Source organism: Rhamphochromis longiceps, linkage group LG1 (genome assembly GCF_057381845.1).
Source record: "Rhamphochromis longiceps isolate RC_006_pf linkage group LG1, R_longiceps_female_GT1.1, whole genome shotgun sequence".
Lineage (NCBI taxonomy): Eukaryota > Metazoa > Chordata > Actinopteri > Cichliformes > Cichlidae > Rhamphochromis > Rhamphochromis longiceps.
In genome coordinates, this window is record NC_140557.1 from 10534561 (window position 1) to 10606649 (window position 72089).

At 40.6% G+C, this 72089-nt stretch overlaps 1 protein-coding gene and 1 long non-coding RNA gene across 6 annotated transcripts; one reads left to right on the forward strand and one right to left on the reverse strand.

Moving 5' to 3' along the window:
- Positions 1-16887: 16887 nt before the first annotated feature.
- On the reverse strand, positions 16888-28055 carry LOC146678283 (uncharacterized). Of its 5 annotated transcripts, none has more exons than XR_014914346.1 (4): positions 26304-28055; positions 22903-25360; positions 20211-22238; positions 16888-17315 (listed from the first exon to the last, which is right to left on the reverse strand). It is a non-coding gene; the product is annotated as an uncharacterized LOC146678283 (long non-coding RNA). The 5 variants fall into 5 exon arrangements; XR_014914342.1 differs by having other exon boundaries at positions 22903-23033; positions 23132-28055; XR_014914338.1 differs by having other exon boundaries at positions 20211-21582; positions 22114-22238; positions 22903-28055.
- A 174-nt stretch (positions 28056-28229) lies between these two features.
- Positions 28230-31845, forward strand: irx5a (iroquois homeobox 5a). The gene is made up of 3 exons (XM_085428011.1): positions 28230-28873; positions 29782-30187; positions 30835-31845. The coding sequence occupies exons 1-3, from the start codon at positions 28631-28633 to the stop codon at positions 31539-31541; spliced, it is 1356 nt and encodes a 451-aa protein (XP_085284137.1). The 5' UTR covers positions 28230-28630; the 3' UTR covers positions 31542-31845.
- The last annotated feature ends 40244 nt before the right edge of the window (positions 31846-72089 follow it).

Consider the following 72089-nt stretch of genomic DNA (forward strand, 5'->3'; position numbering starts at 1 on the left):
TTATACGTAACACACTCCATCATTAAATGGCATTTTTCAAAATGTGTTATCAAAAAAAGCAATGAAACTCTCTGAGATGACCTGGATTCTCCATGACAAAGGATCACTGGTGCAGCATGCACACAGACACATAAAAAAGGGACAAAGACCCGATTGCCTATTTTCACCGTCCTTGAAATTAGTAACAGCATCTCAAGAGACCCAGGCATAACCTCAAAATCCTGTTCAGCCAAATTAACATTATGACTCTCTTCACAATACAGCAAATCCATTATGATGTAATATATGACATGGACTGATGTGGGAAAAATAACAGACGTACAGCCTATGTAATACTCCTTTTTCTCCCCGGGTGCAAAAGAATGCCGCTCATATTAACAGAAGAGCTATTGTGGTCCACTTGTTCCTCAAAAGTATGGTGTGTATATCATGTGATGAGGTGTGTGTGTGTGTGTGTGTGTGTGTGTGTGTGTGTGTGTGTGTGTGTGTGTGTGTGTGTGTGTGTGTGTGTGTGTGTGTGTGTGTGTGTGTGTGTGCGTGCGAGCTTATGTAATGCGGAGACATAAAACGTATCGTTATTCTGTTTGAGTGTGTTTATGTGCATGTCAGAGATTGTCAAACTTTTTCCTGACCCTCAATTGCCACAAAAACAGGCATATACACACCTTACACAAGAATTTCCCACCAGTGTAAACAATGTTGTGTTGTTGACGTGTGAGACTGACTGAGAGGGAAACAAAGCTGTCTCAAATCCCATTTGGGCTGAGAGGCGGCCCATATGGAAAGTTACCAAATAGTGCTAATACTGCTAATAGGATGTTCCACTCTAAATAGGAGCTCATGTTAATACCCAGATTTTCATTCATGCTGGAAATTGTAGTTTTAAATTACAGTTTAATGCTTCAGATTTTTAATAAAAAAAAGCCCCTCAAAAAACCTTCACAGCAACACAAAAATTACCACAGCCTCTGAACAGAGCCTCAGCCTCCCATTGTCAGCCAATTACTATGCAATCTCTTTCTTATGACTGAATAGCTCACTGTTAGCAAATAATGAAAAGGCAATTATGGCAAAGCTGTGTTCATATTACCCTCTTCATTTTATGCAGGCTGTAATTATTGTCAATCCTAGAGGCTTACTCTACCATGTAAGAGGCAGCAGGGAAGAAAATGGAGTGGGCTGGTGCATGGCAAATTGGAAATGTCACAGCTACCTTTTTATCAGCACCACTAGACCCCTTTGTGCACGTGTGAATTCACGTACACGTACATGTGCGCATATACACACGCACTGCAAACATACATGATTATACCTCGGTGTCCATTAGCGCACGCACGCACATCCAGGGATACATTTATTTACACATTAACACTCAGATACTTACTTTTATCATTGCCAATCATAAATTCAATGGCGGGAGAAAAAAAAATGCACACGCAGCACACGCAAAACGATGTGTGTTTTGCCGACTCCTCGCCTCAAGCTGTTACTGTAGCTTAAGTACAATGCTAGTGGGTAAAGAAATAAATAAATAAACTGATGGATAAAGTGGGTCTGAGAAAAACACATACACACACACACACACACACACACACACACACACACACACACACACACACACACACACACACATTCCTTTTGTTCTTTCCTTTTTTTTCCTGAAAACAATGATTCCCCGAAGACTCTTGGTTTTCTTTCCCTGCCAGTGTCTGTCTAACAGCAAAGTGGTGGATATATTCCTTTTGCCTTGGCCCTCATTAGCTGTCTCCATGCTGTTCAGTAATAGGGAGTGGCACATAAATGATTCCCTTTATAGAGTTTGATGTGCCACACTGAGAGTACCACAGCCCCCGTATGGACAGCACCCCCCATCAACCCCTTCACCACCACTGCCAACCCCCCAGATGGAGTGCACATGGGGGGAGGCAAGGCTTGAAGAGAAAGCACTGTGTGACACGCATGACAAACGCTTCAGCCTGTGTCGGTGCTAATTCTAATGGGTGTTGCTGACCCTTTAAAAAAAGCACATCAGTGTTATCCTAACTGCCACTAGCAGAGGTACATAATTAGGGTGGGACATCTATAAAAGCCTAGGCGCGGGCACAACTGTGGCACACATGGCACCAGGCACACTTATGGTGAGATGGAACTATAGAAGGTACATACAGGCAGGAGGTGCAGTTAGGAGAGATCTTTTGTCAATACTCTTGCATGCATCTCTGACAAATCAAAGTGAATAAACAATGTTGTGATTCTACCGTACCTTGACAGGCGAGAAGCAGGTCTACTAACACGATTCTGACGGCAGACTTTTCAAGGTCAGCCTTTAAGCTCTTTAACTGCACTCTTTCAGGCTTTGCACCAAATTCAAGTCGACATTCATATACCTGGCAAGCACATTTATAATATTTTTTTGAAAGTTATTTTCTCCTTTCCCTTTTTTCCCCCCACTTCGTCCCACAGAAGCAGGTGCTGCTCCTTTTGTGTTTAACAAGATTCTTGAAAGTGTGCATGAGGGAAAAGTGCATTTCTTAAAGGAAGGAGTTGCACTACACGAGGCTGTCTACCAAACACGCTTTTCAAATGGATACTGAAGCCTGTCACAGTCATATTACTTTACCTCTAACATAATAGCATCGTCTAGTGCACTCCAACACAAAAGACAGGCAAGGAAACATCACAACAGGATCAGGGAGAAGAAAAGCCCTCTTTTAACTTTCAAAACTCCTTAAGTTCTCAGAGCACACAGACTTCAGTGTGCCGCTAGCTTACGATGGTGTGTTTGCCTGCTGCTTAGAAGAAGGGTGGAGAGAGGCAGTAAAAACAATGTAGTCATTACAGCTCACTTGAGTGTCATTTTGGCAGGCAGTGTTATATCGCTGCTTGACTTCAGATACGTAACTGAAATCACTCCTCTGTTGTCTTGTGGCCTAGTGGCTGTTAGGCAGAGTTACAAGGCACACAAACAAACCAAAAGGATGCCAATTTACTTCCGTACACTGTTCTCCATTTTTGAGAATTTTGAAAGCAAAGTGTTTTGATTTTTGCCAAGCACACAAGGTGACAGATTATGATGGCAGAATACAGTGATCAATCATAAACAGATCGCAGAGGTTGCTCTGTTCTCTACAGATACAGATCTCACCAAAAACAAGAGCACAACCAGCAACAGCTGCAGCAGCAGCTGGATCTACAACAGCACTAAAATGATTCCTGAGTACAGGATATTGAGCTTGTGTGACAGACTTTCTCTGTGTGTGTGTGTGTGTGTGTGTGTGTGTGTGTGTGTGTGTGTGTGTGTGTGTGTGTGTGTGTGTGTGTGTGTGTGTGTGTGTGTGTGTGTGTCATAGGATTCTCAGATCTGATATCATGATTGTCATACACCCTTAAAGTGAGTGGCCTGTGTGTTTGTCAATTCAGTTTGATGTGTCTCTCTTATACAGACGCATACACTTTTATACACACCTTGTAAACACTGGAGTTCACTCATCCTCTATATTCATCCAGGAAAAGCTGTAAATACAGCGAAGTAAAGAGTAAAAAATAATGAGAAGACACAATCAAACCCTTAATCCCAAGTTGTTTGGCTCGAACAAATTATTTGTCTGCAATAACAGGTAATGCTAATCTGCAGAGGCCTGATGATATGTGAATAACACAAAATGACCAATTACACTAAACATGCCAGCTTTAATTTCCTGCCTCTGAGGATAGTAAATAAACATGGCATCTATGAAGGCGCAACTGGAAAGTGCTCTGCTATCCCAGCCATCCCTGAGTTATTTTCTTTGATTAGCTGCCAAGGCCCAGATACCCCTCCTGTTTCAAGTCATTTGAGGCGTTCAAAATGAAATTATAGAGCATCACTTCGAGATATTAGTGTTAAAGAGCAAGTAGCCCATGGCTACAGTAATCCCCTGTTAATCCTGACCTAATGAGACCAAGCATAAGAGAAGGGGAAACACAGGGTTAAACGGCATTAGTGGGACTTACTGGTGTGGCATAAGCTTTCTTCAACCGTGAATTACCCAACAACACTATGCTAAGAATATACTAAATTGGTAAACATGACATAGTCTTGTAACATGAAAAAAAGAAAAGCAAAAAACACATCATCAGAAGATGAAAATATCAAGCGCTGTTATGTGTTTGATCTTAATAACATTCATAATTTAATTATTCTTTAATTTGTATCATCCTAGTTGTATTGATATGGACATATGGAGTATAAGTAAGAAACTAATAAACACAAACATAATTAAAATAGCATATTAAAGTATAAGTATTGTATTTTTGTTAGCCAGCCATGCTGAAAATTATGTTATAGTCTGCCAGAAAACAAGATCTATTACGCTATTACAACAGCATCAAAATAAGATGGTGACAAGCTCATGTCATCAGTTCAAATTTCCGTGTAACCGTCTAAAACAGTTATGGACACTTTGGAATTGCCAAACAACGTAGAGCTGCAAGTTAGTGTGGAAACTCCCGGTTCAGTTTCATTTATCATTGAGCACAGACCAAAATGCCTCTGGATGCAACAGGATAGAACTACACTCAATCAGAGCAATGAAACATGGGCAGCTTGGTTGCTTCTAATATGGTAAAGATAATGAAAGTGACTATATTAAATACAATCATGAGCTTTGCTTAAAGCTAACCAATTCATTTTACCCAAATAACAAAAAACACCAAACAAATTGGAAATTCTACAGTCTCATAGTATTTCATATCTGAAAATCACTGGAGGAAATTAAATGCTACTACATTTCTTCTTTCCAGGACAAAATATGTTTCCCATGAAATGTAACTGAAAATGCAGGTTCTTTGCACCGGAATGTAATATGTCAGACAGTATTGCCATGTGATGTAGCACTGAACTTATTTAAAACAAGACTTGATGGTCAAAAAGTTGCAAAACCACAATAGGTAGCCAACATTATATGAAATTAAGAGAAAAATAAGCAAAATTCTTTCACAGAACTTCTTGAAATTTAATATTTATAACTGTAAACACTGTTCGAAAAAGTCTTATTGCAATTTGTTTTTCAATTAAGAGCGGTTTATACAGCACAAGGCATTTCTACTTTATACTTAAGAAAAAATCAATAAATGTACTTCGTAAACCAGAGTAAGAAAAAAAAGCATCTGATTAAATTAGAGATTATTTTCCTAGTCAATTATAGAATGCTTTCTCCTTTTAGAATAGATTTTTGCTTTAGTTTAAAGCCAAACTGTGGGTGCTGTAATAACACAGGAACGAGACACACCAGCTGTGTGGCCTGCCTCATCCAAAGGTAACACAGCTCTGACTATCAAGATCAGCAGGTCACTTCCTCCTCATCCCTCTGATCTTTAATAGACACTAATCAGATGTGGGACTTGAGAATAAGCGAGTGCTTCTATATAACAAAGAGACAGAGGGAGAGATTTTAAACAACAAAAATACCCCCCCCCCCCCAAAAAAAAAAAAAAAAATAATAATAACACCTTGACTTTTGACCTTGTCTATTACTGGATATATTGTGTGTTAACAATAGATTTCAAGTAGATTTTTTTTTCAGTCATATTTTTCCGTATGTTTTAAGCTGACAAAAAACAGACAAACATAAAGAGAGGGCTGAGTGCGAGACAGTGAGCAAAACATGAAGCTTTAAAACCTGAGATTGAGCACAGCCTCCGTCTTTCAAGAATTCATAAATTAATCAAAAGGCAGTGAATATGTCCAAACAAACACATGAAAGTTAGATGATGTTCTGTGTGTGTGTGTGTGTGTGTGTGTGTGTGTGTGTGTGTGTGTGTGTGTGTGTGTGTGTGTGTGTGTGTGTGTGTGTGTGTGTGTGTGTGTGTGTGCGAGCAGGAAAGTTGTACATATAGAACATGTCTGATCCCTGACATGTAATTAAGTTTATAGTGTTACACAGTTGCATGCCCATACTCTTGCACATAGATACAGTTAGTCAGCCACATGCACATGCACAGGCACACACACACACACATTTGGAAGTAGGTCATACATAAACTCACACTAAAATAAAAGACCACACTCTTTGTCTCTTTTACATTTTCCCATACACACACAGAGGGCATGGGCTCACATCTGGGACTGTCAGATTAGAGAAGGTCCTTAATTTGTGTGACTCAGTGGAGTTTCGCTGGCTAATGAGATTGGGCTAATTGGTATCGTTACTGTAATCTCCTGAGGCACAGGACAACACGTTTAAACATATACCCACTGATCACACTTAAAACCTGCCAGTGATGCTAAAGGTCATTAGCGGCTGTGTTAATTTCCAAAGCTATGCTATGTAATGGGGAGAAGAGTGCATAAAACACTGTAGAAGTTCACCAGGGTTAAAACATTCATTTGCTAATTCCAGGATGCATGTTGCCAAAAGAAAACATGCTGTAATTACACAGGGAAAAAAAGAGAACAAGCTACAGTAACACTCTTAGACATAACCATGGATCTCACTATGCAAACCATTTTCTCGGCAAATTAAAGCATATGTTGGTGCACCGAACACTAAATGTATCAAATTTGCCTATAAACTGATGAGACCTTAGGTTTTTAACCCCCGGCTATGTTGAGCTTACATTCAAAGATATGTTTTTGCATTGTTTTTTTAATTATTAATTTAATTTTTTATCATTCCAATTAAAAGATCTACTTTTAAAATACTAGGCTGACAGTGTAGCTGCACTGTTAATTACATTTCAGCAGATTTTCCTCATATAATTCAATTGTAACCAAAGATCTTTTTTGTTGTTGTTGTTATTATTTTATACTGTAGGCCCAGGAGAATTTTACTTTTGATATAAAAATAGGCCAGTTTGCTAAAAATTACACTTAAGACCATTATAACAATTACAATATTCTTATCTACAGTAAACCCATGTTACTTCTGCTGTGATAATCAAGCCAACTCTGGCATCGCTAAAAAGATTGATTTAACCATGTCTCACGAAAAAAAAAAGCAAAATTCCTGAAATACAATAACTATTACCTCAGGCTGGAGCAAGTTACAACTGTCATTTCCAATACATAATTTAACAAATAAGCAAATACATAAATAATTCCCATGACCAAATATAATGAATTTGTAGCAAAGCCATCAGCATAAGTAGGCTATCAGTCTCACTTTTGGCTCAAGCCAAGGGAATGGCATGGGGCTGACAGAGTGAAACAAGAACAGTAGCTAATGTTAGCACTAATGTTAGCATTAGCATTAGCATTAGCAATAGAGATAAATGGACCTCGTGGCAGCCAGGACTCATCTGTCCACAACTAGAGACAGGTGGGCCCTTAAGCCTGGCTTCAGGTTACTGAACCAAGCCACAATGTGCGTCACGTTCTCACAAACACACACGTTAATACTACACGCTGCAGATTTGTGAACTGCAGAAATCTTGATTCATTTACTCTGGACATATTCTGCAAATAGGTTATTTTAAAACAAGAAGTTATAATGTCCTTTTTTCACATTACTTTCAATTTTAACCAGAAAAAAGGTTTATTTTCACTATACAGTACAAAGAAGAGAAGCAATAATGTGCATGTGTTACAGAGCTTTTGTGATGCAAATATATGTTGGGGAAGTTTGCTTTAGCACTGTGTGGAGAAACTAAGCTCTGCCACCTGTTCGCCAGATCCAGCGGCTCTATTGAATATTCTTATAAAATCAAAAAAAGGAGGAAGACAAAATCAAAGCATTTCCTGGCTGCCTGGCACAGCTTCTGAGGACTGTCCTATTTTAAGGCTCTGACCTAAAGCAGCAACCCTCTCTTTTAACCTCAAGATGTTGCCAATACAATAAAAGCATAAATCCATCTACCAAAGTGGCCATTTAATGATATGGTCTCTGACTCATTTGGAGAGATGACAGTGACAAGGCCTTACATTTATGGGACAGATACGTTACTCTGTCATCTAAATACACAGACCTAAGAAAACTTATTTTTATTTTATATTAATAGATGAAAAGCATTGTAACAATATGATTAACTTACTTGCACTCTGATCAACAAACTGTTTCCAATATTGTCATAATTAAATCATTAGCCTTTCACAGTCTTCCCATTTCCCCTGCTTCAGGAAATGTTTACCAAGGGATCTGGGGAGAGATGCCATGTTTGCCTTGCAATCAGATCTGAGCTAGAATGTGGGTTGGAGGAAGGCCCCTCTTCCTGCCTTGCTGGCTGGTGTTGGATGGATACTCTGGGTGTAAGGACCTAGCTTGGAGTTCTATTTCTAGCCCTGCCAACACCCAGGAACACCCTTCTACCACAACGATCCAACTGTTTCCCTGACTTCAAATCAGATGAGCGCTAAACTCTTCACGACACAACTCATTTAATTACTTCATTAGACAAAGTCTGCAGTCAAGCCAAGTTATTTTTACTGGATGTTTGTCCTCTGCATACAAAAATAGTTGCATAGTTATACAAAGTTCACAGTCTGATCTTACCCACATACTAGCTGGCCATTTCCTCTTAAACTACGCTGCTCTTAATGCACAACCTAGTCCTGTGATTTATACATTTTTAAATACTAACGCTCCAATTTGTAAAGCAAATCCAGGATAATGATAATAAAACAAATAATAATAATTATTAACATTTTTATGGATAATAATAATGATAATAGCACATTTAAAACAGACATAAGATTAAGGCAATTTCTTAACTTAAAAAAATTAAAGGGTGCAAATTTCTTACTACAATATGTACAGTTTGTAAACAGGCAGTCCCCTGTTTTATGCACTGATTTTGATCATTTCTGTTCATTTTTTTCCTTGGACTCTCTTAAGAGGTCTTAAAACAATCATTTTAAAACAAGATCATGACAAAACTTAAAGAGAGATATAGAAAAAAATTGAGATAGACAGAGAAAATTGAGAACAAGGTAAAGAAACAAGAGTATGAGAGAGAAAGGAAGGGGGAAATGAGAAAGGTAAAAATGACTCTTATTGTAAATGCCTGTGCTTGTTAGCACTGTGTCACATGAACATCCATATATCATCCCTGTCTGTCACTTGACCCTGATGTGTCACAGACCCTAGACTGTCCCCTCAAACACAAGCCCTTCTCTGGTAACCCCTGGGCCTTCTGTGGACCAGTTTCCCCTGACTGCCAGTGAGTGTTAGGCAGTACTTTACAGCCTCTGAAAAAGAGCTAAAGACCACTGGGGATTGAGATGAATTACAGCCAGGGGAGCTCCTTTAACGAAGGGCGTCCAAATTTACAGCTTTGCCAGCTTTCTTAACTTCATGGATGGAGACAAAGCAGGTCTTGGTTTTGACAGAGCCTCAGCAAGTACACAGGGAGGGGGAGTAGAGAGAACGAACACAATACAGAAAGAAAGGAAGACGAGGCTTAGCTTCTAAAAGAGAATCTAATGAATTAAAATATATGAAGCAGAATGCCTCTTGTTATTCTCTCCCCCGACAAGAAAAACGGCAGCTAAACGTCAAGTAATATTTATTGCGACCAACAGCCATTGAGAGGTTATGGACACAGAGGCCCCGACTGCACTCACTAAGTATTTTGTTAGTGAGTGCCGCAGCCAGCCGCAGCATGAAACACATTTTTCTTTTTTTCTTTTTTTTTGACATCAGTCGGTTTAAACACTTGTTAAATCAGCCAAGTTTTAAAAAAAGCTTTCGACTGCTGTCTAAACCTGAATGAAAAGCCCTTTGTAGTTCACTCTGTTGGGTTTGTAAAAACAAATGCACACTACATCAAGCCAATCATTTATCCCCCAGACAAAGATCAAACTAATATTGACTGAAAAACACCTGAGGGATGAGACAGTGAATGCTAATGAGAAGGGCCTTCCTAGCTGTTAATCATAGAGAGACTATTTTCAGGGGGGCGGGCGGGGGGGGACCAGGGACAAGAAAGCCATCTTCATAAACATATCCTCATTTTACAGTATGGTGTACAGGGTCTGGCCTCAGCCAGACTCCTATAAGAACTGTGAATTGTATATTAGCCTCTAAAGCTGGCACTTTAATCCTATTTGCATTCATATGACTATTGCTGGATCCTGGGAGCCTTTATCCCTAGATTTGCCCATTTGTATGCCCCTGTGAGTGCAGGAACTCTATGCACAATACCAGTATCAGGATGTATCTCACATCTTTCACCCTATTTCACTCATGCAGCCACTGCCATTCACTGGTTGAAGGGGGACCAGGAGAACATATTGGAGAATGGTAAAAATAACATGGAAACTTTTGGTTGGGTAATGGACTCTCATGAACACAAATGCACACACACACACACACGCCTCTCATGCACGCATACAGAATGAGAAAAAAATGGTAAGAGAGAGAATTAAATACTCCTAGTGACTCCCTAGTGGAGAGAGCCACAGGCTTAGCTCCACGGCGGCTGGTTTGTGAATCTCTTCTCCTTAAACTGCTCTGTGCCTCTGTGCACACGTTGTGCTGGTGTGGGGGGTGGGAGGCACTTTCACCCATTTGCACATTAATAAACCTCCAGGAAAAAAATATTAAAAGCTGGGAGAATAGACAGTATTTACATGTGAAACTCCCGAGGACATCAGCGAGTTTGGCAAAGGCCACACCATGGGCCTCTGTGGTCCTGCAAATCCTTGGCTGCACACGGGGGCATGATAATGACATCCTGTGTCCAATTACTCCTGCTGCCAATAGTACTGGTCATGATGGAGAGGAACACACTATTAACCCTGTTAGCATTATCGACACAAACAGCATACCTCAAATCAGGACTCTATTAAGGTGATGGCAAAGGTGATAAAGGGGAAATCAAAGGATATAATAATAATAATAATAATAATAATAATAATAATAATAATAATAATTTTGGTCACATTTTACATTATAGTGCTGATATTTAGTCTCTCATGTGAGAAACAGTATTTGCATTTATCAATATTAATGGAAGGCTAAAAGGGCTGCAACGGTGCACAATCTGCAAATATAATGTCCCACCTTATCAATTCATAACACAGACCAGCTAAACTGTCAGAAAAATCTGAAGTCACACATAACCGAGCCCAATACCTACTATTAAGATGGCTCAACATAACAGGACGGCTGCCAATAATTGTACATAAAGATATGGGAAAGCCACAGTCCAGCTATGAATATTTCATGAATTCCAACACAAAGAGCATGCTAAAAGGATCAAAGAGAAAAACGGGAGAAGAGTCAACGTGAACATCCAAACAATATGCAAGAATCCCGACAGTATAGGTCACATGCAAAAAGACTGGGGTCACACTGAAATTGTCCATCAGTCAGACAAGCAGAACTGATTTGGATGCTAAATAATGGTTTAGATATTCAAAAATTCCATATATATGCGAAAGGCTTCAGTGCACCCTGGATCTGGCCTATCAGAGGAGTGCTCTGCCACCACACTCCCTCATGCAGACCCATGCTATGCCTCTGAGCCTATGACTAACACACACACACACTTGCAGATATGCAGACATCCAGATACATAGTTCATGTATATACACAACACACATGCACTTAGTCTCATACCTTGAGAATGACATAAAAACTGACATAAATTATACACACCATTTATGTTTCCCCCATAAAAATAAAATCAATGTATAAAACTGAAACAGGTTTTTTGATAACATCAAACAAATTACTGAAAGTTTTGTGTCAATTCTCAGATGGAAAAAAACAAACAAATATCAACTTTAAGCTAACACCCTGCAATGAGTTTATAAATGCTGAGCAATAAAACAGAGACATGCTTTGTTTTCCCGATTCATCAAAGTCTTGTTTCCATAGGGCTGCATGATGCTTATATCCTTTTAAGATTAATATAATTCTGTCTGAAACTAAGAAAAAGCAGCAATTTTCACCACGAAATGTCCCTGTCCTTTGCATCCTATACATTTCAAAACCACATAATCAATGCAAAATTTATACAAGGCAGTGTCTTAAAATCACAACATGGTGCCACAATTATATTGTGATCTTCTGCTTATTCAAAGGGCCATCTTGTTGTGATTGTCATCTGCCACTTGCCATTGAAATGTGTTTTTCATGTTTCTCATCTCATTGAATGTCAAACATCTCTTATTGAGGGAGCCAAATCCATCTGATGATTTTTCCACCCCACTCAAATGGAAATGGTGCATGTGACAAAACAGTTATATTAACATAATAAAGGAATTCGCCTTACAAAAACCTCAACATCTGCCGGGTTGGAGAGAGTAATGGATAACATTTCTTTGAATCCAATTGATGGATCTGATGGCGCTTAGACAGTCATTCACATCATGATGTCTCAGGAGAGGCCAATAATAGGAACAACATGGGATTAATCTCAACACTCTTGACTCAGACGAGACAAAATATGCATGGGCCCGCAGATCTAAAAAGATGCTGTTATAAACAAATTTGTTTGAGAGTTTTCTCTTTTTTCTTTCTTTTTACACAGAGGCTTGGAGTGCATGATGCTTTGCAAAGGTATCAATAAGGCCCAAAGAAACAAATGATATAATGGGACAAAGTACCTGTGTTATGGAAATGAATTATATTTTTAAGATGAGGACACACCGTGACCCTGATGAGCAAAAGCTTTGTTCATTTTAAACTCAAATGTTCCTAAGGAAATAATCCGATACCACCCCTCACACTGCTCCTGCAACTAGCATCAACTAAGATTATAAAACTCAGTAATTTAACTTTCAAAGAAGTTCTGAATTTCTTTATACACTGTGTGTTCCTGTTAATGTGTCTATGATCAGTGCTTGCTGACTGCATGCCAGTTGTCAGGTGATTTATTTGAGTTTTTGGCAAGTAAAAGAATATATGAGTTGTATTTAAACTGGAATTAATTTCCCAAAATGCGATTTATATAATAATATAAAAGGTCCCTCGTGTTAGTTTTATATCCAAATTTAATGCAAAATTCCAAAAAGTTTGATAACAAAATAATACAAAAGCGCTCTGAAAGCACAGAGACCATCCTACTCAGTATACTTCACATTTTAAAGAAAAGGATTAGGGCGTTTGGACAAACACAGTATGTAATATGTTCTTCCTTTGATCTTGCTTTATCTCTGCACTAATTCCCATTCAAGTTTCATGAGAATAAAAAAAATACATTCTTGAGATATGCAACGTTATTGCAGGTTTTAAATGAACTCTGCCCGCATCTAATGAATTCAGCGCCAGGCGGTGGAGTTGTGGTTACAGCGCAGCCAAAGAGGACCAAATCACAGGACTGTAGGGAGTGAGAGCCAAAGTTCTCTACTTACTGCCAACTAAGATCATATTAATTATCACCAGCTGAATTTTTAATGGACTGCAGCTTTTGACCACTGTCACTTGTCTCTTTAAAACATAGATTTCTGCCATTTATCTTATTCATGTTTAAATCTGGTGACATTTCGCCTTGATGCTGTGTATTCAGAACGCCCTGACGACTTATGACAGACGGAGGAAATCAAAGTGAATAAAAGACATATTTGAAACCTGGGGATGATCTGGCCATCCGGAATGCTTACAATGACCTGAATCTGATGGACAGATAATTTCTTGTGAGCTGACCTCCAAGACAATGGTTTAATAATAAATACACTGTGTCTGAATTAAAAAGACACTGTTCTACATTTTTAATGCAAATGTATTTCTGCATGCAATTAAAAATGAATGATCACAGAGCTCATGTCTGTGGACCTGGGGCTCTTGCTCAGCTGTTTGACCATGGGGACAAGAGGGTGAGATTTCAGTAAGGACAAACTTGAAAGAAGAGAAGCCAAGAAGAGGGGAGCTTCAGGGAGAGATGGGATGCATGAGTACTGTCTAGAAAGGTTGGTATCTCTACTTTAAAGACTATCTAACCTGTACAAGTAACCATGGGAGTTTCTGGCTGGTGATTAACATGTTGGCTGGAGGTTTAAATCACTCCAGGACATAGATGGCCCACTGTTTGACTGTGTGATATACTACTTAGTGGAGCTTCTCTGATGGGAAGAACATTACTGATGAGAACTGAAAATGAGATTGCAGAGAGCAGGGGCAGGAATTAGGTCTGACCTGAATGGGTCTGGGGGTAACATGGAGGCTATCACATTAACCTGACGGGGGCTCCTTTAATAGGGTCCAGGGCTTAAACTGATATATCAATTTCCTTCCATGTGGACGACTTCAAAGGCCAGAGCTCATTCTCGCCACTTGTGCTGGCCCCCATCAATCTCTGGCTGCTGTGGGCATCATCACCTCCAAGCCTGAGACAGGCTAGGATAAAGATCAGCAGGCACCAGTCAATCTGCAGCTTTGTCCTGACTATCCAGTTGTGGTCAGAGAGAAGATAGCACCGTCAGAGTTCCAGTTATCTCATTTTTTCAGTGACTGTACACTAGCTGGTACTATTTATCAAAGTGGCAAAATCCGAAGCAACACAGTAAATTGGTTTCAACATGCAGGTCAATCAAACGCAGCACTATTCAGCTTCAGTATCACAAAATGATTGTAATTATAATCACAGCTGACAAACATTTCTCCATCTGTGTGTGCTAACGTCATAATAATTACCCTTGTCATGCTAAATGTGTAATTTGGCAACACAAATCACGGCTTTTACCTCTGCTGACAGCTAAAATGATAAAGATTCAGTAAAAGCATGGCAGAGCACCTTCCAGTTCACTTCCACTATTTGTATAGAAAGACTCCCCCATCCGACAACAGAGACACAAGAAACTCCTTTCTTTTCACTAAACTCTCTGTTCTCAGAAATCATATCAAAAAGCTTCTCTCGCAGTGCAGGCCCTCCAGGGTTCTGATGTCACTTCCACTGTAACACTCCGCTGATGACTGACATATGCTTCACATGAGTGTGAAGAGAAAAAAAAAAGGAAAACAAAAAAATCCTACACGTTACACACACACCCTTTTTGTTTTAGACGACATTTCCGACTTTACGCTAACTTGTTTTGTCAAAACAATTCCCGAAGAAATTAAACGACACATTACTCAAGTCAAACCTGAAACCTAGATCTGCCACAACAAACCTAATCCACTTTGAGCAGCCTCTGTGTTGTGGTGTCCTCGGAGTGTGTGTGTTTCTCTTGAAACATGACTTAGGTTTCAGGAAGTTTTAGGCCTGGAGTCAGTCATCAAAGTTTTGCGGTGGTGGTGGTGGTTGGGGGGGGGCACAAAAACATGGCCTCTGACGGCACTGATAATGATCATGAGCAAGTCCCTTTGAAGAACTTTCACTGAGTGTGAACGAGATGTAAAATTTGTGAATGAATTACCAAAAACAGGGGGCATGTGAGTGGAAGGAGCAAAATATACATTAAATGTTTTCTTTTATACTCAAAATTAAAATAATACACCCCCACCTGCCCCAAAAATAATACTAATAATCTCACACATATAAAATATTTTCAAGTGTAAAAACACACTCTAAAGGAGAGTCCTACAGAATTCGATGGATTGAAAGAGCTGGAAAAATTCCATATTTGTTATAGAGTTCCTTTGAGCTTTCACCTTGTGATCAGAGCATCATTTAAACAAAGAACAAAAGATGGCAAATATTTGGGGAAGGAAAGAAAAAGTGGTCTGTTGCAACAGTGAAACTGAGCGGGGCGGTGCGCGGAAAGGGCCCGCTGGTGTGGGCTACAGTTTGCAGTGCATAGCAGCCGAGATCTATGAATACAGATCAGGGGAGATGTGAGGGAATTTTACAGCAGGTATTGTCTGTCACTCACCCCGTCTGTCTATGTGATCACTGCCTCCTCGGCGGCTGTTTCATCTTCAGCTCTCTCACACTCACTCATTCTCACACACACACACACACACACACTCCTCCCAGTGCTACCAATAGAAGACCTGGTGCTGTGGTGTGCCCTTGCCAAAAAGTGACAGGTGTTCCAATAGGAAAACCAAAAATCAAAGGCCCATGATTCCTATTATACGTTGTGATACCCTGCTTATGTCTGGGTTTGTATAAGTTACTGACATCTGGATTTGACTGAGAATATATAACCTACACGAGGCAGAGCCTGAAAAGAAAAATTAGCCGTGACGTGAAATTTCAGATATGTCACAAATCTAAATGTGATCTGTTTTTTGCATGCATAACATATTAAAGTGTTATTTATCCAAACTCTTTTTCATTCTTTTTTTTCTGTTTTCTTACAATGGGGAGAAAAAGCTGCCAGTCGCGTGCCTCCATGGCCCGGAGCCCTTTAACACACACTGTGAATTATGCCTGCAGTGAACATAAACACAGATTTTACAGCAAAACAGTGTTGTATATACACACACAGACTTGAAACACCCGCTCCTTCTCTCATTTAACAGCATTACTGCTGAGATGAACCTTGCTCTATCTCGCCAACACATCATTTGCTGCCTCCCTGAAAACAAACATGTTGATAAGACGGATGAACAACGTTAAAAGTGAAACACTGAACAACAAAAAAGGCAGATTTCTCACAAGCGGTGCCACAACACACAGTCAGCTTGAACAAGTGTTTGTTTTTGCATGGGAGCGTCAGTGTTGATTTCAAGCCCGAGGAGAGCAAAAACACACATAAAGCTGCCCAACTGTTCAATCACGGTGCTCTGCAAATGGGAATGGGCCTGCAGTCTCAATTAGCTAAGTGTAGCAGGCAGCTGTTGTGTGGCCGATGGAGTGCATCGTTAATTCTGTAAATATACCTTCCCTCATCTGTCTGAGAATCACCCACTCAGGCCACATTTAGGCCAGATGAGCAACAGCTTCGCCAGTGTCTGGTAAAGTTGGCAAAAAAATGCGAATGACTCAACAGAGCATGGAGAAAATTTCAATGTTTCTTTTGAGGGATCTCATTTTTCTTTTGAATAGACACAGTACAAAGTTGCCAACTTCACTACAAGGTTTCAAATGTAAAGGAAAATGAAGCAGCATTTAAAAAATAGAAGTAATTGTTGTCTGTTCATGTTCCAGTTGTAGCACCTTTTATTCAAACTGAACAACAATGTGAAAAATAAATGCTGTGCTCTTTCAGGAGCAGTGCACCATTGAAACTGATGGTTTAGCACTTGTATTGTTCCTTAAAGTTGGAGCAGAGTGGCAACAACATTCTGCCTCTTCTTTTATGGGCTATCAATAATCTTTTTCTGACACATTATTTGCTGGGTTGGAAGAAAATAGGGAGCAGCACGGTCAGTGGTTCACCACAAAGACTTCTGGGATCTGGCAAGAGCAGCGTGCGTGGGCGATGCATCCACCCTGGGACCCTGCCAGGATGTCTTTTTGACCAGGCTGCTGGAGCACTAAGGACCAGTGACAGAACTGGACGCAGCCTTTGGGGAAAACAGACAGAAGCAATTAGATGACATGACAGTTATGAAGATGATTCTTTGGCAGGTTAAGCTCAGTTTAGAGTTATTCAAAACTGTATTTTCTGGCAGAAAACTAGTGATTTAGCAGCTTGCTTTTACATTAACATCTAAGAAATTTTTGCATGATCTCATGATTCATTTTATTATGTATATGTGTGTATATATACACCTCATGACCTAACAGTTGTTCAACCTCCACCAGTATGCTCTTTTCCATTTCTTCTCATTGCTGCTATTTTTCCCTTGATGACAATATTGCTGGTGTAAAGAATTTTACACCCCCCACCAACCCCAGCACCGCTAAGGCTTTTGGGGAAATTAAATAACCTGAGGATTGAGCTACTTTAGGAAGCTCAATTAACATATTTGCCTCTAGAGGAAAATATTGCCTCAAGTTGAATGGACGGTAATTTTACGCATGGATTTTTCCATCTTAATTCTCACAGCTTTGAATAATCCGGAGAATTTGTTTTACAGAACAAGGGGTTTTAACGTTCTGCACTGAAGATGGGGTGGGTACGTTTTTTGAGAGCTGTGTGTCAAAACAAATAACACTGCATCTCAAAGGGTCATACATTCAGTTGTGTTAATTGAACATGATTCAGTGATTCAACCCAGCATTAGTACATTATAGTAAAGATGCAGCTTCCCCAGAGCGAGATGCAATTTCTCAAAAATACAGCTTGTGCTGCCCGATTGTTGTATACTGGCAGAAACCATTGTTGGCCACTATGATTTTAGACAATCTTCAAGCCTGGTTGTAATCCTGTAATCCTGCATCCCTGCACAAAAAATAATAATCCACAATATCTATATCAGTTAAGCGCACAATATGTTACATTCCAAAACTATTCATCCAAGTTTCAGAGCTTGAGCTTTTAATTATTTGTGTCTATTTCTAAATCCTCATTCACACATAACATAAGGGTCAAATTCCAATTCCAATCTTGGTTCACCTTCCACGCGTTATGTTTAAATCCCACTGTGCACAAAGATCAAACACTTAAAAAGTTGGGATAACCTTTATTACTTCTCATTAGTGGGTAACCTGATGCACGCTGACAAGTTTAACAGTTGCTGCGGTCAGCTGCTGATGCCTCCAAATGGCCTGGCCCTTTGAGAAATTGGCTGACCAGACAGTGAAGTAGTCCCTAAGTCTAGCCTAGTGTGGCTTAGCATGAACTCCATTTGCGCTGTCGCCTCTAGGCCCAAACAAAAAGGGAGTTTTAAAAATGGGCTTTAAGTCTCCAATGGCTCGGCTGACATCCACTACTACAGATCATTAAGGCTCCACAGCTTCTCCCTCTCCAGCCTCAAACACACCAGTGGAGTCATTAAATGCAATGTGTAATTAAAGTTGGAATAAACAAAGGCTTTTCTGCAGGTCTTTTATTTCTCCTTCAACCATGTGTACATCTCTCTCATTTTCACACATGCGTCCTGATTATCTCCTTCTTTTCATTCCCGTTTTTTCCCCTCTTTCTGTGTCTCAGAGTTGACATATAAGAGAGGAAATTCTCATTGGCTCCCATGGTGGTGGTAGGCATGGACGAAGGCCCTCAGCCTAATTAGAAAACTAAATACTCTGAGTAATGCCTAACCCCTGGGAATACAACTGCCATATCTCTTACACATGTGATGTGGAAGGACCCGAAATGCCACTGGGGTGTCTCGCTGAAATATCCTGTGCTGTTCCCCTTTGCACAGCTGTCCACACAGACTCATGCTCTTAAGACAGGCTTGCTTTCATAGTTAAAATAGAAATTTGTGTCCTAAGTGCCGCAACACAGCTAATGTTAAATATTTAATTCCCGCGGGTGCTAATTATGGTTGAGTACTGGCAACATGGATTCCCTTTTTTCACTCCACATAACAACTGTAAAAGCAATTTAAGCATTTTTCAATTAATTAAACACATAGTCTTCCAGTAACCTCTTGTCATTTTGCCCTCCAGGACCATAGCTAATTTGTGTAGAATAGAAACTGGAAAGGGGAACGAGTGGGGGTGGGAGGAATTTTCATCTTTGCAAAATGCTCCTACAAAGGAATTAAAAGGGAAAACACACAATTTTCATGAGAGTTTAAGAAGATCACACTCTATTCTTCTCTTTCAAAAAGCCCGTAGTATTGTAAGTGTAGTTTCGAATGTTATGAACCTATATCAGATGATTGTAACCACAAGCACTAGCCCCCATTATGTTATCAAAGCAGTGGAAGATAGTCTGGCCATGAAGCTAATCCCTGATGTATTTTTAGTCACAACTGACTGATGAAGTGAAATTACTACATCAGTGATAAAACGGGACTCTCTCAAAAGCTTATACAAGCAGCAACTGAGAGAGCTCTTTAAGCTTCTGCGAATCTAAATGAGCCTTTACAGCAGTGGTGAAGAATATGACAATATGGTAAAGATGACTAGTGGTGAAATTAAGATAACAATACATTATGTATCGATAATATGCTGAAAGGATCATTTCTACTATGAAGTTCAGTTTCATTGTGCCAGTGGGCCAGCTTAGAATATATAGCAATCTGATTTCATTTATTCATAAAACCTAAAAATAAATAAATAAATAAAAAAGGAGAAAATCTATCAGCATTTTTGTGATACAAAAAGTGTCTTTTTTTAAGTTCACAATGATGCCAAATAGAATTACACTTATTGTACAAAGTATGATATTCCTCTTTGTGTATATGCCATTTCGGTGCATATGCACATGTATATGAGAGCCATTAGGAGGGGCAGTGACACACCCAGCCTCTTATAAAGGCCCCTGTCACTGAAAGAGATCAGAAGCAGGCTGTGAAATCCAGCTAATAGTCATTATGGGATGCTGGTCCCTGCACACTCTGTACCTGCTTGCCAAGGCGGCTCCATCACACTTCATATTTGCATTGTGTCATCTTATCAGCATTCACCCAGACACAGGACAGATCTCATTGCAGAATGACAGCTGCATTACTAATATCAATAAATAAGACTGTGGGGAAAAAGTAGAATTAGATGTCTGTCACTCCAAACAATAAAATAAAAAATAACTAAAATAAACCACACACACACACAAATCCTACAACAGCACAAAAATTGAGATACAACCATGCAACACTAAAAATAGCTGTAAAAATAATATTTTCCCCTGATGTAAAATTTATGTCCAAAATCTTTGTAGAGGACCTCAGCATGTGGTGCCCACCCCCCTGTTCCAAGCAGCGAGGAAGAGTGAACTCTTAAGAACCCTGTGTGCTCAGTCACTTCTGGGCCCATGCAGTCAATAAGGCTATTTCTGATCTCCGGATGGCTAGGGTTTCAAAGCCTGTTTAAATGGGCTCCCACAAAGCCGGAAGCACCAACCTCAGTCTTCTCCCTTCCTGTCTTTCTCCCTCTCTTTTTCCCCCTCTCTCCCCCCCCCCTCTTTTTCTAAATACTGAGAGGGAGCTCAGCTTGCCTTTCCCCTTGCTAAAGAGAAAGGGGAAAGAGGAGCAGGCGGGGGGTGGTGGGGGTCCTCCCCTTCCACATGCACGGTGGTGAGGAAAGACAGGGAAGCGCAGGGTCAGGGCTCCTAGTGCTAAGCTGTGAAAGGCAAACGTTTGGCAGAGTAATTACACGCCGCACTGCTCTGGGAGTGATTAGTGATAGTTGTCTGTTCAAAGTGTTTGGAGCTCACAGCCTTTATGGGCTACGCTTGCCTTCCCTTTGCTTAATGTTTAGATTGCATTTGCATCAGGAAGAGAGTTGCATGTGTCAACATAAACAGTGTGCCTATGAAGCTCACCAAGTGTGCACTTGCTTATCTTGCTTATTATATTATTATCCAGGAAAGACTGTTACATTATTGTGGCGTACAGCTCACAGTTTATCTGTGTTGCCTGAGTTATCCAGGACTGAATTATAATTTGCCATTCATAGGCCAAAAGGCTTGTGTTTTGAGCTTTTATTTATTCATTTATTTTTATTTTTTTAAACAAATAAACAAAAAATTCTGGTTGGAACCTTCTGTTAAATGTCTCAACTTGGTGCAACAAAATCCTCTGTTTTCACCAGTCAGATGATACTGAACTGCACTGCAATCAGCATGCTCAGGTGGTATAGCCCAACCTGCCGGCCTTTGATGTCCTTGCTGTGTTTATGTTCGCTAGCCATTCTGCTCCAGCACAGTCTGCAGATGTGACTGCAAGCGGTAAGGTGAGCTGCAACACTCCAGAGTAGCGTCCACTTGTAAAGCATACCCTGACAGAGGGTGTGGCAAGAGAAGAACAAATAACAGGATCAGAAGTGGAATTAGCAGTTTAATAATATTAACATCAGACATGTTTCAGTAATCATTCCAGAAAACTGAACTCATTTTTTGTCAAATGAAAGAACTGTCAGATTTAACTTATCAGTGACAGCATTGCACCCTTTCTTCAATTGCTATCATTTACTTTATTTTTAAAGTAGAAAAAAAAAGCTCTGGCTCCTGGACAGGAAATCTTTCTTTCATTTTATCCCACTGAAAATGTAACGTATACTTAGAAAGGTTTTTAATCCTACTTATATTTTTTGAGGCCTTAAAAATACCTGAACAAATCAGAATCATATTTATCAAAGGGATGATAGGTATCCTTTTTCAACACCTTCTGAACTTAATCCCAACACAGGGGCCAGCTAACAGAGGCTTGATACCTGGGTGGCAAAGAAGAGTAGAAACAAACACAGCCGTGGAAAGAAAAGGAAATACCTAAGGGACTTTCTGGGATTGGTGAAGAGGTAAGACAGTACCTGTAGTGCAATCCCTTCCAAATCTGCACCAGGTGTCAGGCATTAAGGAGAGCATCTCCGCTTTGGATTTCCACGTCTGGCTCAATAACCCAGGGCAGTGTGTCAGATGTCGGACAAAATGGTTACTTTCCAAGAAGAAGAAGAGGTAGAAGAAAAGAGAGAACTGAGGCACAGTGTGTTACAGAGGACGATTCTGCTGACAAATATAGATTTGCATCTTATCTAACTTTTTTTCTTAAGTATATTATATACCTATATGTGGCAGTAATTTCAGGACTTTGCAATGATTCTCGTCAGTGTCTGACATTTAAATATTCAATTACGCATGAAATTTCTCTCATATCACTAAAAATGCAACGAGACAATAAAATTTGGCCAGCAGAACTGAACACTGCATTTTAATGAGTTAAGATAGATTAAGGATTATAATACACTGTTATCCCACTGAGACTTTCGGTTAACTACAAAGACAACCATGCACTGCCTATTCCCTTTGTGAAAATACAAAGAAAGATAGCTTGACATTAATATTACATTCTTAATAATGAAGACAAGTTCTAAATTGAATACCTAGCAACTTCTCAATTTAAAGCAAGTAAGCATTTTGCAAGTGCAATTGTCCTGAAACAAAACAGTGACAGCAGACTTCTTAAGTACCAAGAGAGCGAGAACAACATAGAGCCATGTTGGCATTGTTGTTTCCGCAGATTATACATGACACACCGAATAAAAGGGACTGATTGTAAGATGTTTAAATGTATCAGAGGCATGGGAGAGGAAACTTAATACCTCAGCATTGGGAGATGGAGAATGCGACCGGGCACGTGCGGAATGCAGAGTGGCAGGAGGAAAGCAGCAATCTAAATTTCTAATGCTGAGGATGTTTCCCATTCCGTGTTTATGAAACATGGCTACCGGGACTACAAAGGTAAGAGGATACAGCATCAAAGCCTGCCCTGACAAAAACAAAAAAGCAACAATGCTGCAGTGGAATGCATGACAGAACATAATACTCCACCTCCTCCTTCTCCTCTCCCCTAAGCAGTCTCATTTGATTACAGTGTAGCAGGCCCCAAATCAACCTCTTAGTCCCAGTTCTCACTCCCCGCTGGTGCTGTGAGTAGGAGGTAGAACACAACTTGCCAAAGTGGCTGGGAAGGAGATGAGGAGAGGTGATGTCGTGGAGGAGAATCTCTCATTCTGAGAACAAAAGAACACGGCAATGGGTAAGCCAAGGTGTCCGCGGCAGGGGTGGAAAGTGGCTGTCATCTCGAGTGTGGTGACTGAGGCAGAGACTGCATGTCTGATGACGACGAGGCAATGTATCGTTTACAGGCTCCCTCAGCAGAAGCCCCTTGCATGTCCGTCTCCAGCCACAGAGTTCGCCCTCTACTTAAAGCAACAAGAGTCTGGCTCAGCATTACAAGCCTATTAAAAGATACTTTTAATTATGCCCTGCTCTCCCGGGATCACTTCTTCCATGAACTCTGTGTTTCTTTGGCATGTGCACTTAGGAATGGCATAACCAGAAGCACGTGTTGTTTTCTCCCTCCAATTAAAGGGCATGTTGACAGATTAAGGCTGCTTCTGGTTTGTGCTCCACTAACGCGTTTAGGGAAGATGATGAACGTGGAGGGGGGAGGATGGGGGCTTGAAGAGAGAGAAAGAGAAAGACAGATAGAGAGAGAGGAACTGATATAAGAGAAAAGGAGAGAAAGAACATGCACATGAACCCTGAGGGATTAATGTGTTTACATTACCTGGGCTGTGATCTATCACCAACCTCGTCAACTTCTATTATGCATCACATACATAAGCAAGCAACAGACCTGGGAGCCCCTGCAACTCACTCATACTATTTCAATTGGATTAAGTCAGTGCAAATATCTAGGGCACAGCTCCCACACTGTGGTTTTAGCATTCTAGTTGTCATTTGATTTGTATGTTGTATCAGTTTACCTTTGTAAAGGTGACACAGAAATGCCTCCTACATGTCTCCAGAGCTTTTAAGTAACATGAGTCTTGGATTATTGCCATATGGCACCTATAGTACCTTCACCATAAACATGCTATTTAGCCATAGATCTGATAAGAAGCGAGTCAAGTATGGACACTCTCAGATCATGAATCAAAATACACAGGAAAAGTTGAATGTTGAGTGTGTTGATTCACCATCTGAATGAGGTGTATTTAGTCCCAGCTGTGCATGCAGGTCTGCAAAATATTCAGTTGGAGAGGTTCAGCATCACTGCAGTGAAGTCTGCAACAGGGCTCATATTCACACTCAGGCTTCATTATATCCAATCAATATTCATTTACTCACTGAGCCTATTGACTCATTTCTGAAGTAATACTTCAGGTCATTCGTCTTGTCATGGAACAGGGGGAATTATCTCTTTTATACCAACCCCCATTTGGAGAACGAAGTATGGGTTGAGTCTGGATACACCCTATGGATACAACTGTAAATAAATATTTTTGATAAAACACAGAAAAATCAATGGGTGCTTCCTGTGATCCATCTCAAGCGAATCAATCATCATCTGCGCAGCTGGCAGTGTATTGCAGGAGGATGGCGTGGCAGTGAGAGAGGGGTGTAATCTTCGTCTGATATCTCTCATTTTGGAATCGCTTCCCATAATAGGGTCATCATTTCATCACTTAGCCAATCCAGAGGCCTGCCATTCAGCCTTGCGGGGATCGTGGGGAGTAGGGAGAAGTGGGGGGAGCTGATATACCCCATCAGGAGGAAACCGAAGACACACACACACTCTCACTCCATACATCTTCATTCAGGTCAATAAAAGAAAAAGAGATCACAAGAACAGAAAGGAGATCAAAAAATAGATTCTCTCCCCTGAAAGCCATATTATTGTGCTTCATGTAAATTGTATGATTATTAAAGTCAAATCAACCCATCGAATCATGGGCATCAGTTTGTGTGAGGAAAAGTGGTGATACTAAGTAAAACATTAAGGGATTCTATCTCGAATAAAAAACCCGGGAATAGCAGCAATGCAGCATATTTAAAAACTGATAAGAGTTAAAAAACTGATAAATTATTACAGTCAGTTCTGTGTTTATACACAGAACTGACTTTTTGAGTATATATCCACCTGTGTTTTTTAATTATCGTTTCAAAATGTGAAAAAGGTTATTTAACTTAAGGTGTATTTGCAAGTGTGCTTGTGTGTTTGAAGGTTAGGGTGCATTTCACTGACTGCTTGGTGACTTCATCAACATGGATCTGGGATTCAAAAACAAAAACAAAGAGTCAATTATTATTTTTTTAATTCATTTAGGAAAAATAACACCAAGAACAGCAACTTTTTAAGAGTGAATTGGGCATTAAAAAAAGCAATAACAATTTTAGTCATGTTTATCACTTATATAACACTTTAAGAAATATGGAAATTTACAGCTCTATAATGCAAAACTAATAATAGCCAATCAAATGCTAGTTGTTTAGTCGAGAGCTAGTGCACATATGTTTAATCATTTAACAACCCTCCCTTTTGAAAAAAAAAAAAAAAAAAGAAAAAAAAAAGCAAGGTCAAAAATAAATTACATCCATTATTTGCAGCAGATCTCCCCACAGCATTTGGAGCGAAAACTGTTTTGAATTTCAATTGGCTTCCAAGTGGCAAAAGCCCTCAGCTAATACATCAAAGAAAAATTGGTGTCAACTAATCGGTTTAGGACACAGATTTAGAATGGTTAAAAATCCCATGAATACTTCAAGCATTTTTCTGTATACCACTAAAGGCTTGGGAGCAGTACAGCTGACCTTGTGCGCTCCAGAAACCTGTCTGCCACTCGACATTAACTGACTGTTTAACGCACCCAGCCACGCAATTAGTCCGCCACAACGCATAATGTTGTGTAATAATAGCTTCTATATCCAATTTAGATTACGCTTGCTCCCTCAGGCATTTTAAGTGGCATGCATCATCTTTCATTCAATTCTTCTTTGCCACTTAAAAACGTTTCCATGCGTCAAAACGGAGGCAGTTCACTCAGGGGGGAAAGAGGAAGAAGAAGTGATAGCGAATAGGAAGAGACACAGTCAGATAATATCAGAATAATTAAAATATAAATGAAGATTAAACCCAGAATATTGCGAACATTTGCGTAGTTCAAATACCTTTTCGCATTAAAAAACACACACAAATGAACAAAACTGTACTCACCTATACCTCCTCCTTTATCGGAGCAGTGCTGAGAGGCGGTAGCAGTTGCCATAACCCTACTCCTATTATAGGCTCCGTGATCTCAAATTATGGGTCCTCCTCCTACTTCAGAGAGCAACTCTGAACCAGAACGCATTAAGGAGGACACATGACACAGACCCTTCATCCTAGGCCCTCAAAACTCCCCCCCCCCCCCCCCCCCCCCCTATATATTATGAAATAAATAGATAAGTAAATATTTCGGGATGAAACAACCCACAAGGCACAATATTCCAGTTATGTGAATTTTATAGCTCGTGGCACACAATCACTCCACTATTAAATACATTTACGTCTCTAATAAGGAGGCTGTTTAACACTGCTGCTTTATTTTAACTTTAACGTAAATTAAAAAACGAATACATATATATATATATATATATTAGTACCATCTGTTATTATGAGAAAAGTTTCAATAATTACTTGAGTGTCTAATCACTACAGGGCGCTGTGAAACTAGGGCTCATGGTATCACTGTCATCTGATTAGGCTATACTGTAGGATCGCTTTGTGCATCCATCTTTCTCTTTTTCCCCTCTTTCTCTCCCTCGTAAGTCTGAGTCTTCTCCCACTGTACCACCGTCATCATTCTTTGCTCTCTAGAGGTTTTCGGAACGTAAGAAACACGTGACAATATGTGCACACACACTCTTTAGCAGCGCCTACAGCGATCCCTTTCGGCTTATCTGAGACTTGAACTGGAAAGTCACCAGAATGAGAATGGGCTTTTAGATGTTTGAAACATACTAAACAAAATAATAAAATTCAGCTCATATTTTGAATCCAAGTTAGTATTCCATACTTGTGAAAGAACGACATTTATGTCCCAATAATAATTATAATAATAATAATGACCGTTATTTATTATGTTTAATAATGATGCCTGGATTTATCTTTATTAAATGTATTTAAATATATTTAGCTAATTAACGATAAAAGCGGTACATTTAACACCGTTTATCTGTTTTCAGGAACAGAAATGCATCTACAGGGATCAAATGAGATTCGGTGCACTTGGCACTGTTCTGCCCTGGTTTGAAGGTTCATGAGTTTCTGGCAGTGTAGCTTATCCGACTGGTTCATTTCAGGATAATTTGCAAAAAAATACAATAAAATAAGCAAATAGCCGTGATCACGGAGTGGACGACCATGCGTTCACAATTAAAACATAAAACCGTCGACATGATAAAAAATAATAATAATTCTCACCTACAAAACTATTCTCACACAGTTGTCGCTCGAGGACAATTTGCGCCATCTTACTTTTACTTTTGTCACAGGCTATACTGTCTTACCAATGCAACAATCGTCGTGCGTTAGAAAGTCGACTTGCACAACTGTAGTAATCCATTTGAAACCCCAACTGCCGATTTTAATGCAAGGCGCACGGAGATCGCGTGGCGTCAGTCTGTTGATTTAACGCAAATATGTGAAATGAGGACGTTTTTAAGCACAAAGAAAGAATAACAAAAAAGAGAGCACTGCGGTGGACCGTCTTTTTTAATTCCTGCCGGTATCTTGCGAGCCCATATCCTGGCATACAACAGCCGACTTGTTATTGATCAAGTGTGAAAGTGACGGCTTCCTATTTGGAAGAAAAAGAAGAAAGTTGGGAGTTGACAGACTCGCATGGTGTCGCCATCCAAAGGGGGGGCTGCAAGGCGCACTTACAGCAACAAGCCTTGTTAAAGAAGAAAAAATAGAGAAATAGAGAATGAGAAGGGTTGTTAGTTAACGCAACGGAAAGGAGGGGGTGTTAGAGAGAAGAGAGAGAGGGAGAGAGAGAGAGAGAGACCATGGGTTTGGGCAGAGTTGTGGTTACCCAGCATAAGCTTGCCTTTTCCTTCTGTGACTACACCCCGAGAGGAGGAGCGTAGAGTGCAGCGTAGTAGGCGTCAGGATCCTCAATTTCCAACTTAGCATCTTGGCAGGACATTTTCCCAAGCAAAGCCCCCGTCCGACTGGCAAAGAAAAAAAATAATAATAAAAACTTCTGCATGGGCATGAGAGCGAGGATTCAACTCCGATAAGGGAGCAGCAGAAAACAAAACAAGACCAAACCTCCGGCGGACAGTGGCTGACTGGCTGACTGGCAGCGACCAAAAAATCCACCCAATATCCAAGCTTATTTTCATCTAAAAAATTACTTTTTGCCTTGACAATTGCCATTTAGAAGGGGGGAGACAGCGGGCTGCAGATACAGCTCTATGCGCTCCGACATCAGCGCATGAGAAAATAAAGGGGGGAAAGTGCACAAGTTAAGTGGCTTATACTCTCCAGACTCCAGCATGGCATATCCTCAGGGCTACTTGTACCAGCCGTCCGCTTCATTAGCCCTGTATTCGTGCCCCGCGTACAGCACCAGTGTTATATCGGGACCCAGAACCGAGGAACTTGGGAGATCCTCTTCGGGATCTGCGTTTGCGCCATATGCCGGATCTACCGCGTTCACCAGCGCCTCGCCAGGCTACAACTCCCACTTGCCATATAATGCAGACGCGGCGGCAGCTGCCACGTTCACCTCATATGTGGTGAGTACACTAAAGGTGATTATTCAGTCTAATAGGTAGCAAAAGCGAGGGGAATTAACTCGTTATAGAACCCTTAGGTGTGTGTTGCGCAGTCGGAATCAAGCCATTGAGAAGAAATGTGCGTCACAGAAAAGTACGTGGATAGAAAAGTAGAGATTTTCATGTCCAGAAAAGATACTCCTGAGTAAATGTAACTAATCTAAAAAAGGTCGTGTACTGTTGTGGCTTTGAAATTAATAGTCGTTTTTAATAGATTAGACAATGTCTTGCCGAAGCTTCTAAGCTCCTGACCGAACGAAACGGACGGCAGCTTACATCGCTGCGTTTCTTTCTTGTAAGTCCATTAGTTGGTCCAAATATAAAACTTAAATAGTAAAACTAAAAAGGCTGAAAACAATTTTATTTAATTGTCTCCTATTCCCTGTGAGCGATCTCTTACCACGTAAGTAATTCATATTTGTTTTATAGGCCCATTTGCTACTGCTTAAAGATTGATCGCTGTTTAACAGACAAGGAAAAAGAATAATGTTTTTATGTTATTCTATTTGGAAAATGTTCTATTTCAGTAGCAACAGCAATAATCACATCGCGTTAACGTGAAGAAAACAAAAATTAAAATAGAATAAAAATAAGTAAATAAATAACACCGAAGCACGAATCCCATTTCAAATATCCAATTAAGTTCAAAACCATTCCATAAACATTGACTCCATACTCGAACCGCTGGATTAAAGCCAGTGCACCCTTGCACGATTACGAGTATGTGCTTGCGTGACCATTCGTACGCGTGTTTATGTGTGGAGTCGTGCACGTGTGTTTACGTTTGTGTGCCGCAAGTCCTTCTAAGTATTTTGCAGCAGTTTAAAGAATAACAGAACTTTTGCACACTTTCTCGTTTTTTATTACAGAGTTCTCCCTATGACCACACTACGGGCATGGCGGGCTCAATAGGATACCATCCTTACGCAGCACCCTTGGGCACCTACCCTTACGGTGATCCAGCATACCGTAAAAATGCAACCCGGGACGCCACCGCCACCCTGAAGGCCTGGCTCAACGAGCACCGCAAAAATCCCTATCCTACCAAGGGCGAAAAGATAATGCTGGCTATCATCACCAAAATGACCCTCACCCAGGTGTCAACCTGGTTCGCCAACGCCAGGAGGAGGCTAAAGAAGGAGAACAAAATGACCTGGACTCCTCGGAACCGGAGCGAGGACGAGGAGGAGGACGAAAATATCGACCTGGAGAAAAACGACGACGACGAGCCAAACAAGCCCACAGATAAGGGAGACTCCACAGACACGGAAGCAGGTCGGTGGTGCAGAAAAAAAAGGGGGCAAAAAAAAATCATCAATTTTTCATCGCAGTCTTTCCACTCAGGGTGCAAAATTGATTGCTGGTTAATGGTTGTATATTATTTATAATGGGACAATTGCTTTAAATAATAATCACCTTGAACTCCCCTCGTTTGACTTCTCAGTGGCTGAAATTGCTGGTGACGCAAAGTATTTAGCAGTCAATTTATCTTTAACTGCATAATAAGGCTGCAGCCGGTGAATTGAGCTGGTATTCGGCTACAGTTGTACAAACGCTTCTTATCATCGCAAAAGCTATTTTGATACTTGAAATACATTTAATCGGTGTAGTGAATGCTCAGACTTTAATAAACTCATAAGTCATAATTATGGGGGGGAGTTCATTTTCCTTTTTAGGCTTTTACATGTTTATGAGAACATTTTATAGCACAATTATAATTTGCAAGAGAAACGTGCAAAGGTACCCAAATATTTTTTTGCACACCCACTTTCAGTTTGCATCTGTGTTTAATTGCTTGATAATCATCTGAAACACATGCTAGAGTTTTACGAACATTTTAATGCTTATTTGGAAGTAACTGTGGTCTCCTTGTGTGTGTGTGTGCGTGTGTGTGCGTGTGTGTGTATGTGTGTGTGCTTTAGATCACAAACTTCTTAACCCAGGGGACATAGGCTGTGACAGATTTAAAGAAGAAAACCATAGCAAAGACACGGATCACCTTCTGAGTGACACGGAGTTAAAAGACCAGGAGGAGCGGACTACAGAGTTGTTGCCGGATTCTGCGAAACCAACCACGTCGTCTCCTTCAGCGATGCCCCGGGGGAACCAGCTTGCGCAACAAGACAAGCCGTCAGATTTGAGCCATGCATCGAGTACGGTCACCAGCAACGTGACCTCTGTTATCCACTCGCCCCCCTCTGCTCCTAAACCCAAACTCTGGTCCCTTGCGGAAATCGCCACGTCCTCAGACAGGTGTAAGGGCAGCGGCGAGGTGTCACAGTCTTGCCCTGGTTTGGGTCAGAGCACTGTAATAGGCACTAGCGCTTCTCCATCACGATCATCCCCTCAGTGCCCGCTCCCCAACAGCACAGTCCTATCCAGGCCTCTGTACTACACCTCCGCTTTCTACCCTGGCTACACGAACTATGGTGGCAGTTTTGGACACCTTCACAGTAACCACGGCTCGGTAACCACGGGCTCCACGGCACATTTCAATGGATTAAACCAGACTGTGTTAAATAGAGCTGAGGCTTTGGTAAGGGAGAGCCAGAAAGTCAGAGGCCAAACGCAGGTAGATCTTTGTAAAGAATCCCCTTATGAACTAAAGAAAGGTATGTCGAACATTTAATACCTGAATATTTTCCACTCACTACGGACATTTATTTATTTTGGTTGCATTAAAAAAAAAGATAAGAAAAAAGAGCAACGGTGAAGCAAATTCTGAGAACAGTTATTTTCTGAGTAAATGCTTATCCTCGTTTTTTTTTTTAAAGTTTTGAATGGTTAATCTTAAAATGTAACAAGAATGGTCTTAATCGCTGCAGCCGCCTGAGTCTATTTGTATTAAAGACTAACATGTATATTTAATGTAGCATTTTTGTATTTAAAATGGACAACACACTATCTTTGAAGTAAATTATGGATAAAAAATATATATATATTTGTGCAGCGATTATTTGGGGGGGGGGGGGGGGGGGGTGCAGTTGGTAATCCCTGATACGTGTCTAAAATGCTTAACTGTCAGTTAATCTATGCGAAGATATAATTCAATTTATCACCGTGACAGATGTTTCAACGGTAATTATTTAAAAAAAAAACATGGCAATGAGAACTCTGGCGAACTTGAAACAAAAAAGGGGCCTGCAAAAAAAGAAGAAAAAAAAGAAAAAGGAAAAAAAAACGATGTTGGAATATCTGACATAAAGAGCCGTTTTATTTTGGCACATTTTCATAGAGTTTCAACGAATGAAAAAAAGAACGATTCGAGCAAAACACTTACAGTTTAATCTGAGACTTGTGTCTTTTTTTCTTTTCTTGGAAATGCTCACAAGGCCTCATTTTTTTTCCCCTTTTTTTGAGCAGACTTCTAAATGTGGACATTGATATATAATAACAATACCAAGGACCACTCATTTAACCCAATTACCTCCCGTGTTTTATGCAGAGCAATCAGGTGGTGAACTCCGTAATGAGCTCGATTTTATGCCAAATTTAGACCTCATTGCTATTTTCCAAAGGCGTGGCAAAGCTGTTAAAAGGGACGCGGCGATGCATTTAGAACATACTGCCCTATTATATATCATTAATGGAGAGCCTCTTTAATAGCGCGTTAGATGTGAAACATTAGTTTGAAGTAAAGCGAGAATGCTGTCATGCACACAGCAGATGCAGAAGGATATTATGATAGCGTGTAGCCTGTAGCAAGGCACTGCTCGCTAACTCTTCCAACTTCTGCAGGTAGGTGTCACACTTGCTCCTAATTTCAGGGGGGACTCGGCTAATCCGTCACAGAGACCCATCCCAAATGGCCTGATGGAAGAAAAAAAAGGAAAAGAAAAAAGAAAGGGGAAAAAAAGAAGTGAAGCCAATGGCCACATACAATTGTCACAGTTATTATAAGGATTATAGCTAATTTGAAGGAAATTTGGCAAGCGGCTATACAAAAAATAACAATGACAACAACAACAACAACAACAACAATAATAATACATGCATACATACCTAAACGACATTAAGAACACAAATGAAAAAAAAATTACTTTTATAAAATGCAATACAATTTTTTCAAACATTTTTTTAATTTTTTGAAATCAAAGATGGAACTGTGTAGAAGAAAAAAATAACTTAATAAGAAGGAAAAAGTTATTTTTTTGTGATGATGATTATATCATTATTATTATTACTAATATTATTATTATTGTCATGTATTGGAACGGTTCTATACCAAACATAAGAAGGCCCTATTTCATATATGTATAATAATTACCTTTATTATCATTATTATTGGGGATACTGTTGACCTCTAATAGGGTGGGACAGGCTGCTCTTGTTTATGGCTGCCATTAATCGCTATAGTCTACTTTCCCCTTCTTCAGTTTGAAATCTCCCCTGAGGTTTATATAATTCCCTTAGCCTTAATGTCCTCTATTCGGGCCTTCTATTTTTAATCTGACAGAGTGTGTGTGAACAGTGATTGCGACACATCAGCCGGATAAATAGCATAATTAGGTTGTTTTTTTTCTCTATCTCTTTGCTGACCCCAGGAGGACTGGACTGTCCCATGCAATGTCCCCTAAGAGAGTAGTAGAGTTTTATTAGAAATTGCGCCGTTTTCTCAGATTTGACTGAATCTGACTGAAATGTTTCAGGGGGAAAATATAAACAGTATTTCTGCGGCATAAAAAATATCTGTGCAGATAGGTAAATACTTTAAGGTTATGCAAGATGCAAGTTTGTAAATATATATATATATATATATATATATATATATATATATATATATATATATATATATATATATATATATATATATATATATATATATATATATATGCGTGTTTTTGGGTGTAACCAACGTCTGTGATGACGCTATACACGTATATATATGCAATCAATTATGACTGGTGAAGGAAGAGCACAGAATTTACAGCCATTCATCAGAGGCATGGCAGCCTAGAAGGATAGGCTCTGCAACTTTGCCTGGCTTACCCCTCTACTTGAATGGCGTGTCGGTTCATTGTTGGAATTGCTACAATGTGAGAATACTAAGCAGGGGTGAAACCATTCCCACGTGTGAAAATGGGGAAAATAATCCGACAGGAGAAGAAACACGGGAGAAAGAGCTGGATAAGGTCTTTGCAGTCACACCGACTTTGTTGTTGTTGAGCGTTTAAAAGCAGCTTTGAGGGGAGAAAAAAAAAACTTCGGTCTTCGCATACCGTCATCATATCAATTAAAGTATTTTTTCCCGCCCAAACCGAAAATAAAGGCCCGCGGCTTTACATCTATTTTAAGGGTAGCAACTGACCCCTAATTAAAATGTACTGAACGAACTCTTAAATTTTCCTGTTTAGACGAGAAGAAGTGAATTCATTATTTACCCAAGCGTCTAAAATCGAATTATTGCGTAATTAGAATTTTGTATTACCGACAGTAAATATATATATGTATATATAGACTGGGGGAAACTGACATTTTATATCCTTTGTCATAAAAAAAAACGTAACCCTGAAATGTGCCGCTCATTATGTTTTATTTATGCATATTATGTGTGTGCTTGAGTGTCATAAGGGAGACTTTCACTGGTGACTGAAAATAGTGCTATTATAAGTCTAATGAATAACAAGAGTAAACGGTGGTTTCTTGTTTGTTTTCGACACTTTTGGGAATGGCGGGGTGCAATGAAGTGAGAGTCTGGCATCTATGGCCTTGTATCATGCTTTTCATTGCTGTACTTATCTGGGAAGCCAAGAGCGCACGTTTATCATAGGGACATCCACGTAATTTAGCAGTTTACCAAATATCCAGTTTTTGTCGAATATTTAGGGAGGTTAAAAAACGAAATAAAAGAAAAGTTTTAAAAGAAAAAAAATCTGTAGGGAAATTTTACAGCACAGACTAACGTAAAGTATTTTTAAAACTTTAATTTCATTTAATTTCGTGTATATCGAATGCTGTTTCTGGGATAATCTGGTGTAGATCAGTTTACCCTTCTTTAATTTGACACTATTTGGAACGGACCTGCTGGAAACTGCTGCTCGGTTTGGCAAGAGATTTGCTGCAGAGGCAAAGACACTGAGGCCCAAACAGATTACACACTTGCCACTGGACCGTTCTGCGAAGGCCTATCACATGCTACTGTATGTCAGACTACAAGGTGAAATCAAAACCTGTTGATACACACATTCCCAATATCGCTGAAGGATTACTCAACTGAGCAAACGGTACATCTTATAAACAGCATACTGATACAACACATAAAAGCTGGGGTCAAATTTAGCTCAAATGTGTAAATAGACACCCGCTTTACTTGACCTGCACAGATTAGTGGCAGTGGGTATGATTAGCAACACAAATTTTGCCAGATACAAATGTCTAAAAGAATGCTGAAATAAAAGGATGTTTTTATTTTATTTTATTTTTTATTTACTTTTTTTGTTTTGGTTTGGGTTTTTTTTAAGAAAACGCGGTCTTATCTGTGACTCGCAGACGGCTGCAAAACACTTATTTCACCGGATTCTCACGTTTCCTCTTCAAACTCCCTTTACCCTATAATAGCTCACAGTGGCAACCTCATTTTGCTGCTATAATACTTAAAAGAAAGAAAATACGTTTTTATTTATTTATTTTATGTTGTAATGCTTACATAACATGTCACAACATAATGGGCATTCGGTTTTTCTTTTTTCCTTAGGTGTAAAAAACGTTTTCTTGGGATGTTCAAAAAAAGCTCACGACTATTTAATCCTCATGATTTCCTCTATGAGAAGGCTAATTAGGGACATAATATTTCAGCTTTAGCCTCTTGCAGAATCTGTGCGGACTTAAGTCCGAAGTCGACGAGGTTCACATGGGCCGTGTGTGGGACTAACTGCTTGTGAAACGACTTCATTTTTTCGTGAGCGCATATTTGCTCACCTTTGAAAGCCTCAAATTCGCGTCACGCTCGAGCCTCTTACACTTCCAACGTTCATGTTAAGTGAAGTTATAAAACGCTTTTGAACACATGGCAAGGCGGCCCCGATAAGGTGGCAGAGAGTGATTTACCACTATTTTTGTGCACTTCACGGACTGTTTTTCTATTTCTCTATAGAACTCCTCTGGGAGAGATTACACGTGTAATTTTCAGCTGTGAGATGTTTAAAGTGACCCACCCCCACCGCTACACACACACACACACACACACACACACACACACACACACACACACACACACATATTAACAAAACATATCTATAAAAACATTAACGAAGAGTGATGACCTATGAAGTTTTTGGAGGCCAGCAGTCCAGGTAAGGAGAACTAAAGGATTCAGTTCCAGTAAATATAAAAAATGTGTTTAGAGATGGGTGCATTATTATGTGTCGATTCCCCCCCCCCCCCCAAAAAAAAAAAATAATTTTTAAAGGTTCCCATTCAAATTAAGTGCTGGGTAATGTTTCAGTTATGTAGAGTTGTCTAATTTTAATTTATATTAATGACCACCCAAATACATGCATACAGTGAAATACCCTTCTCTGAAAGCACCTTAACTCCTTAACAGGTCCTGGCCATTGACCACTCTGCTCTGACAGCAGTGTGGTGTGAGCTTTTGACCTTCTGACTGCAAAGGGCCTGTGTTCAGTGCCCATGTAAGGGCTCACTGGTGCTCACACTAGGGGGGTCTGCCCTGCCCTAGAGGAGGTGATGGTGACACACACACACACACACACACACACACACACACACACACACACACACACACACACACACACACGGACACAGAGACTTAGATCGTACTTCACGCCAAACTCCCTCAGGTATGCACAGCCACAGAGCAGTAAGTGTGTGCATCCAATCTGGAGGTGGAGACACCGGCAGGTTCTTCCTCCTGTGACTCAGTACAGGTCCTGTCTGTACCTTCACATGGCTCCTCCCTCATTCTGGTCAAAAAGGTGAGCTAACACCAGTGCTTGTGTTCTGTGTCAAACCTTGCTATTTTACAAAGTGTACCATCTCACTGAGAAGTTTTTATCAATCAAATATTAAAGATATTCTTAAATAAAAGTAATGGAAGGGACTATTAATGGAAGCCAAAGGGGAGTCTATCTACTTATGATAAGGCCTTCTTTTTCCACAATATTCATGTTTTTGAAGGAGATTGATGAACTGTTTTCTTTCAGTGACTTCACAGGGTCCACAAGGGAGGAGGGGCACCAAGCTGCCTGACTGTTTATTTACATTTGCCCTTTTAAATGATCCCTTTCTTCGCAACATCTGCTCCACATTACCACACAGATATCTGTCCTAATGACCGCTATAATGCCTGCGAACACACACTTAGTCAAACATAAGCACACACACACATAGACTGCCTGTAACATTACCATTATCCACTGTTCATATGGGACACTTTACCCTCTCCAAACCACCTTGCACAACAAATGGACCTTTTCTCACTGCTCTTTCTGTTTGTGGTGAGCTTCCCACTTTTCCTCCCAATTTGGTGTAGTCTGATGGATGTAAATGGGCACTTACTTAATTGGATCAGTTCCCAAGATGGAGATAAACGGGGCACAGACTCCAACACCCCAACCCCCTCCACCCCCCACCCAAGTTATTTTGAGCTGTGCTCAATTCAGCGGTGTGTGGAGAGAACGTTAATGAGAAGGGGCAAGGAGATGCCGTTGCTGCTCGACTCATCCAAAACTCCCTGCTCCAGACTGGCCCTCACTCCCACACGATGAGAGGAAGCAAGCGGCACGGACCCCATGTGTGACAGTGTCTCAGTGCCAATTTAGCAAAAGCGCCTGCTAGTGCTGCAACTCACAAACTGTCCAATCAGGAACAACTACAATGGCTGACCTGAATTTGGTACACACAAGTAGCAGCTGGATTTTTTAATTTAAAAGACAAATTAGATGGCAACCAAATCTAAACCTAAACATGAAGAAAAATAAATGAGTTTAGTTCTTGTCCATGCTTCATGACACTTGAATGTTCCAGACATTAAGTTGATAAAAGGGCTAAAAATGGCCTTTTTCTTCCCTATCACCCATCCAAAAAATAAATAAATAAATCAAGCAGTGGCTGCATGCCAGTGGGAGTGTGCTGGCTGCAGCACCCTGATTAACAGCATGGTTTACAGCCAACTTCAAGGTAATTTCATCAGAGAGGGGCTTTAACAGATAAAGACCACCCCTAACTACCCCCCTCTCTGCTAACTACTCCAACTGCATCCCTTCCCACTTGAGACGTCCCATCTAACACAGTAACTGAGAGTTGCTAATACCTGGAGCAGGCTAACATGGCCAGCCACAAACCAGGCTCAAATTATCTATTGACCTCATTTTCAATAAAGGAGCCGTTTCCAGTCTGATGAATGATTTGTTGGTCTTGCATGGAATGACCATCTGGATGAAAGGATATGCTCACTGTAGTAGGTATGTATCACCTGCCAGCTAGGATTCTCTCTACAAACGCTTGCAGTTGGCAGCTACGCATCTGCCTATGCATCTCACTAAATCTACTATGTATAAAACTAGACCTGTAAAAAAAAAAAAAAAAAGGAGAAAGAGCTAATTGAATTTTTCATCATATGGTCACTGTTGGCTCAGGTCTTTTTTATCTCAAGTCAAACATTAGGTTATATTGAGCCAATATGAGAAAATCCCCGGTTGCATCTGGAGACATGACAGCAGTTCATTCAGATATCAAAAGCTTTGTACCCGGGCCTCTTTGTTGCAGAATAAAGAAGAGGAATCCAAAACAAATCTGTGAAAGAGCTTTGGCTGTAGTAAAACCTCTTGTCCCACACTGCCTCCTTTTCTTGTTTAGGGAGCTCAGATTGGGTTCATAGTAGCTGCACTTAAAGTATAGAAAGATCTGATTTATTAGCTTGTCAGGGGAAGCATTGTTCAAGAAAGCAATCAAAAAGCACTTACCTAGCTCCTCTAAAATTACTGCTATTTTACTGGCTAATTTGTGTAACTCCCATGGAGAGACTGGCAAAGGGTTTGATGAGGCATATAATGATGATTAATGAATTTATTGCCCTGCTGCTCATCAAACAGTTGTATATACTCTCTCTCTCTCTCTCTCTCTCTCTCTCTCTCTCTCTCTCTCTCTCTCTGTCAGTGTATTGTGCCTTCTCCAGAGTGACAGAGAGAAGCTAGTTTTGTCCTCCTACCTGCTACCTCTTTTTGGCCGTTAACCTAACTGACCCGATGGGCATGAGAATGTAACGGATGGTCTGTGGGCAGAGTGGGGAGCACAATGGACAGTTTAATAAAAGGTTAAACTGGAAACACAAGTAAACCTGCTGCAAGGGACATGAGCTCTCAGCTTTCAGCCTCTGATCACTTTTGTGGGAAAAGCAGAGGGAAACTAGATCCCTGCGACTTCTTCTGCCCTCTACTACCACCGCCACCACAGTAACCCCATACAGACCTCAATGCACCAGCCTCAATAAGCACAAAAGCAAAAAGGAATACAAGAAGCTATGAAGTATTAGCAATGAGTCAACAACAGTCACCAAATACACAAAAGGAAGCACCTACTGTGTTACAAAAATGAAAGAGACGTGTTTGCATATACCATTATTGTGTTGAAACAAGGCCTGCTTTCACCGCAAATGATGATTAACGACTAGTAGGGCAGGGAGGGTGTGTGAGTGTGTATGGCAAAGGTACTGTGCTTGTGAAGCGGTCACTCTGGGGTCAAAAGCACGTCTACATATTTGCTAAATAAGACCAGCCCCTTCACCCAGCCTGCTCCCATAAATCTGGGGTCACACATCTCTCGACTCAACATTGTATGGGATGTTTACACTTGATTACACCACATGCCTTCCTATTCCCAGTTCTTTGGTCAACTGGGCTTGATTGAGTCTGGGCTTGTTCACCGTTACTTGCAACTATATAATACATTGCTTAAACACCACCACTACTACACATAAATACATCCCCACCCCCACCATCACCCCCTATGAGATCAGTTCCCTGGATAGACTGGATTCTGCATTCACTGATTCATTAGGTTGGTCCCTTAAATACATCAAAGAGCTTCCTCGCACAGACAATAAACCAATAAAACCAATTATAACCCATATCTTCTAGGCAATGCTGATCTCTTGGGTGTCAACGTTAGATAATGAAAGAGCGTGATGACATAAGTTTTCTGAGAAAACTCACTTTCTGTCTCTTTCTAGTGTGCTTGCTCTTCCACAGATGCTGGCTCTTCTAAGCACGCGGTGCAAAATAGCACATGCCACAGTTTCCCCCTGAAATAACATGCATGTAATTTGCCCATATATCATAACCCCAGAATTTGTAGTTAAAATTAGAAGAATATAAAGTCCTTGTAAGTATAGTGAGAAGCCAGTGCAAATATAGTGGTGCCTTGCCTATCATGTGTTTCACATTAAATGTTACCAGTTAAAGTTCTTTAAATATTCATGGACCTCCCTGGCTTTTTCTTCCTCTCTCTTTTTGATGGAGTAGATGGAGGGGTTCAAGCACAGGCTACTCGGGCTGTGATAACCCCTTTAGCTGGCATGGCGGAGATGAAATGCATTTGTCAAAAGGAGAAATTGAGATTCGCTCAGTGCTGCCTATTATTGCTTTCATTCCTTTTCCTCAAAACAAGAGAGGGCAACCCAATCAGGGGAATCGGCATATGCAGATCACAGCGATAAATTTTTCATGAGCATGTTTCATCTTAAAGCAGATGAAAACGACGGGGAAAGAGGTTATTAAACAAAAGATGGAATCAACAGAGTGAAAAATGGCGTTAAAAATGAAGTTTCTAAGTGGGTGTTTTGCTTCACAAGCCATTTCAGTTTTTTGACAAGTATGCATATCATACAACTTATTGTGCTGTATACTTTATGCTGGATGGGAACACTTCAGATCTCCTGTTATGCAGCTTGGTTGTATTTTTAGAATGTAATCTTAGTCTCATCTTTGCAAGTTAAAAAAATAAAAGTTTCTTTTATTGGAAACACATTGAACCAACGGTCAGCAGGTTCACTTACATATATCAATGATAAGTCATAATTATACTGTTTGTTGCTTGTGGGAATCCTGGAATTTTAATGAATGATGCTTCAGCTTCCTTAAACGCATGAGCTCTGGTCTCTGGAATGATGGTTGTGTGTGGACCAGAGCTTTTTCACATAATATTTGCAAAAATTTAATGGTTGATTTTAGGGGATTTTTTTATTTTCTTTTTTGCTTGACAAAGCACAAACTCTTATTTGACCGTATGCAATAAATATTCAAGTTTGAAGCAAAGGGTCCCAAAATCATCATGAAGCCAATTTTAACACAGCAAATATTTATTCAAACGTATCAAAATGATCTCATTAAGCAAAATTAATAATATGTTGAGAAAAGCATTCAAATTCAAGCTTCTCCGCTATAGATGTTAAAAAGAAATTACCTGAATTGAACAAAAATATGGTATCCTACGAGTCTGCGCACTAGCAGACGATGACTCTACCGTCCTTGACCTGTTGACTGACACACAAATGCACCGACTTCATTAGCAGGTCACCAGTCAGTGCCCGAACAGTCATTAGTAAATACATGAGTATTGACACACATATAAAAACCTTGCGCACATTATGTCATTGACTAGAGCAGTTTTGCCTACAAGGCTGTTACAAAATATGAGGCTGATAATAGGTTGTTCAGCCAATTACAGGTGTCCCACCTGAAACAGTCAATATCAAGCGAAACTGTGATTCATTACCAAAGTGCATGAATAAAAATGGAAATAAAATTAAAAAAAAGATATATTGACCGTCATAATATGCATACTTTTACACAGCCCTAGTTTGTGTGCATAATTGCTTTAATGTGGGCTATTAAGACTAAGTGGATGTGATTTTACCGTCTGCCCTACATTCAGTATCTCTGCCATGATCAATACTTGTGATTTGTAAGTCACCAGCCATCAGTAACAATGTCTGCTACTGTGTAGTTAAGTGGCTGACCTTGTGAGGAAAAGATCCTTCCTTGTTCTTGAGATTATCAAACAGAGCACCTATGCTGTGGGTATCAAGGAGAAACTTTCATATATTTAAAAGATTTAACCTACCACACATGAGCGTATATGATCACAAAATATGGTTCTGTGCAGCCAAGTATGCTAGACATAAAACAGTGTGTCTTTTGGAATAATTAATATTCTGAGATCAAATACAAAAATTAAAGAATGCAGACAGGAAGCAGAATGTAACTGTGTGTGTGTGTTTGTGAATGGGTGATTGGGGGGGGGGGTTGAGATTCTGACCGGCTTTCTGGCTTATACATTCTTTCTTAATAAGTGCTTGTTTGGAGTGCTTTTCCGCGTATGAGATTGACACAAACACACATATACAAACACACGCTTCAGATTAGACGTTGAGCCTGAGTGACTTAAACAAGAAAAGATAGCTCTTTGTATGGTGACAGATGGATAAGCAGAGCTATCTCGGGCTGTAATCTTGGAATAGTTTGAGACACTTTGTGTTTTGGCAACAGACGAACACGATATGTGATCTTCCCCTGAATGAATGAGCAATAGTGTTTTAAGAGAGAGGGATCTGTTTTTGATTCGTGTTGTGTCATGTTTTTACCGTAGGCGATCAGAAACCAACATCTGGCATGATCACTCCCAAATCCAAAGGAAAAAAATGTCACTGTAAGATAATACACGACTCTAAAAATCAAAAACACCACAGGTAAAGAGCTGGATTTCTTGCATATATTTCAGGTCTGTCTATCTTCTCTTTTTTCAGACTAAAATATGTCTTTTCACATTTCTGAATGTATGTCAGATCATGTTTAGGCAAGTGTAAATACTAAGCAATAAGTACTAATCAGTCATAGGTTCTGAGGGAGTTACACCAACTAGGATGTACTTCCCTGCGATCAATAAAGAAAACATCAGTGAGGAAGAATCCCAAGTCTCATTAGTATTAGCAAATCTTAACACTGGTCAATCTGCTGCTAATGAAGATATATACTCAAATCTCCTGTGTGCAACTCCTCTTGTGTCTGTCCACATATCTGCATGTGTACTTTGCAACAACACGCATGCCTGTTATTTAAAATTAACACTTGCTACTATGGATATTTAGCCATCAAACACATTATTTCTAAGTTGCGTTTAAGCTACAAAAAAGTATTTCTGTCTCCCTAATCTCTGTGTCAGGCATATATGTTATCCAGTCTGAGTTATTTGCGTATGAGCTTGTTCAGAATCTCATGTTTCCTCCCAAGCTGACACTGACCGCAGGCATTTTTTGACCAGCAGTTAGGGAAAACTTTTACTGAATTCTGTCTCCACACTCTGTATGGATGAATGAGGCGGAATCTAAAGAGAGAAGGACCAGAGGCACCTAACACAGCACAATGATCAAGTGCTGGTAGCATGAGTAGCCAGAGTACACAGAGCTATTAGTTGTGAGTGATACGGTTGAAGTTACTCCTGTGAACTTTGCAGTGACTCGACGCCTAGTACTGTTGGTGGGGGGGTTCTTGGGAGGAACCGCTTAAGTTGGGGGTGTGGGGGAGGGTGCATGGCCTAACCGTCGATATTCATCCCAGCAACCACACAACTCCCCTCCTTGTTTCCAGTTGGATTCCGCTTATAAGTGCTGCCATTCTTTCCTCCATTGAGTGCAAGCTACACGTGCTTGTGACCACACTCCCTTTCTCTCCTCTCTGTCTTTCTCCCTCTAACTCCCTCTCCACCGAACCCGGTTATTAACACAAACACTGGCTGACACTTGTTTGTGCTTTTAATTGTGTCTGGATGTTATGTCTCTTGTGAACACATACATTAGCATTTCTCTGGAACAGTATAATCACTCCTTCAACCACAACGCCATGCAGAGAAAGCACAGGAAATTACCACATGCAATCATGTTTGCTGCACAAGCACATTTGGCTTCGCTCAGCTCCTGTATAGTCTGCAGAGGCCTATAACTTTGTGTTGGATTGTGAGTAAGCGATCTTCGGGATGCCATTAAATTTCACCGTGCATTCCCGAACGTAGTGCCTTTAAATGAAATAACATGAGTTTTTGTGTAGTAATGCCAATGCTGTCAAACTTTTTGAAGGCGATGGAATTAAATGCAAAATATGGATAACAATAGAAAATTAAAGATCCATTCTGCCTTGATAATTAGTCAGAATTTATTAACGGTTGGCTTCTGGTAACAAGGACAACAATCTAAGGATGTTCAGGCAGTGTCCCTTTTTTCCCCACTGGCAGCCTCCTGTATGATCATCAAAGGCTTCAACGTATCAGTGAAATGATTCTGACTGTCAGAACACATTTAGAGTTTCCTTATTTTTCCCTCGCTGATATAACACGACCCACAAAAAGAAAACCTCCCACTCTTCAGGCCTCTCCACATACTGTGAAAAAAGCAGTGGTGTGCCAAGGATTACACTGTAAAATATGCATGTCCCAATGAAATATGTATATAGCTGGGTGTCATCAATGACATGGCTTCTACAAAGACTATACTGGGTACGCAGGAATGCATGTTTCTCTGATTCTGTTCCCTTGACTTTAATGGGTGTAGAAACAAGAAAAGGCTCATCTGGGGAAATAATTAAGCCTGACACCAATGTATTTGGTGTGCATCTGAACACGTTTTACAGAGCCACTAATTTACCTTTTTTGAATAACTTCTAGAATGGCTGTAAAAAAGCATGCAATAAATGGGCTCAGTGCACCAGCCAGCATTGTTTCTAAATTAAACGCCCCAAATATCTTTAGGAAATAAGACTGTTTTCCAGCGGATGAGGACCTAATCTCCTCAGTCATGGTGGTTTGAAGGGGAATGTTTTCGAGTTTTAACAGGGTTGGTTCCAGCATTCCCACCACCACAGCAGTCTAACTGCGAAGAGGGGCTTCTCTTCTCTTCTCTTCTCTGTGCCAACCAGAGGGAAGGAAAGTAAAATAGGTGAGCTGTGAATTACACCCGCGAATAAACTAAGGCCCGCTATCAAAAAAGTGTAAACTGCTGCAGTTGATCAAAATACATTTATTAAGATGGCAAACATATGATTTGCCTATAGAATAGACAATCTTCTAAGAAGAGCATAAAGAAAAGGGTGTTTTTGTATTCATTACAAGAACAAAGCCTAAGGCTGTAGGGCCACTGGATAATCTCCTCATGACTCAGACTCCCACAATCAACACAAAAGCATTAGACCCACAACAGTTTGACAACAGTCAAGTACAAGAGGGTGCAACCAGATGGAAGCAACGTTAGTTAGTTGCCTCTAGCTGCTTGGCTTTGGGTCTCAGGTGTCTGCTTCTCTACAGGTATGTGTTACCATAATAGAGTAGTTAAGAGGGCCTCTTGTCAAGGGCCCTTCCCTCCTGTCTCGGCACACTGACTCCAGTGTGAACAGGGATGCCTGGACAATTTAGCATAGTCTTGTTAGAGTGAGTATTGCACAATGGAAACTGTCATGCGGCTTGTAATGTGTAATTGAACTTGGAGCCATTTTGCTTGAGAATAGTTAGACTCAGCTCGATTAGATTTCACTTGGAAAAGCCGACAGAGATCCTGCACACTGTTTGCTCAAAGGCTCAATTTTTTTGAGCAGGCCGTAAAGGCTGAGAAGCACTTCTTGGAGCGGCTTTTCCCAAATGGCTACATGTCCAGTGCAGTTGCGCCTTCCTCTTATGTCCTCAAAACCACAATCTACCCCCGCCCTCCAACCCCTACATTGCTTTCTCGCAATTCACCCCACCCTCGCTGGGACTGTTTTGTCCTCTGGAACTTTCATTATGTGAAAAGGATAAAAATACAGCGCACTGTGAATTTATGGTTTTGTCAGATTTGCCATTAAAAATATGAACTTTTTCAAACATTTGCTCAGAAACCAGAGTAAGAAAACAGGCCGACCATTGAGTTTATACAGAGTCACCGCAACAGCCTATAGTCGTCCTTATAGTTTCTTCGTATTAAGGCAGACACCTCAGGATCTCTACACACTCATACACCAACTGCATGAGTGCATATTCAAATAAACATTAAAACCCTACAATATTTAATAAAGTTAATAAAGATCCATGAGTGCATAAGCATTCACTAGCAGATGGAACCATGCACATATCTGTACTCCCACACACACACACACACACACACAGATACCACACACAAATACACAGTTACTGTAATCCATTACATCCTCTTGGATGTGTTATACTTGTTTATTGACTTTGCCAATTTTAAAGGACAGTCCGTATATCTTATCCCCTTACAGTATAAACCTTTCCTACCGATCCCAACCTCAGACACTGATGACACATCCCTTTAAACACCCCTTTCTGTTGCATGGACATATGACTCAATGTTAATGACAGTATTGAGTGTTTTATAGAGAGCCATAATTATAATCATCTAAACCTCCATTCTCGGGAGTTTATGTCCATCTCCACCTTTCTTACTCTTTCCCTCTCTCTTTCTCCATGACAGCTGCTTTTCCTGGGAAAGTGCCTCTTTTCTCAGACGATAATCTATTGCTGTCCTCCCATCGCTTACATGTAGCTACATGGTGAGTCAGTGCTGTAATTCCATCATTAGCTGGATAATGTGTGTGCAGTCTGTGTGTTAAAACTCTAAGTGCCAGCTTTGCTGTGACCCCAGGGCAGCCTGTGGGTTTGACTGATGCCAGTCTACCCAGCAAGCGTCATTTGAGCTCTGTAATGGGTTTTGCCCAGCTCAGTTGGCCTAGACTGGCTTTTGGTAGCAGGACCTTCATACGTGTGTCTGAACTAAACACCAAAAGTTTGAAAGTAACGATTTAATAACCATAAACTGACACTGGTACCAAAAGTAAATAGTCTTAGAGTACTTTAGCAAAGTGGACAGAATATATATTAGATTTGATCTTTCATTACATGGCTCTATGCACTGGATCCACGTGATAAAAGAGGACTCACCCTTCACCTTTTTTCTTTACTTGATGAACTTGTTGACCGTTCTTGGTGACTCGTCTCTGACACAGGATTCACACACGGTAACACCCAATCACCTCCAGCCACTTTCTCCACAGCTCGTGGTTGTAGAGGGAGCATTCACCACAGACCCTGCCAGAAACAGACACCTCTAAATCAAAAGTGGAATTACAGTAAAACACGGGTTGTATTACGCCAATACCTTAAGATACACTGAAAGACACACAGCCAAATTGATAAAACAGGTCTCAGCTCAGTCCCCACCTGTCTTTTTCCAATAACAAACCAACACAATTAAGTTCTAAACTCTGCCATAAATCTTCCAGGACGCATGTTTAAAGAGTCCCTTCAGGCAGACATACATTTGCTTTTGATTGCAGTATGAGGGAAAAAAAGACAGCAGTTTGTGTCTGGGAGTGAATTTTTATGAACAAGTCATAAGTGTTATATACAGTGCATGCGCATTTGTGCGCTGAAGTTACAAAGTAACACAAAAAGGTAAATGTAGAAACAGCCCATGTGGGAATGCTGTCACAGATTTTGAAATGCATACAAACATACACCCAAGTTCACATGGACTTAATTTACGCATGTGTGTGCGTGGGTCACATTCAAGCGCCGTATTCAATCACAGATGAGCTCTTACCAGCCCATGACAAATCTCCACCTGTGTGTGGGATCAGTGTAGTTGTACATGTGGGAGCTCGCCCTGATCCCACAGTGTCTGCACTATCACCTACCACCTGAGGCCCTGCCTGACTGACTGATGGGAGAATTTCATCTGACAAAAAGCATCAGTGATTGATCACCGAGGCTCACCTGAGTCCCTACGGGGGGCCCAGCGTGCCAAAAACTATAGGCCCCAAGAAGGTGCACCTTTCCTAGACTTGTCCACCTGGTTCCCTGGGGCAGATTCCCCTAGAATCTGTGTGGTCATCACCACAGCTATGTGTATGCATACTTACGACTGCCAACTTCATCATACCAAACTAAAATGTATACAGCACACCTGGGGTTAAGGGAAATTAATTAGACACTAAATCATTTATAATTTGAGACAAGTGTCTTTTCTGTTGATCTTGAAAGAAGCCCACTGATAAAGCAGGTCTCGGAAATAACCCTAGGCTATTATGGTGACTACGCCTGAGAAATAGGTTTTTGCCTCATTAAAAATAAATAAGCCTATTTTATACTGAACAAGAGCGAGCCAAATTGTGGTAAGGAAAGTACAATTAGCATAGAATCAATCCCTTTCTTCACATTTCATTTTTTTCTCTTCTCATTTTGTTACCGCTTTATTTTAGCACCATAATGAATACTCAGAGAGGAACACACAAACCATGAGATTCTTGGAAGAAAGTAGCAGACAAACCCCCATCTTGCTCATAGCTATGTCTGGATTGCCTTCTGCGCTGAGATAGGAGTCAACATGTTTAGCGACATCAAAAGAAAACCTGATACCTTAAGTATAAGAAGATTAACACTTGCAGTGATCTTGAGCTTAGGCTTCTTCAGGACTTTCAACAGACTGTGCCAGAAGGGACAATTACTGATGAATTGGCACCAACATCTCGTAGTTATTTAACAAAATCTGGCACAGTGTATAAGCTCTCGTCCTTAAGACTTCCTTTCAAGTCTGGCCCCGGTATCAGAAGGCTAACAGATTGGGGAATGTGACGAGAGCCGACAGCAGGGAAATCTGCACGAACACCGAAAGCAGGAGGTGGGAAAAAGAAAACAAGTAAGCAAGAAAGAATGGAAAAAGACAGACAAAGAAGCAAAGAAAGAAACAATCATATCTCTCTGTAGACATTTTATTTCCTGACTTTGGGGCTGTGTCATATCTCACACTGGATATTTGTGGTTTGTCTATGCTCACTGGTATGCCTGTGGGTTTTTACTGTGTACCTCAGTGGACTCAATATGACAACTTTAGGAATGTGACATTGTGTAAAACTCTGAAAACAAATGCTGACAGTCTGCCAGAGAGCCTCAGATGCATGCAAGGCATGGACATGTTGAGAGAAAGAAAAAAAAACACGTTTGAAACATGTTTTTAACATATAATTGTTTGATACTGTATTATTTAATGATTATTGAAATAATACTCTCTAAATGAGCATTTAATAATACTTAAATGTCACAAACCTGCAAAATCCAGCTACAGCACACCTGTAGGAGATGTTATGTTGCCACAAGCTTTCTGCTAATCCTTACCTTGAGCACCATGCACTCACCACAGGACTTTTCGGGGTTTAGGGAGTACACTGCTCTTTACACATATATATCACTCCCTATTAATCCAAAGTACATACTGTATGCTTGTACCTACAACGATTTTGTGCAGCAAATGTAATCTGCCTGTCAGACAGGATGCCAAAAGAGGAAGCAGCACGAGGGAGTCATGGACAAACCCCTTATGCGAACATGTCTCCTTCCCTGCAGGAAACTTTGACAGCACCCAGGCTTTTTTAATTTTTTTTACCTCTACAACACGACGAGGCAACAACTTCTGCAAAGGCTTTTGATAACTAACTTGTAAATTCAACTTTTCTGTTTTTGTTAAACTGCGATTTAACAATAAACACTGGAAAGTTAAAGTTCTAGTGGTTAAAAATAAAACAACCACAAGTTATAAGTTTGTTTTTTACAGTTATAATTTATAAAAAAAAATACAAACCACATGGATTAAAACTTTTAGATTAAATATCAAACAACACAACAGTTCGACATATGCCTGAAAAATCTTCACCATGAATGTTTTTATATTATATATGGATTTTTACCTAAACTTGACTGAATTCCAACATCTCAAAATTGAACTGATTCATTATGGTAGCAGATTGATATAAATTGGCAGAATCTGAGCTCATCACTTTAGAAAGTCGGGAGTGACGAGTAAATATACCCCCAGAGCCTACATGTGAATGTTGAAACAGCAGGCAGCAGCACAGGGCAACACCAGTACGGACATGTGCTGATGTTGAGGGAGGGATAGGCAATTTTGCAGCCAAAAATAGGTCACCAAATTGGGAGGATGTGTTCGGTGTATTACGTGATGAGAGTGAGGCATGGTGCATGTTGAACACACTGTTCAGTTTTCCGTTTGTCTGTATAAATGCATCATGTACTTACCTCTTCTCCACACTTTTCCATTTCCTTCTGAATATCGCACTACTTACTGCATTGGCACTGAATATGTAATGTGTAAGCAGTGCTGTAAATTAGTCGCACATGAACATAATTTCATGAACACTGTTGCCTTGTGTGGGTGTCATCTGTCATTCTTTGTAAGCAGCTGGTGCATGTCCAGTTTTTAACTAAAAACGCATGCTCTAAACCATCATTTTTGCAAGATTATTCATAAAATTAAAAAAAAAAAAAGAATGATTGTGAGTGATTTATTTCTACTTAAACATGTTTCCAGTTATTATGGGCTTTAATAGAGCTGAATAGATGCCATAGCACGTTACGTGTTGTAAAACTCACACTCTACATTTCTTTAACAAAGCTGTGAGTGATCCATCACAGAACTCCAAGACATGGTAAAGATAACAGGTGACAAGACAAGAGGCGCCAGTTCGTTGTTGGATCTAGAGGCTGCCTAGGGATACTGTGACAGACACTGGATTCTGACACATCTCCATGGTACATGGGGAGGAGCAGGAAAACTGAGTGATTTGGCGTTGTTTTGGAGAAATTCCCTCTAGTCATTGTGCTCTCTCATTCTCTAACCCTTTCTGGTGTGACTATGACAGATAGACAGAAGAGATGTGACCTGAAACAAGCGGCTGTTTGATCATCTCCATACTGCTTTCATTCTGTCACAGATCTTTGCAAAATCACTTAATATTAAAAAAAAGTTTCCAGTATTATTAAAGTGAAAATAAGCTCACTGGTGCCAATGCATTATACATCAATAACTCTGACAAAATCTATTTTGTAACTAAATAGATGAGCCAGAAGAAGAAAGAGAAATTGTGATAAGTCTCAAGAAGGGTATAACACAGGATGCACATGTCTCAGTGTGTGCTAGTGTGCTAGACACGTAAGGGGAAAAGGTTGTTCTAGAAAAAATATTGGAATTTTGTCAACGTTGCAAGCCAACCACGAGATGTGTGCACATATACATGTAGATTTATGTGGACAAATTTTAATTAAAAGCCACGAGGCTACTTACAAATTATGAGGCACTGACTGGTCCTCACAAACTCAAACAGCTAACATGATTTTAAGGTTCAAGAAAGGGATATAGGTGCTGGCTCTCGTTTCAGATTAAGCTTGCATGGTGTGTTTTTATGGAGAGAACATATACAAAAAATAAATAAATGAAATCTAAACCTTTTTTTTTTGCAAAGGCTGAGGTGTATCTATAGATTCACCCAGACATACACACACACACACAAACTCAATGCTATTGCAACACCTCATAAAGTTAGAGACTGCCCACACCCAAACAAATTTAAAACAATCAGAGGGTTTGGCAGGAGCAGACTGCTGTAGTCATAACTCTGGTCTCAGTGACAGCTTGCCCTGCTCACCTCATCTGTCTGGCCTCTATAAAGACTAGCCTTCTGGACAAACTCAGACCGCCCCTGACCTCTTTTCACACCCTTCCTCAGACACACCTAGAGCCCTTTTTTATGGATGCCTTATATCCTAAATCACTATGGCTGGTGATAGACTTTGACACAACTTTGAAAAACAACTTACATTATAAAACAGTCAACACATTTTAGGACACACAAAATGTAAATCTAATGCAATGACATTATTTAGATAGACTGAACTTCTACAGAAGTAGCAGAGCAAGTTCACATCCCAATTCTATATAAAAAAAAAAGAAAATCCTGCATGCCAGTGACAGTAATAAAATTGCAAACATATCTAACATAATTCCCAGTAAAGATAACATTGTATCGTTTTGTTGACTGATAACACAGTACATAGTGAAGGCATCCAGCACAGTGAGGTCAGCAAAAAACAGTCTGACGCATAAACACTGCAGCTGAAAATTGTTTCTCTTTCTTCATGCGACATTTGCATACAGCCACATGAATGTGAAACCACCCATAGGTCTACAAAATCACCTTTCAATCCTTCCATTTCTGACAGTCACAAACCAAAACATTTGATACTACACAGACACATGCTGGGACAAACACACTTACACACACTAATGCATGCCTCTCTGATTCTTCTCCACTGCTGTACCCAACCACAGACGACTTAGCCAGGATTTACGCAGCCCAGTCACAGCGTCTCCATTAATTGCTGAAAGTGACACCGTGCACGGTTATTACACGATTACGACATGACAGCTCTCGTTTTTCACCATTAAGAAGCAGACGGGCCCTTGCTCAGCTGCAGCAGGGTGTCAGAACATGGAAGTGAGCCGGCAGGAAGACAGGTTCTACAGCGAAGGCCGAGGCCGCAGCATGGGGTGCTTAGCTTGCTCATATATTGGCACGATACAGGGCGCTGTTAAAAATGTTTCCAGCTTGAAGAAACTGGATATAAATGGCTGAAAACATGTTCAGTTAATAAGAACAGCAAAGTGACTATTCAGGTACACTTACATAAAAGTTACAAAAATAAGAGTCAGTGTCATTTTTTCAGTCCTTCATGGTTATTAGGGTAATAGGAGAAGTAGCAGCAGTAAAAGTAATTGTAAACCCAGCGGACATTTATGAGAAATAGTGACTGTATGTCAAGCATTCAGCAGGGAAGCTTGGCATTCATAGTTGTCATTGCCTTGACATGATATCTACCACTTCTCAAACATCAGTAAAACAGATCTGTCTATCTGTATATATATATATATATATATATATATATATATATATATATATATATTTTAGGGGTGCAATATTCGTATCGATATTGAACCGTTCGATACAGTGCTTTCGGTTCGGTACGCATATGTATCGAACAATACAACATTTGTAATTTATTTTATCAATTTTCCTTCTGGCGATGCTGTCTGTGTTGAGCGCTCAGTGAATCTGTGTTCGACTACTCCGCCTAGGCTGCACTGTCCAGCGCAGATCCACTGAGCGCTCAACACAGACAGCATAGTCAGAAGGAAGAGCGCAGGGCAAGCTAGACAGAAGTTAAGCTCTCCTTTTAACATGGACCTCCCCCACTCTCATTCAGATCTGGCGTTTGGAATTATTTTGGTTTTCATGTGACGTATGACCCTGAAGGTAAGCGAGTCATGGACTAAAGTAAAACAGTATGTTGGATGTGCCATGCAATGCTCAATTACACTGGTGTGAACTAGTGTGTTAGCGCAGTTAGCTCGTTAACGTGTTGGCCGTCTAGCTCCATGCACAGAGCGATCGGCGGTAGCTCGTTAACGGAGATTTGCCGTGTTGTGGCGTTAAGGTCATTTCAACAAGATTAACCTGAAAGCACTAGTGGGAACACAACGAATATGACTGCACATTTACGCCGACATCATCCTAGTGCAAAGACAAGTGGAAGCAGACAAAAAAAAAGCAAGCATGCTACTAACTTTAGCCGAGTCATTTAGACAGCTGTTAGCACATGATTCTCCTTATGCTGCTGAGAATATAGCCCAGAAGAAGCGGATAGTATAGCTTTTATTTTGGAAAGAGCCATTTCTCTGTAATAAACTCTCTTTTCCAAAGATGAGTGATACCTCAATCAGATACAGGGCTCGCAATATCGCTAGCCCGACGTCCCGGAGCTAGCGATTTTTTCAGTCGGGCTACCAAAATCTATCTCTTCCCTGCCCGTCGGGCTATTGTAGGAAAAATATATATCAATGCTTTTGCATTCTTTCAGAAATGTAGCTGGGTAATTATGTCATTGGCATCGGTGAGCCACTATCAATATGTGACATACTGAAGTCGCGTTTGAATTTGCGCTTGTTTTTTTGCTTTCACTTTGCAATCGTGCGAACTGTGTATAGAGAGCGACAGCACTGATCTGTGAGTGATGATAATTTGTGCACCAATTCCTCTGACATCGTCTTATTAATCGTTAGCTTACTATGCAAACATGACAAGTGAAATCTCCCGCAGCAAGCTTAAACATGTGAGAGGTTGATCGCGCAGAGAATCGCTGAGCTTATGTGAGTGCATGTGTAAAAGCATTTCAGTTCTGCTGAGCCAAATAAGACAGGTCAGGGTGAAGAAGTGACAGCCAAAGAAAAGCTTACCACAAAACGGAGAAGTTATGACAAATCAGACTATAAGGCAAAAAGAAAGTGCAGCTTTATGGTTTCATGGACAAAATAATTTCTGTGGCTGCAATATGATGAGCTAAATAACCAGGGCTGCACATAAGTGGTCCGCAGGTGTGCATTCGCTGTCAAAATAAAAAAACACGCACAAGGGTTAGGGTTAAATTTAAAAACTGTACTTTTGAGTTAAAATATATATTTATAATTTTAATAAATGACAAATTAAAAAGGCATGAACATTTTTTTGTATCGAAAAAATATCGAACCGTGACACCAAAGTATCGAACCGAACCGAACCGTGAATTTTGTGTATCGTTGCACCCCTAATATATATATATATTAGAGCAGGGCGATATGGCCAAAAATATTTATCACGATATATATTTGAAAATTTGCGATAACGATATAACTGACGATATAATTGATGCGAGACAAAATACAACTCCACAACATTACTAGCGCAAAAAGACAACCTTCCATTTATTTTCACTTAAACAAGAAGCTGGTTTTTATGTACATTAAAGCTTTATAAAAATGTAACAGTGCAAATGCAAATTCCTTGCTGAAAGTTTAACCAAAAGGCATTTCCAGTAGAAATGGGCTGACATATCCTGAGCATAACCATGTATAATATCCACTGAAGTTAAAAAGAGGTGCTTTGCAACATCAAACTGCAGTGTGCAGTATGTATTTTTCGGACCATAAGGTGCACGGGATTATAAGGCACATTAAGCGAAACAAAGCAGTCAGATAAATCAAACTTTATTAAACTCATTCTTCTTGCTTCCTCCACTTCTGTACCATTGATTCATTAATGTTGAATTCTCTGCAGCTGCTCTATTCCCATGTTGTTGCAGTATATTAATGACTAACCTCGTATTGTGGATGGATTATCTCAGTTGTTCTCCTGACTGAAATTTGGTCCGTTTACAGCATCCTGCCATGCGATTGCATTTGTCTCTAACCATGAGGAACCTTCACGTTAACTTTTATTGAGTGGAAAAGTGTTAGTGTTCGTCCTCCAGCTTCACTGTTTATGTTATGCTAACATAGCTGTGTCGCTAGCGATCACGTAGCACATCATTATATATCAGCTAGCCCAACTTCAGTAACCCTACAAACGTCACTGCTGTTTAGTTTCCTGTCTTCATTTATGTTGGAAGTGATAGCAGAGCTGTACGTTTGAATTTTTTCAGAAATCTCTCCGTCAGAACATGCTATATCATGCTTAGGTAACTAGCGAAACTAGCGAGCTAACTTCCGCTAGCTTCCTGCTAACTTCTAACTCCGTTAAATGTAATAACTTTTGTTTTCATGGATGCCTGGAAGTTAAACTTTATAGTTACACCTGGTAAAGCAGCAATGCTGATCGTTTTATTAAAGATGAAAGAATTTAGACAGTTTTTAACTCTAAGTGATGCTGCAGTGTTGTTTGACCTGAAGCATACGGAGTTTAGGACCCAGATTACTCCCAGCTTTAAGAGCATCTTAGTCCGACAAATACGACAATAACGACGGCCGCTTGCATGTTCTGCAAAAAAATGTGCTTTGTCGTGTATCTGATGGACAAACACCAAACCAGTTCCACATCACGGAAGTTGCACCATTTTTACAAACCAATTCTGGTTCATCTGTTTCACTCAACAATCGGCCATGTGCGTATGAAAACAAAGGCACTGCGCATGCGCGTTTTACTCATATTCTATCGCGATATTTCATTTTCCTATCGTTGCCTAACATTATACCGGTATTACCGTGAACGGTATAATATGGCCCAGCCCTAATATATATATATATATATATATATATATATACACACACACACACACACGATGGATGGATGGATAGATAAACTACTGTTATGCTTTGTCTTCTAAATTAACACCAATGAATAATGACTTAAACCATAACATACAGTACACCTGGCTCTACTGTCCATGTGCATATTCAATCACACAACGTAACAGTCCACTGAGGTACAACTAAGTCTGTTAAGACAGTCTAACGGCCATGATAAAGAAAACTAGTGTCTACTGTTCCAAAGATTTAAAGAATGTATTTTTCAAGTGGGGCAGCAAGAAGGTCCTGAGTTCGATTCCTCTCCCCGTGTTTGTGTGGGTTCTCTGCGGGTACTCTGGCTTCCTTCCACAGTCCAAAGAATGTAAATTGCCATAAACCCTGACAAGGATGAGTGGAAAACAATGGATGGATGGATATTCTTCAAATACAAAACATAAATGCTGAAAGTGAAAACTTTTTATGTCTTTGTGGGGGGACAAGTTCAATTTGACTTTGATGCCAAAAACATGTTCCATTGTTTGAGATTGAATAAAAATGTTTTTCCTTTTTTAAAATTAGATTAAGTCCCCTGTAAAGTCCTCTCCTTTTGCACCTTGGTCCTGCCTCATAGGTGGTATAATGTGCCAGGAGAAGTGAGTGGAGAAGCCAGTCAGGCAATTTAATCACTGCAGTCTGCTCACAGCATCACAGAATGCCAGCATCACAGGCATGTTTATTGCTGCTATGTTACAAACAAAAACCATATGATAAACTAAAATATGACTTAAAAAATGTTATCATTTAGGCTTGGTAGCATGGAGATTAAAATAACTCTGCGTATTCATGTTTAATATCAAGTAAAGGCAAGTTCCTCCCTGAGTCCTACTCCCTGGCACAATCTTACAATCCCTAATTGTAAGATTGTATTGATGAACAGGCATCAGTTCACTGCCCCACCACGTGCATCTCCAAAATGTTTATGCTTTCCATTAACAGTTTCCAAACAGATGCCTAAATTCTCTTTTTTTTTTTATAGATCTCAATTTTTTCATTCAAAGTAGCATACCCACTTCTCACGACCAGTTTTGTGTGATTAGAAATTAGGCCCCAGAATTCTGTTGTGGATGTTCATGATATCCATTTGCAAGATTTTATGCTCTGTTTGGCCACTCAGTCTAGTTCTTCTCATCTAAACTTTTAAAACTTTTGCACCTCCCATAACACAAGCTGCCACAAGTTTGTTAAAGGGTGCAAATCCTTCTCCTTACAGACAAGAAGTGAAAATTTTCAACCCTCAACCACAAGTCAAATACTGACATGGACACAATAAATGTAATTTTATTTCATATGCCATGCAACCCATCACTATCCCACAGTGATGGGGCATGTTCTTAACTGTGTCAGCACATTCACCAAAGATATGAATTCATAATTGCTACTTCTTTGCCCACAAAAATAAAGAAAGAATGAATGAAAAAAAGAAAAAAAAACACAACATTGCCATTTCATGGAATTGTTAAGGTACATGCTCATCTGTAACTACAGTTATGAGAGAAAATAGATCCAGACTGTGGTTCTACTAATTGCCCACTTGAAGTAAAGACGTCAAAGGGGTATGGATTTTCTGCCAGGGAAGTCGTGTGTGGCTGTCCCTCTCCTGATGCAAGAGCGGATGTGAATTATGCATTACAAGGTATGAGGCTGGTAAGGAGCCGGAGCTCTGGGAATTTAAAGGCATTTGTGTTTGTCACACAAATCAGGAAGTCTCGCTGCGCTCAGAGGCAAATCTGAACCGATGGCTGAGAGAGGAGGATGACACCACCATTTCCACAGAACTCAAGCCTAAGAAGGAAGCAGATGGAGAGAAAGTGTGTGTGCGTATGCAAAACTGAAATAGAAAATAGAAAACAGACAAGACGAAGAGTTTAATGGAGTATTTATTACAAAGGTTTAAAATGGTTAGTTTGCTAAATAAAAAGTTGAATCACTCATTAGGAATCACTTAGGAATACTGAGATGTGGGCATGAAGTTCAGCAGTGAACTTCCCTAATGTTTTGGTGAGCAAATTGAAAGTATGTGTGAAATTACCTTTTTTTTTTTTTTTTTTTTTTTTTACATCTCTGGCTCACCCTCTTGCCTTTTGATTTTGTTATAGTTAGAAATAGATACACACAATTCAGCATTTGCTAGCAGTTTCTCTCATGTGACCCTTAGGTTCACACTAAATACACTATAGATTAAAGCCACTGAACTCTGCTCAGGGGGCAGTTCTCTTCCTTCCTAGCATACCACAGTTCTCTGTGAATTGTCTGTCAATAAGACTGTGTGTGTCAGTGTGTGATCAAATCTACACAATTTACTCATAATTTACCCATGTTTGTGTATTTATGTCTTTGCAGAAGATCTGTCTCACACAGTCTTGACGTGGGGATTGGTCTTAAAGAATCTTATTTGGGAATGAGCTGCTGGACAACTGGGCATGATGAGTAGGGTTGGGCTGTTGCCCTTCCACCGATGCCGATACTGCTGAGGTGCAGATAGAGAGGAAGCAGATCACAGTCTGAGAGACTGAGAGACTGCGTCCAAACATTTTGACCTTGCGTGAGCACAAGGTTACTTGAACTTGTTCCCAGATTTAAACTAGCGACCACCTTGAAATGTAACTCCACACACTATAAATAAAATGCAGTGCTGTGCAAAAGTCTTTAATCACCTCTCACCTCTAGATTTTTCTAAGAAAATGGGAAGTTGGTGAAGCAACTTGCTGAAACATGAGCAAACATAAATGAAATTGCAGTATATAAGGTGACAGCAGTTTCTAATGAGTTTGAAAGTGATATTTGGTATAATTAGTTCATCCTTCAATACAGTATGAACTGTCTTAAACAAGATTTCTTGTAGTTTCAGGGACAGTAATAAGGTTTTGATGAACAGTACATGGCTCAAATTTAGGCCTGCCATTTCTTCACTACATGTTATGTGTTATCCTTGGCATTTAGCTTAATAAATGGGGAGAAAATTTGTGTTTTTGTGACATGTGTTATATGTAGATGTATCGGTGGTTTATCTATTGAGTTAGGTGCCTTTTAACGCTTAAATGAAAGCAGCTTTAAAAAAAACACTTTGAAAGACCTTCAGAAAGCCTGGAGAACTACTGCTCAAGACCACTTTAGAGGTCCACTTTACGGCAAAAACTGGCTCATTGGAAGCAAAATATGAATGAGCAAAAAAATTAGAAGTGACTCACAACTTTTGCACACTACTCTGTGAGGTCTCTGACCACACTCAGATTTATTAAGTATCTAAAAAATAAAAGTAAAACATGGACAGCTTTATCTAAAATGTTTAAACAATGTGTGACAGCTAACACCTATGAAATTTTGCCTTCTTACTTGTATTTACAAAAAATGTAGGGCATGGTCAAAAAGCATGAAACAAGCTCCTTTACTCCTGGACCTGGTATAAGATATTTGCTCAAAGCATTAAAATTATGACATGAAATACCACAGTAGGTACTCATTGTTTTAGCTTTATTAAATGTTCTGTTGCCTTTGCTACTTTAACTCCACAATTGCACACATAAACAAAGGGGGGGGGGGGGGGGGGAAGCAAAATGTTAAAATGGTATCCACTGTAAGGTCAAAGCTACTGGAATTGTTCAACTATTATTTCCAAGAGTATGAGTTTAAAGCAGCTTCTTACCTTGCTGCTGACAAGGGACTGCATGTTATTTAAGGTAATGGCATAAAGGCGTGGCTACCAAGCTGAAGCTGGCAGACACATACCAGACCTTCACTTAAAAGGCCATGTCAGAGGTTAAGTAGTCATGGAAAAGGAGGCAGAGATCCGCTGCTATAGTTATTAGCCAGCATAGTTTCTCTTGTCAGCAGGTGGGAGGTGGTGTGCGGAGCAGGTGCTGCTCTGGGCCAGTGATCACAGCTGAACCTTAGGCTGTGATAAGCCCACTGCCACTTAAATTACACCCACAGCACCACTTTGACCCTGCATGGTTTGTATGGTGTGAGAGAGAGAAAGTGAGACAGTTGAGGATACAACTGCGAGAAATAAAAGCTGAGATATGTGGATAAACATGAATATGGATGCATGGATTTTCTTCTTTTTTGGTGTAGATTAAGCAATAAAAACATTTTCAAGTGAGAAAATAAAAGATTCACACTAAGCATAATCTAGCTGAAATTAAATCATCACAGAAACCAATTTCATGCAAAACTCCCAGTAAAGGCAAACTGATGGTATTGATGGTAAAATGGCGTGTATTTATATAGCGCTTTACTAGTCCCTAAGGACCCCAAAGCGCTTTACATATCCAGTCATCCACCCATTCACACACACATTCACACACTGGTGATGGCAAGCTACATTGTATTGATGCACTATACTGCCAAAAATATCCACACGTCTGGCTCCACACACATATGAACTTTCTTGATCTACAGGGTTTATTATGATGTCAGCTCACCCTTTGCAGCTATACCACCTTCAGCTTTTCTGGGAAGGCTTTCCACAAGGTTTGGGTGTGTTCAGGAGAAATTTTTGACCATTCTTCCAGAAGTGCATTGTGAAGTCAGACACTGCTGTTGGACGAGAAGGCCTGACTCACATTCTCCACTCTAATTCCTCCCTAAGGTCTTCTATCGGGCGGAGGTCAGATCTCTGTGAAGGCCAATCAAGTTGTTCCACACCGGACTCCCATATCCATGTGTTTATGGGCCTTGCATTGGTGCGCAGTCATGTTGGAACAGGAAAGCTTCATCCCCAAACTGTTCCCACATTGTTGGGAACATGACATTGTCCAAAATGTCATGGTATGCTGAAGCAGTAAGGCTTCCTTCCACTGGAACTAAGGGGCTGAGCCCAACTCCTGAAAGATAAACCCCACAGATAATTCCCCTTCCACCAAACTTTACATTTGGCACAATGCAGTTCTCCTGGCAATTCGCCAAACCCAGATGCATACATCCGATTGCCAGATGGGGAAGCATGATTCGTCACTCCAGAGAACATGTCGCCACTACTCTAGACTCCATCAGCAGCATGGTTTACACCACTGCAGCCAATGCTTTGCATTGCACTTGGTGATGTACGGCTTGGGTGCTGTTGTTCGGACATGGAAACCCATTCCTTAAGGCTTTCTAGCACTCTTCTTGAACTAATCTGAAGACCACATGAAGTTTGAAGGTCTGCAGCAATTGACTCTGCAGAAAGTTGGCAACCTCTGTGCACTATGAGCCTCAGCACCTGCTCTGTGATTTTACATGGTCTACCACTTCATGGCTGAGTTGGTGTTATTTGTAATCTTTTCCACTTTGTTTTAATACCAATAATAGTTGGCTGTGGAATATTTAGAACTGAGAAAATTTCACGACTGGACTTGTTGCACAGGTGGCATCCTATCAGGGTACCATGCTGGAATTCACTGAGCACCTTAGAGCAACTCCTTCTTTCACAAATGTTCGTGAAAGCAGTCAGCATGCCTTTGCGCTTGACTTTATATACCTGCAGCGATGGATATGATTGGAACATCTGAATTTAGTGGGATGGGTCAGTCAATACTTTTGGCAATAGTGTATTTAAGATGTTTTGATTAGATTCACAACATTGATCATGTATTGAGTAACAAACTGCATGAGTTTAAGATGCATTTAAACACTGCATCTTAAAAAGTTGCTGCTAGCGAACGGGTGACTGAAAACATACAGTAAGCCATCAAATACTAAGGAACATGAATAAACAGCAACATGTCAATCTAGCTAGGACTTGAGCCTGACAATACAGATGTCAACTGCTTTTAAACAGGTGGTGTCAGCAGGGAAGTTGGACAGTACCCTTTAGTGGACATAGTATGCAACGTCAACACTAATAACATGTTTAAAGGGTGTTTTTCTAGCCTTTTGTTTAGTTTTTACATTTTTATAATGTAAAAACTAAACAAGAGATGACATAGTTTTTTTAGCGAATGGCCAATATTAGCCAATACATCAGCTCCACCGATGTACCAGTCAGACTCTTCGGAAGAGTAAAGGTTAACTAAAACTGTGAACAATTTCGTTTCTCATTCATTCTTATGACCACTTTATTCAAATGTTGAAGAAAGCCTTTTCAAATTCATTCTATAGGAGTCTAAATTTTCCTACTTAGTAGGGTACTTTTAATCTGCTAAATTTACTGTTTTCCTCTGCGTATACAAACTAAGCATTCCCTGTATCTTTTCCAAATAAACTGCTACGGAGTTTCACTGGAAAAAAAAAACTTCATTACTTAATAAAACTCTTATTGCAAAATACTTGCACGGTTGTAACATGAAAAACTTTAAAGCCTAAACACTTCAATTTGAAGAAATAGTTTACTATCCGTGGTTATGACATTCAGTTTTTGACAAATGTTTTTTATGGTTGTAAGGTTATTTTCTACTACGTCAAGTTATTCATGTACAACAGAGAATGAGAGAGAGATCGCCAAACATCGCATTTGTAAAGAATGAGGGAGAAGGAAAATACATGGAAAGCATAGAAATGTGGGGAACATGTTGTGGAAGAGCAGACAGGCAAAGCTGAAGCTGGAGACAGATGACCTTATGATCTTTTTCAAAAGTCAAAGTAACATTTGATCATGTGGTCAACCATGGATGACTAAGAGGTGTAAAATTTCCTTTGTGGTAACATCATGGCCTTAAAAAAGCTTAACTGTGCACATGTATGTGCAAATACTTAAAGTCCAGTTATGATTGACAGCTTTGAGTATGTCTGTCAGTTTATGGTCCCTCTGATTCTTCAAATTCTTTTTACACTTCAAAAATCCACCTCATTGTTGAGGATAAGGGGGTGGATAAAGGCTGCCAATAAGAATGAAAGATGGAAACCTATGAGGTTTTGTCAAACAGAAATGCTCTTCCAGAAACTCGCATCAAGCACAGATTGTTTTATTGGGTTTTTTTGTGAATTCAGTGTTGTCACATTTTAACGACATTTTGTAAAGAAAGTAAAGTACGACAAAGGTCAAGCTTAGGAACTGAAACCAGCAGAATAAGAAGGTGAGCAAAGTGCAGAGGTGGATGCATTTTCTTTATGATTACCCGTTTGTTAGCTACAGCCCTTGAGATCCCAGTACTAGAAGCACTTCTAGCAAACCAAAATCATAAACAAACAAAAAATGGTAGTAGAGACGGAATGAAAGTGGACAGAGAGCAGAGGCATGGATAGCTTTGAGGATTCGGCGAGGTGAAGTATCGATCATACATTGACAAACACAATAGAAATTTTAGATGTGATGTGAGAGGCCCCCATCCATAATTTATCAGCGAGCCAAATGTGAGTGACGTGGGGTGTGGACAGGGGGGAGCACTAAGTATTGATTAGTGGGGGGAAAAATGCAAAGAATAAGGGGAGCTCTAGAGAGAGAAGAGTTGGAGGGGATGCAAGAAAGGGAAGGAGGGTGGGGGTTGCAAGGGGATAGGAGGGTTGTAGATGGAGCACAGAAAAGCCATTAAGGATGGCAGTGTTACCAGACACTGGCAGTGACTGAGAGTGCACAAGAAAGAAGCGTGAAGATTGGTGGAGCGAACGAACGAGAAAGAGGTCACCCCCCACATCCACCACCACTACCACCCCAAAACACCCCCTTCCACCAATCAATATGACCATGTCAAAACATAAAATGCATGCTTTTGCTCTTAAGTAAAAGGTGTCTAAGATTTTTAAAAGCATTGATTCAGGCATAGGTCGATGGAAATCAAGGCATATTTTCCTGTGCAAAGAGGGGTAATAACACTCAGCTGATAACAGCACAACAGAGGGGACTTGGCTGTGTCTGTAAGGAGTGCACTGGTCAGATTACAACTCTCCACTCCGCCGGGAGAGGTCACAAGAAAGGGGCAGGTCAAGGATTTGAGCTCTTGCTACTCAAACTGGTTCTGAGATTTGTCTATGGGGAGGAGGAGGATGAGTCGATGGCACTGGACTTTTACTGGAGCATCTGCCAGAAACATTTTACACATTAAAGTGAAGAGTATCTAGACAAGAAGTTCTCACAGGCTTGGTCCTGGGGGATATGCACCATCAGGCACAGCCAGAGAGATTTCTTTTCTTCAGTGCTAATGACACTGAGCCAAACACATTTAATGAGAATTCTTTTGAATGATATACTGTTGTTTAAACATGTCAATCATTCTACCTTGAGGTGATATTGCTGTACTATTCTTATCTTTGAATTTCAAGCTCAAGCTCTCAATTATTACTTGGGTTGGAGTTTACTCTAGGCCCTGAATTAAAGTCAAGCACGGAGGGGAAAATGAATCTAAGTCAGAAAGATTCTGAGTGGGTTCAGTGGGTAGGGAAAGTTTTTTTGTTTTTTTTTCCTGTAATGTGGGCAGCAATGAGGCAAAGGGAACATACACACCACCATTCGGGACACAGCACCACCCATGGAGAACCAAATCCAGACGGTTAAAAAAACAAAACAAAACAAAAAAACAAAACAAGATGAGAGAAGGATTAAACAAAATCATGTTACATCATCACAAATAAAACTAGTACCCACCACATGAAGGCACTGCCAATTTGCCTTCATGCCCCTTATTGCTGCACCACTTAGCACCCCAACCACAAAGTAAACATTAAAGACAATGTCACTGTAACAGCAATTAGTCTTCTCCCTATGTGACAGAAACACAAAATGAACAATGATTTACTGCTGTAAAAAAGCAAAACAAAAAACAAAACAAAACAAAGAAACACAAGAAAAAAAGACTAACAAATGGCTGAACAGGACAACTCACTTCTTCTGTAATCATCCACTGACCTCTCATAGGTAATAAAGCAACTTTTAATTCAAAATACAGTTTTATATGGGAAAAAAGATTGAAATTTGGGTGGTCGCCCTTTATAGAAAGACTCCTTTGTGAGCCTTCCACAGCTTTCAGTGCATCTGCTGTTTTTAGAATACAGAAGACCAAAACTGCCCAGCAGGACATTTTGGTATGGGCAAAAAAATGGTACAATGGCGCAATGTCAAAAAGCAGGTAGCACAAAATTTCCCCAGATGGTTCTCCCTAAGGATATAACAGAATAATGACTTTAAAGTTTAACAAAGAAGTAAATTTTTTGTTAGTTTGAGGTAGTAAAATATTCAAATTGCAGATGCAAAAATGCATTTGGACCTTCCAGGAAGCAATCTAAAAATAGTCACCATGATCGAAGGTATACAAGGACGACCTTTAAGGTTAGACTGGCCCAATTTAAATATGTTTTTGATATATTTTTTTAATGGGACACTCGGGTAAAGAGAGGGGCTGAGCTGTCAACTGATCACCACCTGGTGGTGAGTTGGATCAGGTGGCGGGGGAGGACACTGGACAGACCTGGTACACCTAAACGTGTAGTGAGGGTGTGCTGGGAACGTCTAGCAGAGGCCCCAGTCCACGAGATCTTCAACGCACACCTCCAGCAGAGCTTCAACAGCATTCCGAGGGAGACTGGGGACATTGAGTCCGAATGGACCATGTTCAGCGTCTCCATTGCCGAAGCTGCTGCATTGAGCTGTGGCCACAAGCTGGTTGGTGCCTGCCGTGGTGGTAATCCCCGAACCAAATGGTGGACACCAGAGGTGAAGGGAGCCACCAGGCTGAAGAAGGAGTCCTATCGGGCTTGGTTAGCCTGTGGGACTCCGGAGGCAGGCGACAGGTATCGACAGGCCAAGCGGAATGCGGCTCGGGCAGTGGCTGAAGCAAAAACTCGGGAGTGGGAGGAGTTCGGAGAGGCCATGGAAAAAGACTTTCGGACTGCCTCGAAGAGATTCTGGCAAACCGTCAGGCGTCTCAGGAGGGGAAAGCGGTGCTCTACCTGCACTGTGTATAGTGCTGGCGGAGCGCTGCTGACTTCGACTGAGAAAATTGTCAGGCGGTGGAAGGAATACTTCGAGGACCTCCTTAATCCCACTGACATGTCTTCCGAGGAGGAAGCAGAGTCTGGGGATGAGGGGAATGACCCGTCAATTTCCGGAGGTGAGGTCACTGAGGCAGTTAAACAACTCCTTGGTGGCAGAGCCCCTGGTGTTGATGAGGTCCGCCCCAAGTTCCTGAAGGCTCTGGATGTTGTAGGGCTGTCCTGGTTGACACGCCTCTACAATGTTGCGTGGATATCAGGGGCAGTACCCCTGGACTGGCAGACCGGGGTGGTGGTCCCCACCTTTAAGAAGGGGGACCAGAGGGTGTGTTCCAACTACAGGGGGATCACACTCCTCAGCCTCCCTGAGAAAGTCTATGCCAGGGTGCTGGAAAGGAGAGTTCGTCCGCTAGTCGAACCTCGGATACAGGAGGAACAATGCGGTTTTCGTCCTGGTCATGGAACACTGGACCAGCTCTTTATCCTCTCAAGGATACTTGAGGGTGCATGGGAGATTGCCCAACCAGTCTACATGTGTTTTGTGGACTTGGAGAAGGCATTCGACCGTGTCTCTCGGGGTGTCCTGTGGGAGGTGTTGCGGGAGTATGGGGTTTCTGGCCCATTGCTACGGGCCATTCGATCCGTATACAACCGTTGCAAGAGCTTGGTTCACATTGCCGGCAATAAGTCGGACTCGTTCCCGGTGGGTGATGGGCTCCGCCAGGGCTGCCCTTTGTCACCGATTCTGTTCAGAATTTTTATGGACAGGATTTCTAGGCGCAGCCAAGTGGCGGAGGGCTTTCACTTCGGTGGCCTCAGAATCTCATCTCTGCTTTTCGCGGATGATGCGGTTCTGTTGGCTTCATCGGGTGAGGGCCTCTAGCTCACACTGGAACAGTTCGCAGCCTAGTGTGAAGCAGCGGGAATGAGGATCAGAACCTCCAAATCTGAGGTCATGGTTCTCAGTCGGAAAAGGGTGGAGTGCCCACTCCGGGTCGCGGATGAGTTCCTGCCCCAAGTGGAGGAGTTCAAGTACCTCGGGGTCTTGTTCGCGAGTGATGGGAGAAGGGAGCCGGAGATCAACAGACGGATTGGTGCGGCGGCTGCAGTGATGCGGACGCTGCACCGGTCCGTCGTGGTGGTCCCTACCCTCACCTATGGCCACGAGCTGTGGGTAGGGACTGAAAGAACGAGATCACGGATACAAGCGGCGGAAATAAGATAAGATAAGATAAGATAACCTTTATTAGTCCCACACGTGGGAAATTTGTTTTGTCACAGCAGGAAGTGGACAGTGCAAAAGTTATGAGGCAAAAATTAGAATACAATAAGAATAAATACAGTACACAACTGTACAGAATAGAATAAAATACTATATACAGTAGAATAAAATAAAATAAATATACAATAAGATAAAAATAGAATACAAATACTATATACAACTGAGTAAAAATACAACGATGACAGAAAGGATTATTGCACTTAGTATTATTGCATATGTATGGATGTGTGTGCTTGATCAGTTAAAGTCTTTATTATGGAGTCTGACAGCAGTGGGGAGGAAAGACCTGCGAAATCTCTCCGTCCCACACCGTGGGTGCCGCAGTCTCCCACTGAAGGAGCTGCTCAGTGCTGTCACAGTCTGCTGCATGGGGTGGGAGATGTTGTCCAACAGGGATGACAGCTTAGCCGCCGTTCTCCTGTCACTCACCACCTCCACTGGGTCCAGAGGGCATCCTAGAACAGAGCTGGCCCTTCGGATCACCCTGTTCAGTCTCTTCCTGTCCCCAGCAGAGATGCTGCCGCCCCAGCAGACCACACCATAAAAGATAGCAGAAGCCACAACAGAGTCATAGAAGGTCTTCAGGAGTGGGCCCTCCACTCCAAACGACCTGAGTCTCCGCAGCAGGTACAGCCTGCTCTGCCCTTTCCTGTAGAGGGCGTCTGAGTTATGAGTCCAGTCCAGTCTATTGTTCAGATGAACACCAAGGTACCTGTAGCTGTCCACAGCCTCAATGTCCATACCTTGGATGTTCAGTGGTTGCAGTGGAGAATGCTTGTGCCTGCGGAAGTCTACCACCAGTTCCTTGGTTTTACTGGCGTTGATCTGGAGGTAGTTCTGCTGGCACCAGTCCACAAAGTCTTGGGTCAGACCTCTGTACTCCTTGTCGTCCCCATCAGTGATGAGGCCGACTATTGCAGAGTCATCAGAGAACTTCTGCAGGAAGCACTGGGTGGAATTGTGGGAGAAGTCTGCAGTGTAGATGGTGAAGAGGAACGGAGCCAGAACCGTTCCCTGTGGGACCCCCGTACTGCAGACGACCCTGTCCGACACACAGCCCTGAGTCCTCACATACTGTGGTCGGTCGGTGAGGTAGTCCAGGATCCAGGTAGTGAGGTGATGGTCCACTCCAGAGTTCACCAGCTTGTCCTTTAGAACCGAGGGAAGAATGGTGTTGAAGGCACTGGAGAAATCAAAGAACATGATTCTCACAGTGCTTCCAGCGGTCTCCAGGTGAGCGAGGGAACGATGTAGGAGGTGAATGACGGCATCATCCGCTCCAATGCCAGGCTGGTAGGCAAACTGAAGTGGGTCCAGTGATGAGCTTATTAGGCGCCGAAGCTGAGCCAGGACCAACCTCTCCAGGGTCTTCATCAGGTGGGATGTCAGAGCCACCGGCCTGTAGCTGTTGAGGTCCTTGGGGCGTGAAGTCTTTGGCACTGGTACAACACAGGAGGTTTTCCAGAGCTGTGGGACTCTTCCCAACCTCAGGCTCAGGTTGAAGAGGTGCTCCAAATGAGCTTCCTCCGAAGGGTGGCTGGCCTCTCCCTTAGAGACAGGGTGAGAAGTTCGGCCATCCGGGAGGGGCTCAGAGTAGAGCCACTGCTCGTCCACATCGAAAGGAGCCAGCTGAGGTGGTTCGGGCATCTGACAAGGATCCCTACTGGGCGCCTCCTGGGGTTGGTGTTCCGGGCATGTCCCACCGGGAGGAGGCCCCGGGGCAGACCCAGGACATGCTGGAGAGATTATATCTCTCGGCTGGCCTGGGAACGCCTTGGTGTTCCCCCGGATAAGCTGGAGGAGGTGGCTGGGGAGAGGGAGGTCTGGGCTTCTCTGCTTAGGCTGTTGCCCCGCGACCTGGCCCCGGATAAAGCGGTTGAAGATGGCTGGATGGATGGATGGGAAAATTCAGAGAACCTCAACAGTGAAACACTGTCGTATTAATGTGGTATTAAATATGCTTATTGTTTTAAATTTAGTATTAATATAATAATTATTATTGTTATAGGTACAGTCATGGAAAAAAGAAAGTATACCCTCTTTAAACTCTCAAGTTTTATACATCAGGCCATAATTAAATAATTTGGTCCCTACAATGTCGTAAAATTAGGTAAACCTCAGATGAACCACAGACTATTACACAGTGTCATTGACTGAACAAAAAAAAAAGTCAAAATGCAGAAGCAGTGCACGCAAAGTACAGCCTTACCTCTTCAATAGGAATTAAGCAGGAGGCTGGAACCTCTGGACTGGATTCATTGATCGACCGATTGAAAGAAAAAAAAAAAACAAGTTCTGTCACTTTGTTTATCTGGAGCATTCAGATATGTGCTAACACAATGTTCAGATATGAAAAAACAATTGCTGGTGCCCATCAACCTGGGAGGAGTTCATCATTCTATGGTATAAAAGATTATTCACATGTGGAAAACGTCAAGATAATTTCATGGACGCCATCAAATAACAACAGAATAGCTGAAAAAGAAAAGAATAAATGTGTTCAATGTCCCACTTACATCCGGGCCGCCCACATGAGTGATGGAACATTTCTCTCACTGAAAACACTACATCCACATGAACAGAATCAACTTCTTGGGACCTTAACTCTGTTGCAGTTTGTGCTAAAGACAAAATTCAAATGGTTTGGAAAGAGGAGAAGAAAATGTTACAGAGATATTCGATGTATCACAGTAATACAAAGCATTGACAAAATACTGCTGTCTGAACACAGACAGAAAAATCAGCTCTGCCTAGAATTGACAGAGAGTATATCTTTTTCCCATAACTGTACTTTGTAGTTGTTTTGCAAGCATTTGCATGTGCTAAATGCAATTTATATTTAAAAGTATAATGTCCTTTACAAAATGCAAAATCTGCCTTAAATGAGATCATCAGTAGCTTACTTATCAATCTCTGATACCGGTAATGTAGCTTTCAGTAATTTGAACTAAAAATTATTACTTAAAAAGGTTTAACAGAGGAAAAAGTCTTATGATGTAATCAGGTACAAACTGATGTAGTGAGAAATCAGAATGATAGAAAATTGATTTATATATTATATGAAAAAAGACAAAAAAAAGATTACTTCTTGGGTCTGTAGGTATCACATTTGGTAAAGTTTGATTTAAAAAAGGAAAAAAGAACTTGTCTTTTTTTTGCTATTAACCTCCTAGGACCTGGCATCCACATGTGTGGACATCACATTTTGGGTTATTTAGACTAAAATACAAAATTTTGCTGTACATGGGCCTGATATCCACTTACGAGGACATTATACTGCTACTGTTCTATTAAAATTTTAAACGAATATCCTCATATGTGGCTCTCATTTTTCTTAAAAACAAAAATAAGGTAAAAAAAAATCTGGTAATTCTTTGTTTTTACATTCATCGGGCCCCAATATGCCCAAATATCAAAGAGAAATTAAAAATGCATGTCATGGAAGAGTTCGGGTCTTAGGAGGTTAATGTTGTCAAACCATGTTTTATGTTATCAGCACAGTCAAGTGCCAAGTCAGTGTTACCTGTTGATTTTCATACTCATTGTTTTTTCAAACAAGAATTGTCAAAAATGCACAAAATACATTTTCTCATTTCAGTGTATTGTTTCAAGAATTCTTCCTAACATACTGTTTACAGATTATTTTGCATTACATGCATTATATATATATATATATATATATATATATATATATATATATATATATATATATATATATATATATATATATATATATATATATATATATATCTTTGTGTACATAATCTGACTTTTGTGTGTAACATTACTTTGCGTTTGTGACAGTACTAAGCTAATGATATGCAGCACGATTTACTTTTGGCCAGTGACAGACAATTATTACTAATGTGCAAGAATATCTTTCTAAAATGTATTTTGTGTTGGTATGATTTATTCTAAAGTGCATAAAATAGAACTCAATATTATTATCTGCAGATAAAGAATATTGTATAAAATATTGTATAAACAAATCTTTAACAATTTGTAAAATTGTTACATAGCTAAAATCTTCAACTACATTTTTTTTTCCAGTTTAGAGAAGTGCATGCTTGATAACAATATTGTCTATCAGACTTTCAACTTAAAGGTTTGACCAAAGCATTTCTCTGACATATTGTAGATACTGCAGGCAGCAAACAGACTGGTCATTTGATTAGTTTCATCCTGATTGTGTGTGATCTGTTGTCACTGTAACACATGAGAAAGTGGTAAATGAAAGCTGGCAGGAAGATAATCTGGTCACCTGATCCAAGCTCGGCGGAGTCGATGACAGCCGTGCTGTGCCACCGTGTGTCATATGATGAGGGGGCCAAACGGCAGGTGACTGACTCACCCACTCTTAATGGACAGATGACCATGCCACAAGGAAGACGCAGGGGGGGGAGAAAAAAGGCAGAAGAAGAGAAGGCAAAGGTAGATGAGATTAAGGAGGCAGAGCAATGGCTTTCATCTGATACTCCATTTTGTGTGATTCTTGATAAAAGTGGGTCTGATGGGAGGTGGCAAGGGAGGGAATGAGGGACAAACCAGAAAGAGCAGTTACTGTGTTTTACACTGCAGTGGGCTCTCTGCTGGTACTCCAGCGACACTGTGCGAAGCCAGCAGGTATGGAAACACTGTGTAACACATCGGTGTGTTAGTGTGATCGAGGATCTGTGTGAGCATTGTGTGCGTGCCTGTGTGTGTGTATTTAACAGCTTGATCAATTACTTAACCACTTTCCATAAAGGAAACAGGATTTGCTTATCACGTCTCCCACCATTCTCAAATAAGAGGATACACAAATAGCTTATTCTCACAGCTAAGACAAAGAACAATCTTTCCCTTCTTTTGCTTAAAGGAGACTTCTGGTATGTTATATCAATAGCCAGAGCTCACTCTGAAGACAAAGCAGGATGACAGTTGTCAGTGCAAAGGGGACCACACAATCACATCTATATTAATATCTAGTATTACTAAAGTGACACGAGATAATTGCCCCAAATAGATAAAGGGCCATGCAGCACGCTAACACCCTCATAAATGCAGATGTTATG

Excerpts from the sequence above, each read along its gene's own strand:
- irx5a (XM_085428011.1), top strand. The coding sequence starts at position 28,631 with ATGGCATATCCTCAGGGCTACTTGTACCAGCCGTCCGCTTCATTAGCC. Across the intron at positions 28,874-29,781 it reads CCACGTTCACCTCATATGTG|AGTTCTCCCTATGACCACAC; the intron begins GTGAGTACACTA and ends TTTTTATTACAG. Across the intron at positions 30,188-30,834 it reads CTCCACAGACACGGAAGCAG|ATCACAAACTTCTTAACCCA; the intron begins GTCGGTGGTGCA and ends TGTGTGCTTTAG.